Source organism: Cupressus sempervirens, chromosome 3, assembly GCF_028749045.1.
Source record: "Cupressus sempervirens isolate cs-2001-9-10 chromosome 3, ASM2874904v1, whole genome shotgun sequence".
NCBI classification, from domain to species: domain Eukaryota; kingdom Viridiplantae; phylum Streptophyta; class Pinopsida; order Cupressales; family Cupressaceae; genus Cupressus; species Cupressus sempervirens.
In genome coordinates, this window is record NC_143120.1 from 59,247,071 (window position 1) to 59,319,159 (window position 72,089).

At 35.6% G+C, this 72,089-nt stretch overlaps 1 protein-coding gene across 3 annotated transcripts; it reads right to left on the bottom strand.

Annotated features, from left to right (window-relative positions):
• Nucleotides 1-23,408: 23,408 nt before the first annotated feature.
• On the bottom strand, nucleotides 23,409-28,789 carry LOC149564770 (protein argonaute 7-like). Of its 3 annotated transcripts, none has more exons than XM_089818360.1 (5): nucleotides 28,766-28,789; nucleotides 28,514-28,639; nucleotides 27,086-28,307; nucleotides 25,155-26,475; nucleotides 23,409-25,065 (listed from the first exon to the last, which is right to left on the bottom strand). In XM_089818360.1, the coding sequence occupies exons 3-5, from the start codon at nucleotides 27,573-27,575 to the stop codon at nucleotides 23,502-23,504; spliced, it is 3,375 nt and encodes a 1,124-aa protein (XP_089674486.1). In that variant the 5' UTR covers nucleotides 27,576-28,307; nucleotides 28,514-28,639; nucleotides 28,766-28,789; the 3' UTR covers nucleotides 23,409-23,501. The 3 variants fall into 3 exon arrangements, with proteins under 3 accessions (XP_089674486.1, XP_089674488.1, XP_089674487.1); XM_089818362.1 differs by lacking the exon at nucleotides 28,766-28,789 and having other exon boundaries at nucleotides 23,409-23,736; nucleotides 23,840-25,065; nucleotides 28,514-28,695; XM_089818361.1 differs by lacking the exon at nucleotides 28,766-28,789 and having other exon boundaries at nucleotides 27,086-28,301; nucleotides 28,514-28,693.
• Between the last annotated feature and the right edge of the window lie 43,300 nt (nucleotides 28,790-72,089).

The following is a 72,089-nucleotide window of genomic DNA, read 5'->3' on the forward strand; positions in this document are numbered from 1 at the left end:
AAAAAAATATAACAAGTTGCTTTTTTTTGTTTTTTATAACATCAATTTGACCTAAAAAAGGTCATTCCACCCTTTGATAATGCTTGTGATAGAGAAGAAAAAGTTAGAGAAGAATATTAGAGTTTTGAGAGAGAAATTAACAAACCGGTTGACTCTACCATATTGATTGTTGATGGTTTGTGCAACTTTGTAGCTTGCACTTACGCATTGAGAGGAGCTTAAGGAAGCATTTGGAGGAAGCTTCTACAAACTTACTTGCATTTCCATTGTTTGTGCAAATTTGAAGAGGTAAGAAACAAGTTGCATTTCTTTGTGTTGTTTTGTAAATTATTTTACATTCATACTTTTCACTTTCCATTTTGTTTACATTTGTTTGTCTCTACTTCTAGTATCTACTATTTAGATTTATTCTAATTTATCTCAATGACAAACTTGATGAGTAAGAAGGCTTTACGGTTTAAAAATCTGATTTGATGCTAACTTTTTTCTATTTATAATATATTCATATTGCAGTAGCACCCACATTGACATCATGCCTCAGGGTGAGCCTTGTAGAAGTAGAACTAGGGCTGCATGTAAACCCGATGCAAACCTAGCTACAATAGCAAGGGATAGGGATTGGAAACATGTCATCCCAGGCCACAAAAAGGGAGTTGTTACATGTTGGCATTGCGGTGTAACATATAACTAGGGAGGCATAAATAGATTGAAGTATCACCTAGCACATATAACTAGCGTGATGCTAAAAAAATGCAAAGAAATACCCCAAGATGTTATGCTAGACATGCAAGCTCTTCTAGAGGAAAAAATGGAGAGAAGAGATTAAAAAAGAAGCAACAAGAAGAAATGGCACAACTAGCTCAAGAGGGATCTTCTAGTGTTCACTCTCCATTATCCCTTACTCCACCTACTACTACTACTACTACAAGTGTGACCATTGGGCCTCGCATTCGTAAGAAAAGATCGACACTTGATTCCATCTTTGCTCTACACACGGCTCCAGATGCACAACCATCGCTTAAGAGCATGGGTTGGAACAAAGAAAAGCATGATAAAGCAAAATTGGCACTTGGAGACTTCTTCATCTACAACAACATTTCATTCAATGTGGCAAGGTACTTATTTATTTAATTTATGTCTTACTTCTTTTGCTTTCAAGTTTCAAGAGACAATAATATGCTTGTTTTGTTTATTTTAATTTGTTCTCAAATTTTATTATATTTGTTTTAAGTCCCCTTATTGGCAAATTGCAATCGATGTTCTTACTGTTTGTGGTCCTAGGTTCAAAGCCCCTAGTGCCAATGAGCTAGGAGGCCCTATTTTGACCCAAAGGGTGGGTAATGTAGAAGGTGCAATTAAGGAGCAGTGTGAGGTATGGAAGACGAAGGGTTGCACCATCATGACTGATGGTTGGACTAAAAAGAGTAGAACACTCCTCAACTTTCTTGTCTCCTCATCAAATAATTGTAAATATTAAAAATTTAGAAGTAGAACTTGTACTTAAAAATTTAAAATCTTGATTAAGTGATTAAGTTTATAAATTATAAATTTATGATTGATCATTGATCATTATACTAATTTGTTTTTTTCTTCCGGTGCCACGGTTTTTTTGAAATCAATTGATGCCTTAGAAAAAACAAAGAATAATGAATATCTTTGTGAGAAAATGGATGAAGTGATAAAGGACATGGGTGAGGAGAATGTGGTGCAGATAGTTATAGATAATGCAGCAAATTATGTTGCTGCAAGAAAACTTCTTATGGAGAGACACCCTCGCTTATTTTGGACCCTTTGTGTTGCTCATTGCATTGACCTCATGTTAGAGGATCTTGGTAAACTCCCTTGGATAAAAGGAATTATAGAACAAGGAAGGAGTGTATGCAAATTCATATATAATCATACATGGGTCCTCAATCTAATGAGGAAATACACAGAACAAAAGGAGTTGTCTCATCCAAGGGTCACTAGATTTGCAACCAATTTTCTCATATTACAATCCTTACTTGATTCAAAGGGAGGTTTGAGATGCATGTTTGTGAGGAGTGGATTGCATCATCATATGCAAAGACCACTACAGGAACTAATCTAGCTAATCGCATTTTTTATGAGGCTTCCTTTTGGACACCAATCGCTGAGATTGTGAAGGTAACTTTCCTTTTTGTCCTCATTTGAACTTTTTTGTTTACAAAATTATGTTATAAATTATTGTTCATTTTTTTTAAAAAACTTAAAGCTGATTGTTTCTTTTTCAACTTTCATAATGAATGCAGTTCATAAAGTCGCTTGTTGTTTTCCTACAAATTGTTGGAGAGAAGCCTTCAATGGGCTACATTTATAAGGGCATGGATAGGGTGAAGGAGGTCATTTGCTCTTTTTATGCAGGGAATTGAGATAGGTATGGGCCTATATGAGATATCATTGATAGAAGTTGACACAATCTACTTCATAGGCCTATACATGCAGTGACCTACTTCCTTAATCCAACATACCAATTCAGCCCACATTTCAAGGTTGATGATGAGATGTGGAGTGGCCTCTATGATGTTGTAGAGAGAATGTCACCTAACTCAAGAGTTGGAACAATTGTAGTCCGTGAGACTGAATTGTTTAAGAAAGCTCAAGGGGACTTATTTGCACGGGAGTTGTGCAAAAAAAAAGGACAGAATTGATGCTTGGTAAAAATCTATGATTCTACACTCTAATTTCTAATTCTATTACCATTTTAATTTGATAAAGTCAAAGCTATTGAATTAATTTAAAATTTTCTTGTTTTAAATGCATGGTAGGAGATGTTTGGCACTAAGGTGTCAAATTTACAAAGGATTGCGATTCACATCTTGAGCCAATCATCTAGTGCATTAGGATGCCAACATAATTGGAATTTAGTCGAGCATATACAGTCGAAGAAACGCAATAGGTTGGCAGTGCAAAAATTGAATGATCTTGTCTTTGTTCACTACAACCTTCGCCTTCACCATGGACAAATCCTGGACACCAATACATTACCGATTGTATCAGAGATTGTTGGTCCACATGCAAAGTGGAATGCAGAGATTATTGATCCTGTCTTCAGTAATGAAGACGTGAAGTGGGTTGATCAGGTGGATCGAGAGGCTGAGGCAGTACCAATGGCAATCGAGGAGGCTAGAGCGCAAGGAGTCAGAGTGCAAGACCCTGAGGCTAGGAGTGATGGATCTGAGTCTAATGATGAGGATTATGTGGGTGAGGGTGAAAATGAAGATAAGGATGAGGATGAGGAGAGTGGATGGATCTACAATCTTCCATGACTTATCTTAGGCGTGCTAGTAGGAGGACATAAGCTACTATGAGCCTTAGTCTTCTACACTAATTATTTTGATATATGTTTTGAACTTTTGATACCATGGATTTCGTAATCCATGAATATTGTAGACATTTGACACTGCAGAGACACTGTTTATTACATTAGTTTTTATTGTGTTATTCAATTATTTTCCTTCAAAAATTTGTTTTATACTTATGTGATCTATGCAAAATTGTGTGTGTATTGAGTAGCTTCTATTTCTCTCAATCAGTGTGTATTTGATGTTAATTGACTAAATGATGCATGAAAAAATCTTAAAATCTTTGAAAATATTTGAATTTCATGGGTTTTTCAATTTTCCATGTCCTTGCTGAGTTCGATCACCAAGTCCAAGTCCGACTCCGAGCCCAATTTTGACTTTTTAAGTCAGAGGCAAGTCCAAGTCCCGTAACATTGGGTGAATGAATGAGGAGTCTTAGGGTTGTCAATATTGCTTATAATGGCTTGTATAGGTCAAGGGTTGACCAAGAGTTCACCAAAAAACTCTAATGTTGAGGAATGGTGTTAGAAATTAATTTTGGCCCATATAGAACCCATATGTAAGGTTTTTTGATCCATACATGGTCAAAGGAAAAGGTTGCAAAAGTTGGTCAAGCAATTTTGCAATTTTGCAAAAGTTGCATTTGACAACTTTGATAACTTTTTGCCCAAACTGATTACATTTTTCAGTTATTGGGTCCGTACAAGAGGTTGCCACATGTGCACAAACATTATATAACACCATCACATGCCCAGGAGGGGTTGGTGTTTAGATTATACGAATCGGAGTTTGACAATAACACATTTTTGAAGCATTTCAAATCACAGACTACTTACATATCCTAACATCAAAAGTGAATGGATTGATTGGGCTTTCTTTGTTTCATGGATAGTTCGAGTGGTGAATGTAAATCTTTCCATATCATTTTGGTGTCTTGAAGTGTAGAGTAGATAGGTATTTTAAATTCATTTTTCCATTGTATAGTGCACTGTCTTGTTTGGAGTTGTTACCGAAAAAATAGCTCTTACTTGAATTCCACTGGTCAAATCACCATGGCCCTTTGGAATCAAGAAGAGCACTCTGTATATAGTGTACTTATTCATTTTGAGGTACTAAGGAGTTGGTTTTCTATATTTTCAAGCATGCCCTAGGCGAGTCTATGCACCCGACTAGGAGTTACATGTTGTAGAGCTAGCAATTGAGTGATTGGGATTGGTTTGTGCCAATCCAAGAAGTGGAGGTGGAGAAGGTGTGGAAATGCCTTGAACTAATTTTGGTGATTAGGCAAGATCATTTGATAAAGCTTTGGAGTCAGTACTGGCTATGTTGAATTCAAACCCTCAAAACCCTTTAAAATAGGGTATTATGCTAAGGTTATGCACGGACAGGTTGGGAGTCTGAAACCTACATATCTTGAAGGTCTTTGAAAAGGGTGTCTAGATCCTTGAATAGTTTGGAAGGTTGTTTTCAAGTTTTAAGAGTTATGGCTTGTAGATCTTGATAGGAGGCCTAGGCTCTTGGGGCTACTAGGCCTAACAAGAGAAATTTGGAGTTTGGTGAAGTGGGTTTGTGAGCCAAGACCCAAGATTGCTAGGGAAGCTTATATCAAGCTTGAGGAAGACATTTTGACAGATTTTGGAAGTTGTATTGGGATTTATGCCTTACCATGCAAGATAGCAAGAAATGCCTAGTTAGGAGCCTAGGTGAGTTAAGGAAGAAAAAAAGTGGAATACAAATTGGTGTAATAGATCTTGTAGAAGGGGGCAAGTGTAAGAGATCCTCTTGGGAATAGGATAGGCTTAGGAGAAGCCTTGGGGAGTATGGATAATTGAGACCTAGACTAGGAATTTTGGATCTAGTTACATCACTTTTAATAGGCAAAATTCTAACAAGTCCATCATTTCCAACCAAGACAAGGGGTTGTCTAAACATGTATAAGATGAAATTCAACATCAAATGGATCTAGAAGAAATCGAGTGAGGTGAAAATCAATTGAGGTTTTGGGATAAACAATCAAATTTCAAGACAATAAGGAGAACGAAAATCAGATCTTTAACAAAATGCAGTTAGCACACAATGATAATCAGGTTGAAAAGACATTGATTTGAGATCAAATTGTAATGTGGAATTGTGAAATCCAAATGAGAAAGAATGAATTGGAAATTTGAAAACCATGTGAAGGAATGGAGGAATTTTGAGACTAGGTCATTTTCCCACCTTGTGTCGGGATTCCAATTCCAACAGACCCCAAAATTCCACCCTCTAATCCTGGTCCAGTTTTGATTCCATGTGACCTCTTGCATTCAACTATGACGGTTTCAAGGTGCAAATTAGGACGACTCATCAAAATAAATCTAATTCAAATAGGTAGAAGATCAACTTTTCCATGAATTACATCATAACTCAAAACTGCAATCAAGCAGAAAATAAATGATGGAGTCTTAAGTTTCAAGTAAATCAATATCAAAATCATCACATTTGAAGAAGTTATGGGTGCAATTTAGTTTTCGGAGACAACAGACATGAATTCCAAGGAAAGGCAACTTAGAGCTTATACTTGGAGAGGTTGTATCCCGACCTCATCAAGTACAAGTTTGTGCTTGGATCCCCAAATTTCCACCCACTCCCACACTTTGAAATTCAAGCTCAAAATGCCATTTGCCTCCGTAATTCAATGGGAATTCTTGGTCAAGAGGGCCCTACCAAGGAATATACAAGACAAAATCACATGATGTTAGGCTAAGTTGTTTTGTTGACATTCCACATAGGCAACTTTCATATTAATTAGAAATTATGTTTTTGAAGGATCACTAACTCATAAGAATGTTTTAGTAATACCCATTCTTGTCATATTACAGATTTAACATGAAGTCTCTTTCTTGTCCTACAAGGTGAAATGGACGATGGAAATGCTCATGGAGAAAGAGGGAGTGTCCACTTCAAAACTTTAAGCAATGATTAAGTGAAGAGCCAAAGAATTCAAGTACCTACAAATGAAAAGCCTTTCGTCAAGAAGACAAGAAGATGATGTCCGAGATCAAAGGTCAAGGTCAAGGTCAAGATTACAATCCGAGTTCAAGTTCAAGATAATCAAAATGGAATTCAAATGACAAGTTGTGCAAGGAAAATGAACTAGTCTACAAGTGGAGGAAATCATCACAAACTTAAATTTCTTCTGGAAATCCAAGTTCAAAAGAAAGATCTAACAACATGAAGCACCTCATCAAGAACAAGTCAAGAATCAAGCTAGTACAAGCCATTGTAATGAGAACTTCAGAGGATGGAGAGAGTTTGTAACATGCTATTTTCCCATCGCTAAATTAAAACAATTATAAGTAAAATAAGATAGATTCATATTCATATTCACATGAAATAAGGACAGTTATAACTACCATCAAGTAAGCCTATCTCATGCACATAGTTACATTTCATGTTCAATTGAAAGATCAATTGATTTAACTGATTTCCTAATACATTGAAAAGAAAACCGATTTCTATGCATTGAAAGGAATAACTGATTTAACTACATTACTGATAAGCATCAAATAGAAAATGCAAAAACATAAACTTAAGTACCCGATATGTATGCAAATTATGTCCTTGTGTTGTGCAAGCCTTGGCATCTGGATGAGAAGAGAATCATTGCATGGGGTTAACCTCTCAATACAGACCCTTAAGTAGCTCCACACAATCTCAACTGAAAAAGGTCCTCCCTACCTTGGGATTAGGCTTGGGACACCACTGTCCTGCCACTGAGCATCCTGGTGTTAGAGTGTCAACTAGTCAATCAGCTAGGCTATGGATACCTTCCATCAACCTATCTACCCACTGCTAATACTCTGACCTCTAGTGATCACAGCAAAAAGCATGCCACTAACCTACCTTGACCAAGGATTCATGTGGGCACTGTGTACCCAATCAGCCAATGCTCGACTTGACAAACAAGACCTAAACTTTGGACTACCATGAGCTGACTCAATTATTTGATTTTCTTACTTTCATTATTTTTATTAGGTATTGATTTCATTCTTTGTATCTTGCAAGATTAGCTAGTCATTCATTTATTATCAATTCACTCCCTTCATCTCGGCCTCACTGGTCATCCTTGATAAATTCCTGGGAGTGACTTCTTCTGGACAATGTATACGCACAGCCATTTCTATTTAGCCCAACCAGCTTATGGCTTAGTAAAGATATATATATATTGCTTGTAAAAGTTACTTGTTGGCTCTTCCTAAGAGAGTGCAATTGCTTATCTCAAAGGCATATGAGAGATGCCCTTGTATAAACTTGCACAATAAAGTATTCTTTTTAACAAATTTTGACAAAGATCACAAAGAAAAAGATTCTTTAATTCTTATAATTGGAATCAGCCATTCATAAATAAGCAAATAGATTATTTTCAGAGTTAGACTCCTTTTGTATTACCATCATTCTCCTTTTCCAACTGAAAATTTAGAATCTCATGTATCAATTTGAGAGAAAAACAGAGTATTAGAATGGAAAAATGCATGACATAAATAAGGCCGGCCTCCTTACGGTAGGACACTGCAATATCTAGCTTATAGCACTTACAGAGAGTATGTAAGACAGGAATCTTATTCTTGTGGAGCTTTGACTTGTCTTACGACACATTGTGCAAAATTCACTTACAAAATACACATTGTTGTAGGTAGTGATTCCTTGCAAAGATATAGTCTATGTGACAAATGGTTGCATACAATTGTGATTGTATAGAGGAATGCAATTGTAGAGAAAAATAGATAACTTCAGAAAATGCGAAAACAGTTCACAAAAGATGAAAATTTGCCATCGTAAATATGAGGCACTCCCTTGCGTGTTCGGTTATGAGCAAGAGCAAGATGGAAGGTGGCACGAGAGTTACAAGAAAACAAGGTTCATCGGCAAATACTTGGCAACAATCTTTTAAAATAAAAAGGACTATTGAAAGTTATAAGGCCCGATGAAGAAATAAGAAAATATGGCTGCCTGTGAAATAATATTAATCCATAGCCAAGGTGGAAAAATAGTAATAGCTTCACCCTCTTAATGTTTTAATATAAGGACATCATCGTACTTACCTACACTCATATGTGTACGTACACATACATGTATACATGTGTAAATCCTAAACATATGTATTGTATGTATATGTTCAAAATAGGCGTATATATCTTAATTGGTTTACGTACATATACATATCTATGTATGTACATGTATGAGAATATATACTAGTTAGCTCATGGTGGTCCAAAGTATACTCTTGCTTGCCTAGTCATCTATCCTTAGTCGAGGTAGTTAAAATTTCATACCTGTTGGCTTGTCAATAGAATTGGTGCCCCATGCCTAACTCGCTCTTTGGCAATGCTTCCCCACTTCGTCGCCCTCCTACAAGAAACGACTAACCAGAGTAATAACATATTTGCATAAATCCAAGATAACAAATAATCATCCTCAAATAATATAATAATGATTAACAAGTCATCTTCACATGAAATTATAACGAATAACCATATTTCCATTTCACATGATCATAATATTTAACAAATTGTAACAATCAACTGACTTCACATGAAATCTCAACGGCTATAAATAATGTTTCTAAATTAGGAGAAAATTTGGGTTGTAACAAAGTTCATGAAGATAAAGCAATTGAGGAACTTGAGCCATCACAATTAAAGATATAATAATGGTGAATATTAAGAGATATTTCTTTATCTCCAAGGAATTGATCAAGTGTATAAGTACGTTGAGGTAGCATCCATACATTTTCAAAATCAAGAAAATTCCAATTTCATGTTTCCAAGAGCATCCAATCAAATTATCACAAGTGTTTATGAGGAGTCCACTTAATGCCTCTACCTAGCCAATTTTCTTATTGGTTCCCAAAAGCAATGTAATTTTTTCATTGGCCGACAAGATGAGGTTTTTATATAAGTGCATAAACATTTAATCATTGTTGTTGTTAGTTACAGTAGGGCTTTGTTGGCTTAACCTTGGCCGTTGATTTCAAATTCAATCCTAGTCATCCATTATAGTTGTTGATTTGAGTCTTATTCCACTACAACATGCAAAATGAAATACTCAATGTTTCGGAATGAAACATCAATCATTTAATCCTCTCTTGAAATAAGGTGATTTGTGATTTGTTGGTAATCACTTGGAGAATTGGTTATTCATTCAATGGACATCAATTATTTTCACTTGTAAAGATGTAGCTTCAAAATGTGCAACAAAAATATAGTTTGATTTTCCAACTTCTACTTCAGCTTAAACTAAACTCCTACTTCTGCTTCTAACTATGAATGCAAGGAATCATGGATGACTTGGCCTCTACTAGATGTAATTTCACCAGTGACTCCACCCATCTAGTACAAGCTTCTAAGGAACACTAAAATGTTTTTCAAATCAATATCTCCTCTCCAATCCCATAAAATGGATGCAAACTAAAGATTTTAAACCAATTAAAGTTAAGTGCATTCAGTCATCAACTTACCACACAAGGCATTCCTACCAATACTAAGAGGCTAGAGGCCCTGATTCTTGAGTCAATCAAGTAAACACTTACAACTACTTCTATTCAACAAAACTACTTGAACATGGAAAAGGAATCTATTCCAAGTGAAATATTGAGAAAACCATACAACACTTAAAACAACATTAAGTCATTCACCATGAAACACCAACATTGACTTATCCATTACTTCGATAGAAGCATAGAAACAATTTGATCACCTCCCCTTAGCTAGCCTACTCTACTTCTAGCTCTCTCTAACTTCTAGCTACACTACTTGTCTAACTTTCTAACCCCTTACAAATGAGAAGGCACTATCCATTTATAGGTGTTCCACTACAATAAAGGGCCAAGATCGATTAAAGATCAAGGGTCGAGATCCATCCACACAAACCCTAACTAGGGTTGCCAAATTTACAAGCAATGACATGAGGACGCCAATCATGGACCAAAACGAAAAATTACAGAGCTTTTGATTGCCAATGAGATAATAGGACACTTGGCATAACTTGATTGACTGTGCTTGATTTTGGAATTTTCTGGTTGGTGAAGACAAATAAGTGCCACCTCATCATCCTTATCCTATTATTTATTCCATTAACGAAGAGAAAATATCTCTTGATAGTCAATATTTCTAACTTTGATTAGCTCTTCCAAAGCAATCAATCTCCATGAGAATGACTGTAATGGTTATCGTTCCCAAATTGCTTCATCTTTTAAATCTTCTTCATCCGCTAGGCTTTTTCTCATTACTTTGACTGAATTGACAAACTTGAACTTACATTTCTTGATTGAGCTTGATTATATTTTTGAACTTGGTGATATCTCCATGCAGTGGAATCTCTCAAAAATAACTTCTACTTGTGAATCTTTATTTATCTTGAACCATCTTGATCCCAATCTAAACTTGCGTTTTGCTGTTCTAGATGCTAGGTCCTCCTCCTCATTTGCAACTCTGAACTTGAATTCTTGGTGTTGAATTTCCTACTTACTTCGCCTTCTTAAGCTTAAACATGAAGATAGCCTTCCTCTCGTAGCTTGCACTTGAGGTACTTGGGGTCTCGAGCATCTCCTTGCCCTCTAGCTTCTCCTTCTTGAACTCACCTTGAAAAACAAAGAAGAAAAGCATTGAGCTTACCAAAATTGATAAGAAAACATGAAGGAAAATCTGAAAGTTTCCATGAAATTACGTTGCATTAACATCAAATAAGGATGCAAAAGAGAACTTTCTCAAGCCCAAGATATTTCTCTTTGCAAATTTTAATATTACAGTCTGGAAAAACAAAATGAATTCAATGATATTATATATCCAGCTTTTGTTCTCCCATCCATCTTCTTACTGATTTTGAGCATAAGTCTGCCTTAAATGCCCAGAATTATTGCCTTCCATAGAATTTTATCTCTTTCTAATTGGATCCTCCCCCTCTATGTCTGTTCACCACCCTCATGTAGATGATTTTCTGCCTTATTGGAGAAGATATATCTCTTCTAAATCGTCCTCAACTCTGAAAAAGCAATTGCTGTCACAAAAGGATAAATACTGCTGCTACAGCAGTGAGATTCACTGATCTATTTATGGAAGATTTGATGCCCACCAAAGACAACTTTGATGCCCTCTCTGAGCCAAACTTGCTGCCTATTCCCAGAATAAATTCGCTACTCTAGCTGAGATGATTTTGCTGGGTTTTGGATGTAAAATGAAATGTCAAGGCCTTCCTTATAGAGGAGATTGAATGGTGAAAGGACACGTTTATTTAGGAAGCCCAACTTCAATTTACTTAATTGAATATCCTGATCCCGAAGGGCCGACCTTGGCAGGGAGTAAAAGTTTTTTACTTGGAGATGTCCAAAATTGCCATCACTTATATAGGGTCAAAAATAGTGCAGGTGAGTGTTAGTTTGTGGTGACTGATTAGGAAAGTACTATACATACTTCATAATTCTTTGGGGCTCGAGATTTTTGGGCCCTATTTTATCGGGATTTTGGGGCACTATTTTATTGGGATTTTGAGCCGACATGTAATTATTAATTATAAGCCTAAAGCAGTAAAAATAATTGTATAATTGCTTCTTGTGGAGGTATTGAGCTGTAAGGGATTACAAATTATAATTAGGTTGTAATCATTGGATCGTAATAATATTGGACTTGATGTTTGGTGGACGTAGCCCAGGGATTGGGTGAGCCACGTTAAATCTTGGTGTCATGTGTTCTCTTCTGTGCGATCTATTATTTTCTATTATTGCTTATATTTGCATGTAATTGTTATATCTGTCTATGGTTTTATCCTAACAAGTGGTATCAGAGCCCAGTTGTTTTTTCAGATATCCTCTATAGGAAAGTCTCACAGTTGAGTGAGAGCGATGGGAAACGAGGGTAACAAGTTTAATGGGCAGAACTTACAATTATGGAAGATACAAATGGAAGACTATCTTTATCAGAAGGATTTATCGAAGCTGTTGGAAGGAAAAACCAAGAATCAAGGATCTATGGCAAATGATGACTGGGATCTTTTAGACAGAAAGGCACTTGGAAGCATTCGATTATGCCTGGCAACATCGGTGGCATTTGATATTACAAAAGCGAAGACAACAGAAGAGTTGATGGAAACCCTAGTGAAATTGTATGAATAGCCCTCCGCTTCAAACAAGGTATTTCTCATGAAGTGTTTATCTGATATGAAGATGGCAGAAGGTGGATTTGTTGAAGATCATTTAAATGAATTTAATACTATTACTAATCAGTTATCTTCTGTCGGTATTAATTTTGATGAAGAAATTAAAGCTCTCTTGATTTTGTGTTCTTTGCCTGAAAGCTAGAATGGCTTGGTAATGGCTGTGAGTAATTCTGTTTTTGGATCTAATACCCTAAAATATGATGATGTGATCGATGTTATTTTGAGTGAAGAAACTCGTAGGAAAACCTCAGGTGGATCTATATCAGAAAGTGCTTTGAACGCACAAAACAAAGGCAAAACGACTGAGAGAGGAAGTAATTCCAGAAATCGTGGGAAATCAAGAGAAAAGTCAAAGGGGAAGAGGTCTCAATCCAGAGGACTGAGAGATTGTTGGTACTATGGGAAACCAAGGCATAAGAAGAAAGATTGTTGGACTCAAAAGAACAATGAAGGAGATAAATCAGAAGGGAACAAGGAGGCAAATATGGTAAGTAACAAATCCGAAGAGGTTGCTTTGCTTTTGTCTTTAGAAAGTGTTGATAATTCATGGGTTTTAGATGTTAGTGCTTCATTTCATGCTACACCTCATAGAGGTTATTTCATTGATTATGTCCAAGGAGATTTTGGACTTATTTATTTAGGGGATAATGAACCCTGTCAGATTGTTGGAAAGGGAAAAGTTAAGATTAAATTGCAGAATGGGAATCATTGGCTACTACATGAGGTAAGACATGTTCCAAGGCTGAGTAGGAATTTAATTTTAGCAAGGCAACTCAGTGATGAGAGTTGTGTAGTTACTTTTAATGATAAAAATTGGAAGGTTTCAAAAAGTTCCCTTGTAGTAGCAAAAGGTGTGAAAGTGGGCACTTTATATCTTTGTACAGGTCATATTGTTCCTTCTACTTTGATTGTTTCAAAGAAAAACGAATGTTCAAAAATAGTTGCTGCAGTTGAGCACGGAGAATAAATTGCTCCTATAGATTTTGATACAACGCTATGGCACAATAGACTTGGGCACATGAGTGAGAAAGGTATGAAAGTACTCCATTCAAAGAAAGTTTTACCAGGTCTGAAATGTGTTAAATATGGAATTCTGTGAAAGTTGTGTATGGAAAACAAAAGAGAGTGAGTTTTGTGAAGACTGGGAAGGAAAAGAAAAGTGAGAGATTAGAGTTTGTGCATACAGATGTATGGGGACCGGCTCAGGTATCTTCCCTTGGTGGTTCTCATTATTATGTTACATTTATTAATGGTGCAACTAGAAAAGTATGGGTTTATTTCCTTAGATAGAAATCTGATGTATTTCAAACTTTTAAGAAATATAAATGCTTGGTTGAAAATGAGACTAGTAAGAAATTAAAATATCTCAGATCTGATAATGGTGATGAGTATTGCAGTCATGAATTTGAAGATTATTGGTTCCAAGGACTCCACAAGAAAATGAAGTGGTTGAATGCATAAACAGGACTATAATGGAGCGTGCAAGGAGCATGAGCTTACATGTTGGGTTGCGCTTAAACATGTGGGCGGAGGTTGTCAATACTATTGTATATTTGATTAATAGAAGTCCCTCTACTTCTTTGGCTTGTGGTATTCCAAAGAAAGCATGGATTGGTAAGGTGAGTTATTCTTTTCTCAAAAACCTTTGGTTGTGAAGCATTTGCTCCTATAGATTCTGAAAATAGAACCAAGCTAGAAGCTAAGTCAAAAAAATGTGTACTTGTTGGATATGGCATTGATGAATTTGGTTATAGGCATTGAGATTTTGAAAATTGTAAAATTGTAAGAAGCAAGGATGTCATATTCAATGAGAAAGTGTTGTACAAAGATCTGTTGCAGCAACATGAGAAAAAAGAAGATGATTATCTAGTGTTGGATGATACTCCAAAAGATGATGTTTCAGCAATTCCTCATGATGTGCAACAACTGCAACAACAAATACCACAGACACCAGTGAATGTTAGATGGTCAACAAGGCTAAATAGACCTCCAAAAAGATTTGCTCCCTCTTTGTATTCTATTCTACTAACCAATGGTGGTGAACTTGGATGTTATGATGAAGCTGTGCAGGTGGATACTAAGATTTAGTGAGAGTCTGCAATGAAAGACGAAATGGACTCTTTGCTGAAAAATAAAACATGGGATTTATGCAAGTTGCCTACAAGTAAAAGGGTTTTACAGAATAAGTGGGTTTACAAGTTGAAAGAAGAGGATGGAGGTAAGAAAAGATTTAAAGTCAGGTTAGCTGTAAAAGGATTTGCATAGAAAAAAGGTATTGATTTTGATGAGATATTCTCTCCTACTGTTAAAATGACTTCTATTCGCACTGTTTTAAGTATTGTGGCTACTGAAGATTTGCATTTAGAGCAGCTTGATGTTAAAACAACCTTTCTTCATGGTGATTTGGATGAAGAGATATATATGGCTCAGCCACAAGGATTTGAAGTCAAAGGTAAGGAGAACTTAGTGTGCGAATTGAAAAAAAATTTATATCGCTTGAAGCAAGCATCTCGGCAACGATATCTGAAATTTGACAATTTTATGCATGAGCATGGATATAGTCAGTTGTATTCAGATCACTGTGTTTAAGAGGTTGGATGATGACAGCTACATTATTTTATGTTTATATGTTGATGATATGCTTGTAATTGGGTCTAACATGGATCACATTAAGGGGCTGAAACGCTAGTTAGCATATGCATTTGCTATGAAGAATTTGGGGGCAGCAAAACAAATCCTTGGTATGAAGATTTGCAGAGATAGGAAGAATAGGAAATTGACTTCATCTCTGGCTGATTATATTGAGAAGGTGTTGCAACGTTTCTCTATGGAAAATGCTAAAGTTGTCAACACACCTTTACCTAGTCATTTGAAGTTGACTAAAGAGATGTGTCCCAAGACACAAGAAGAGGAGGACAAGATGTCCAAAGTACCTTATGCTTCAGTTGTAGGAAGCTTGATGTATGCTATGGTATGTACAAGACCAAATATTGCACATGCAGTGGGAGTCGTTAGCAAGTATATGAGTCATTCAAGAATTCAGCATCGGAATGTAGTCAAATGGATTCTCAGATATTTGAGAGGAACATCCAGTAAGTGTTTACACTTTGGGGGCTCTACTACTGATTTCATTCCTAACTCCACTTTGAATCATCTCAATTTGCATCAACTTTTGAAAAGGAGGGAGAAAAGCGTGAATCTATAGGTTGAAATTTTAGGCATGCAGAGGACAAAATCCTCTTACCCATGGAACCCAACCCTATCATGGGATTTTACCATTTCGTATCTTGCACTCTAGAAGGAATTGCATCATGTCTAGGCTTTCAAACTAAAGGAAGAAATTGGGGGGTAGAGGATTTTATCCTTGGACCAGATCAAAATCCAACCCTATCAAAGGACAAAATCCTGGTCAAGGGTTGGAATTTGACCTTGTCAAAGATTTTTCCTCAAGCTTAGCTCACCATAGTTAGTCATTTTTCCATTGGGGGGCAAGAAGATTTATACAAATATAACATTCAAGTATAAGTTGCATTTATTTGCTTTTTATACTTCTAGTTATATTTGTGTAAATACCGTCAAGATTTTTGAGAAAGGTTTCAATTTCATAGGAGTTAAAATGCAAATTCTAAATTTTGGGGGTTTTCAAAAAATTCTAGACTCAGCCAAATTTCAAGATTCGACATGCCTTCAGCACTCTAACACCCTATAACCTATCTTGGCTTTCTAAGGTCAAATTGAAGTTGGAACAAGGATTGTCTAAAGGTTTTAACTCACTCTATCATAAATCGCTTGGTTTCAACTCTATATTCCTAATAGGCTTAGCTCAACACTTGCTCACTCTACAAAAAGACATGACTTCAAACTCACTCTTGGACTAGGAGCTTGAGGATACAACCAACTAAAACCCCCTGAGACCATTTAAGGCAACTACTATTGCTAAAACAAAAAGAAAGGGTCCTCATTTGTAATGGGGCAATGGTGTGAAAACCTCACAATGGTACTTATAAGGCAAGGCCTTTTCATTTGTAATTCATTAGTTAGAATTGAGAAAAAGATAAATGGAGGGATTGTTTCTATAATGCTACCAAATTATTCCTTCATTTTTGTTATCGTAGTGAATGTTTGGGAAATTTTGGAGTGTTGCATGATATTTACATTTCCTCAGATGAGGATTTTCTTTTATGTTGAATAGGAGTATACGTAAGGGATTGTTTCTATAATGCTACCAAATTATTCCTTCATTGTTGTTATCGTGGTGAATGTTTGGGAAATTGTGGAGTGTTGCATGATATCTAGATTTCCTCAGATTAGGATTTTCTTTTATGTTGAGTAGGAGTATAAGTAGATGGATGGAAGATTTATTGTTAGTGAAATATGATGAAACTAGTGTCCATACCTTTTGCTACTTGTTCATTGCAAGTAACAATATAAGGTTAGTCTAGGCCTTATTGCAAGTATTTAACTTCAATTGGAAATGTTCATTTGGATTGAGCTATTATTGGGTATTTGAATGAGTGTTGACAATACGAAAATCATTCCTACATCCTCAGAAGCAAGCACCCTCTTTTGTGTTATTAATTTGGCGAAGCAAGAACTAATTAGAGTTTCACCTCACCATCAATAGTATTTTCTATTGTAGAGTTGGCTTGGCTTTCTAAACCTATCCCTATTTGCAATTTATTTCATTAGACATAATTGAAGAGGCACCATTGTCAAATCATTTGCATTTTCCAAGTTTATATCCATTGAATGAATAGAGTAAGCCCTCAAGTGATTACCAAAAAATCACATCACAACTTAGTTAAGTCCACAATAAGAAGAAACCTTGAGATTGTCTTAGCTGATTACACAATTATATACATTAATTAGCATCTAAGCTTCCTCATTTAAGAGAGGACTTAATATTTGATATTTCATCCTGGAATACTGGTGTTTCATCTTGCATGTTGAAGTGGTCCCAAAACTCAATTCAACGGACTACCTCTTGGAAGCTCGTGAAACTACACTTAACCCAAAATGAAAGCATAATTGGACTTGTTTTTTCTATCATTAATGCTTCCTACACAATCATTATCTATGTAACCAATCAACTTGAAGTTGTTTGATATTGTATATAAATTATCATAATCTTTCATTTCACTACTCTATCTCAATATTATTTTCCCATCTTTCTAGTGAGAGTCTTGGGGACTCCACGAATCTTGAAATTAAGTTTAGATTTGTGGCCATCAAGTACATCAATCTACCAATAAATCCTTCTACAATGTTGTGCCTACCTTGAAGCCCTTATCTTCTTCACTCAATTTCTATAGTACGCAACTAGCATCCATGCTAGCTTGTATTTTGTCATTCTAAATCTTTTCAAAATACCACTAACATATTTTGTTTGATAAAAATGCAATCCTCTCATTGACTTGCTTCTTTAACAAGAGAAAACTTCCCTCAATCTAAAAAAATCATTTCAAATTCTTTCTTCATTGCTCATTTGAACAAGCCAATTCACAAATCTCCTATAAATATCAAATCATTTGCATATAAGCACAATCAAAATCTAGTTTTGATCATTCATTCAATGTGTAATGTCAATTCGCTACATTTTTGGAGTAAGTTGATCTTCACATAACAAGAATCAAGTTTGTTCTACCATACTTTTGGAACTTCCTAGAATCCATAAAAGCTCTACTCAATCTATAAACATTTTGTTCCTGATCAACAATTGCATACCTTGGTGACTACTACACAAACTTAAGACACATTTTACCATGCATTTAAAGCTTGCTTGAGTTCACGAAAGCTTTCCTCAATCTGTAAAAAGTGTTCTTGACATTAAATTGTATACCCTATTTTTAGTCCAGACATTGGAACAAAAACATAAACACAATCAATTTCAGGTTGTTGTAAAACAATCTTTTGCAACCAACACTCCGTTATGCTTTTCAACATTTCTTGCCTACATTGAATTTGATTTATTTACACCAATTGCATCATTTTCTCAGAAGATTTACAAGATCCCAAGGATGATTCTTCCCAAAATAAATAATTTCCCCACTCATGGCTTTCACCCAAATTACATTTTTAATCTTTTTGTCAATATATATGGGATCAAGTTGAGAAAACTATACAAACTTAGAGAACAAATCATCACTTTCATCACCTTGAGTTCCATTATATATCTCCCTCAAGCTCCTTGGATTATGAGGCCATATACTAATATTAATGTTGGATCTAAGGTGTCATTGGTTCAAGACCTTCAAGGATTTGAGGTTCTGAAATGACTTGATGTTTTTGCTGAATAATATGTTGAGACAACTCTAGAGATGTCAGTTAGGCAATTCCTTAAAGAAAGTTGAGTTTTGGCCTTAGGTGCTTGAAAGCTGTTGTTTGGGCAATGCATTAAGGGAACAAAGATGTCATTTGAAGGTGTTGCTACAGCAATAGCTTGTGGAACAAAATGATATCTTGGCACCAAACTTTCATTTGATGACATCATTTTATTTGAAAAGCAATAATGTTATTGCAGGATGCTTTTGGGTCCGACTGCATTAGTGTCACATAAGTAGTTGATTATCCAACAATATCATTCCATGTTGCTTTTTTAATGAAATTATGAACTCAAAATCTTTTCTAATTATCACATTTTCTTTTTTATTGGATTATATAACTTGTATTCTTTTGTCTACTCATTCTATATCACAAAAATACATTGTTTTCTCAATTATCTAATTTTTTCTTTCTTTTGGAATATGAGCGTATGCTATAGTATATACAACCAAAAACTCTTAAATGAGATGCACTATACTTCTTTTCCACTCCACTCTTCTCTACCTTTTACATTCTTGCTGAGGCACTAGCTCAAATAATAAATTGAAAAAGCAACTAACACCTAGCAATCATTTAACAAATTATTGGTCTTCAACATGCTTTTGGCATTCCATAATTATTGTATTCTTTCTATCTTCAACTCCATTCTATTGTGGCAGGGTATCGTTGATGTGAATTTAGTGACCACTCCAACATGTAGAATAAAATACTAATATTAGGTATCCTCTCTTGACAAGAAACTTTAATAACTAAACAATGTACCAAATATGTAATCAAATAAAGCAACCTCGTGATTTACAATGCAAATGATCGACTATGTAGGATACAAATCAATTTATATGGTGTGATATTACTAGTAATCACAAGGGGACTTAAATAATGTTCTTGGATTTAATCAATACTTTGCCCTAAATTGGTTAGCACTTGAATTCAACTCACTTGAACTTCAAATAAAGACACAAGGACAGAGAATTTAGAGAATCCAATCTACTTTCTAAGGACAATGATGTCAATGGATGAAGCTTAGATTAGTGAATTCCTTACCCAAGCTTTTGTTTGCCACATGAAATCACACAAAGATGGTGCAATCTCCAAAGGTAATGTAGGATTTTCATATGATTGGCGTAATCCAAATGAACATCCCAATCGAACTTAATGCATAAGTATAATTCAAACTAACGATGCACTATGATTTGCAATCAACAAACAACAAATGATATGAAGATGAAATTCATCATACATCTTCACATTTATCCATTTCAATCAATGAATTTTAACTAAACTTCAAGAAGTAGAAACCGTGCAAAATGTAGAAGCAACACACAAGGGTCCACCATATCTTCAATGAAGATTGTCTATTAACTTCAACATAAACTTAGCAACAATTTTTTATCTCCTCCTACTACTATTTATTTCTACTTGCTCTAATGATCTATTGAATATACAAATGGGAAGACCAAGTCTTCTATAGACCTCTCAATTCCAATGAAGAGACCGGAGTGATTTGAAATCAACAATCAAGATAATCTAGAGAAGCCCTAATTGTGATTTGAAATCAACTGTCAAGATAGTTTAGAGAAACTCTAATTGTGATTTGTTACAACCACCACTTAAAAATATCTACTGTCGTCTAATGGGGAAATTACATTGCTTTAAAATACATATCCTTTCAAGGATGAACCAATGAGAAAATTCGTTGTGGGAATAAATTAAATGTTTTCCACATGTCCACTTGTGGATGAATTTGACTGGATAAACTTGGACATGTCGACTTGGGATAAGCTGGTTGGTTGAAGATGATGTTTGTCACCTTAGCATCTGTATCCTATAATCTTCATTTCAACTCCACTTGGTCATCGTCATAAAGAAGTTTTTGCATATCTAGCAATCTCTCTTGATACTGAACATAATTTGGCCTTCGATTGATTGTGATGGCATATTCTGAAATTACTTCGTCTTAATTTATATTCTTCATCCTTTTCATTTTGGAATGTTCTCCTTGAATTGTTCTTAGTTCTCATCTTGATATCTTGAACTTCTTGTAATAATTGTGTTTAGAAGCAAACAAAACGGAGACAAAAAAATGACGTCATATGATTGTTATAAAGCAAACAAGTGAAACTGAGTAAAACAAACTTCATATAAAATTTTAGGTTTAGAATAACTAAGGTTAACAGGAGAATGGATCAGTGTTCATTCATTCCCTCCAAAATAACACAAGCATTAAATACATGCAATTTTTAAAAGAACAAAGATGCAGTTTTTTCAATTTGGAGTTTTTGGCTTTTGTGAATGCCGCTGGTGAAAAATTACAGGCAATCGAGTGCAGTTCTAGCTTCCAATCAAAGATATTCCTAAGAAAATATAAGTTAGGAGGCTCAATTATCCAAAGGATTCAAAATTGGTCATTAAAACCTTCAAGTAAAAATATGCAAGCTTGTGGACAAGCATAGACTATTCTTCTAATAGTGATTTTGTTGATTGGATATTGGTATTGAGGTTTGGTTTGCCCTAATCAAGCACAAGAACAAATTTGTTGCAGCAAATGCCAAGGAAAAAGTCTACTTATGTCCAAAGGAGCTCTTGATTAATACAATTTGGTAGCGACTGATTTGTTCACATATCAAACTGTGTCTTCTTTAACATAAGTACCTAACCTCTTGGTACCTGTAATCGTGTCCCTGTCCCAAAGACTCTTATGGAGATGTCTCAAGACATTGGGAGACTTGGATGTTTATTTTGTGTCTCTACAAGCCCCCGAAAATTGGTGAACTTCTTACTGAGATTTCTGGATGTATAATATATAGTACAAAAAACTTCACAAAAACAGAAATAGGGTTGTGATTTCTAATTTTTGACATAAAATAGTTTGTGTGAAAAATTTAACTATTGCAATCACTGATTATTAATCTCCTATCATAAACGATTATTAAACTGCTGAAAATAAATTCCCAGCTAATATCGAAAAATAACACAACTGCAACTTCACTTATAAAATACGGAAAGAAATGCGCAACACAATGAACACAATATTTTCGGACAAATTGTCCCTGGAAAAACCCCTAAGGGAAAACCAGTTCTACAGATGAGGAATTATATTAAACTTCAGCAAATCAAGAGATACAAAATTCCTTGCCTCTCACTGACAGAACTCCGACAACTTCCTAATTTCTCCCGCTGATATTCCCCACTGCTATCCCCACGCTAACACTACGCCCTTGCTAACATTGCAAGACTGTTTGCTAACACTACAAACGTTTCTCCAAAGTTCATGTTCTCCAAATGCCCCCCTGACATCCTTTTATACTACTCCTATTGGTAAACCAATGGCCGAGATTGATTTACAATCGACAGTTGAGATTAAAACAACTTAACAACCCTAACCAAGTCGGTTTCTAATTGTTTCCAAAAGTGGTCAATTAATTAACAAATATTTGTTTCTAATCTAACCAATTAGTTAGCAAAACAATTAATTGCTAAATAATAGCAAATGGACAAACAGCTGTCCAAAGCTAACAAAACTAACAGTTTGTTTGTTTTTGACAGTGCAGAATATCCTTTACAAATCTAAAGATGTAAGAGTTAAAACAGAAACAATAAGGCCTAAGAAGAATTCATGAATTGGAGTTTTGTCAATTAATTGAAATATAGTCATCACCAAGCACCTCCCACACAATGTTTTATAAAAGTAGCATTCCATTTGTAGCCTGTCTGCTACCTCAAGGTGATAATGATTGATATAATTTTAATTTAGTAATGATGAGTCATGACTATCAGATATAAATTTATAATTAATCTTTGTTTATATTGACATCTATTTCAATACTTTAAGATATTAGGATTTTATTTTTAAGCATTTATAGTATGTTACAATCTTTAAACGTTGTATATCTGATAAAATAAAAATTCTAAATTATACATAATTTCTGTCTTCTCCAAGTACGTATCTCCAACTGTCCACTGAAAACAGTGTACCAGCCCCAGTCCCTATCTCTTGTACCAGTACCATTACACATCTCTTGGTAACTACGCTTTATTTATGTTGAATAGTTACAGTTCATAATATCATCAATTGTATTCTCGGGGACATGGATGTAGCAATGTACAGACCAAGCAAGTTTATCGCTCAGCAACCCAAAATTATGTTGTACCATCTTCACACCGTATTTTAATGTGTATGCTCATGTACAGTCTTCTCAAAACAAATCAAGCTCCTTGATTTTCAAAACTAGAAAATATATAAATCATGGAAGACTGGAAGACTGGTTAAGCATTAATAAGAAAAACTTGCATCATTTAATCCGGTATAGTTTCATATTCAACGAATTTAATACAAAAAATGTAAGAACTGTGCGTGAAATATGTTTAGCAGCATACAAATTTCAGTAGCAATTTGCCTTTGAAGTTACTGAAATCAAAATTCCCTACACGCCATTGATGCATTTTCTCAGTCTATCTCAAATGGTTAGACATCTCTTTTGTATATTTATACTCCCTTATTGCATATCCGGGGCCTTCATAATGTTGATATCAAATTGAGAAATATCAGCAAACTACACCAAAAAGCCTACAAAATTGTTGAAATATCATCTTGCTTAAATCAGAACCTGATTTACAAAAATTCTCTTTTAAGATCTTCATATTATCTTCATCAAAATCTCAGGTTTTTCAGCAGTAGAACATTAGTTTCTTCACATTTTCATTGAGTTTAGGAAGAGGTGGAGGTTCTATTGGAGGGCAAGGTCTTGAATGCACACTTCTATTAGATGAATCAGAAGAAAAAGTGGATCTAGTGCAAGAGGTTTCAAATATACCCGTGGACTTGTCCAAATATAGCCGAGCTCGATAAGCAGCAAGATGAGCATAGTACGCAGGAGGCACCAAAGAGACTGGTTTTGTGCATCTGACAAATGTATAGCAAAGATTATTAATAAGTTTTTGCAGCTCATCAGACCGAAAATTATTTTCATCCCATAAAACATGATAATGAGTTGGCCTGCTTGTACCCTTAATGCCAGAATGGCTGCATAAGTAAAAGTCAAATTCTCTGGGATGTGTGATAAGAGTATCAACTACAGTGCCTGGAGGAATATTTTCAAAGGCATCAGAAGATGAAGAAAACTGCTTCCCTCCATGTGGAGTATTTCGATTGAGTGGACGATGGACGCGTACACCAGAAAAAGAATTGCCTGGTGCAGGGACTTGGTCATCACTAGGGAACAACCTTGTATGATGCCGCTTCTGTACCACAGCAAATGTAATAGTGGGATTGTAATTTTCAAATCTTTGACAAGCAGCCTTCAATGCTCTTAACTCATCATCCAGTACTTTATAGAACTGTCCTTCACTTACCCCATCTCGGAAGAACACAATCCTTGCTGGAAGTTGCTTCACTTCTTCTTTGTAATCTTCCAATAACTCTCCCACCATATCTTCTAATCCCTCAATAATTTCTTTCCTGTGTCCTTGTGATCTCATCTGAGCCACATATTTATTTGCAGCTGGCCAATTCATGCTAGCTACAACAGCTGCAATAGAAGGACTCTTATCATCTAGAGGGTGTGGATGGGTAACATCTGCACCTAAAAAGATGGCAGGCTTGCTGAACAATCGAGGTAGCATCTTTGGCAGTGGATTGTAGAGTGCCACAGTGCTACCACCAACCTTTGCATTTATCTTCAAGGCAAGATTTGCAAGGTATTGTGAAGAGAGTTTGTTTAAGTGTGAATAGAGACAACATTGAGTTACAACACCTATACTAGTCTCACAGATCCGCTTTAAATCTGCATATCCTTTATGTTTTCTTTCCATGACACACACTAATAGATCCAGCTTGCTTGATGCATTCTCATATATTTTTTTAAGCTTTGTTTCAAGATGCTTTACATTGTCTAGTGTCTGCATAAGTTCAAATTGAGGACTCACAACAGTAGATCTACTTAGGGATATTCCTAGTTGATTACACCTTTGAGCCAATTCTGAGATGAACTTACCCACATTTCTCCGCTGTTCAGCATTCCCTCCAAAGCTTATTAGTCCCCATCTTTTTATATCTTTGCCTTCAACAACATGGCTTTCAAGTAAATTCCACTGTCTGTCCTGCCGAACCGGAGTAAGATCTTTAATACGGCCCCCATCCCCAAGCCTAAGTTTTGGCGGGTGAAGAATTCTCCCATTTAATTGGGTCATTTCCTGAGATATTAAAATCTTGAATTCTTTGGCATAGTTCCCACTGCAAAATTTAAGCAAACCACACTCAGATACAGCTAAAATACAAGTGGAAAGCAATGACTACTATGATCTCTTAATGCAAGGAATTACCTTCTAGGTCCAACTGCCCCTCCAAGGACTCCCCTGATTATGGCTTTTCTTTCACGGGGCTTTTGGCAACCCATTCTCAGAATTTTGGCAGTTTGATCATCTGAGAGCTTTCCAAGAAACTTTTGACCTTCACAAATTATACAGAGCTCCATTGGGAGATAACAAGGCTTGCTTCTGCTTATTTGCAAGCAGGGCAAGTTTTTGTATTCAATCTCATGATTATAATGTTCCTTGAAATAGTCCATAACTCGGGTAACCTTTCCATCACGTTCTTTGAATGTGAGAATGTCTGTGACTCCATCAGTCAAACTATGGACTTTGTACCTCTGATCAGTGGCCCTATGGCAAACAAAGATCCTCATATTCTTCAAAGCTTTTTCTACTTCAGATTTTTCTTCTGGAGACAACATTCTTGACTTCCTCAGTGGAAGATCATGCAGAAATTCACATCTCTTCTGCAGGTATGGAATTACACCAATGCTTTCATGAAATGCAGTCACAGAGAAGTCTACATTCAAGGCCAACCCTTGCTGGGTAGCTCTAAGACTTTGGAAAAAACCTCGCAATCCAACTGCTCCTCCACCTATGACTTCACTTCCCATGGAGCTAGAGTATAGGGATCTGCTTACAGGAAAGCATTTCTCTGTTGGGTTCTCCCTAAGAACAACATCCAATGCTTGTATAAAGTCCTGAGGAAGTGCAGCGTGATCCTCTTTGTCCTTCAAAAACTCATTCAATTCCTTACCGTTGAGCTTTGATACAATCTTTATGGACACCTTAAACAATTTCTCATGATTGCCGCTGCCTCCATCTTCACAACCTGAACCTAATGGTTGATGGATGTTGGACTCGCAAGTTGAAATGCCTCTGGCAGTTCTCATGGGCAAAGAAACAAAGAACTCCATCTTCTCCTTCTGAAATTCAACAGCACTATACAAGTTCTTTCGACCATCAAAAGCAGGGAGAGCATTTGAGAGAAGCGTGGCATTTTCTGCAACTAATTTACGCTTCAGATGCCTGGCTACCTCTTTGGATGGTGGAGGGGATATCTCCATATCATAGTGGAAGATCTGCTGTGAAGGCTCAAACTTGACAAGGAAATGATTGGCAAGAAGACAAATTGGGGGCCCTTCTTTACCTCCCTGATCAGGTCTTCTTATTGCCACAAGAGGCAAAGGAATTCCGGGCAAATTCTTGTCTACCTCAATTGGTAGATGTTTAGGGAAGGTAGGAATATCTATTGGAGAGTTATTCATCGAAGAAGTACTGGACTCCAGGGTTACCTCAACTTTCTCCATTAGGGAAACCAGAGATTCTGAAACTGCAAATACAAAGCAAGAAAAATTCAAAAGATTGTCACAGCCACATCAGGCCCAAGAATGAAATGCAGAAAAGATTGACAAATGAAATGGATGGGACTTGTACAATTAGAGAAGTATATAATGAAAAGTTTATTCCATTCAATGGAAATATACATATTTATCAATATGTAAATAACTACTCAGCTTCAACTGTAAGCCAAGAAAAAACTGCTGTAAAATGCATCCCAACCAAATGGGCAAACCACTAACTATGCCTAAAGGCTAAAGCAGTATATCGGCCAAAATAACAACCAAGTAAAGAAATATGCACTGTATTTTCTTCTTATGCGTGAATGAACAAGCGTCCCTAAAGCAAAGCAACAGAAAACCCAACAAAATGGGCATGCCATTAAGCAAACAAATGGGGAAGAAAAATGGCAAACCACTAACATGAAAATAAATGGTCACTGTACTGTAATTCAGTAAACGGGTAAGCTGAAGCGCCCAAACGAGTCAGCAGAAATGCCCAAACGGGCAAACATCAAAACAAATAACTCAGTAAAAAACTGAAGTCTTGCAAAGCAGAAGAAGACATTAAATAGCAACGATTATAAGAAGCGAAGGCCGTACCTTCTGCAGCTGCTCTTGCGTTCTGACCTTCAGAGGTGAACACTTTACCAAGAGTCTTTCTGCGTTGAACCGTAGTGTTTCGAGGCGGACTGAAGGGTGGTCTATGAAACGACGGTACAGGAGCTGCTGTGTGCACAGTGCTGTTGCTGTTGTAGAAGTGGGTTGCTGCAACGGGGGGTGGAAGAACTTGAAGTGGGGCATACGATGGATAGTAGTAAAAGTCCTGAGGCTGAGCATAATGCAACAGTTGCTGCTGGTTGTACTGATGTTGGTATGAGTAATACTCTGTAGCCGTATTTGAGAGAATAAATCCTCTGGTGTTGGAGTTAATATTGTTAAAATGAGTTCTACCGTCTTCATAACTATTTGTATTATTGCTTTCTCTCCAGTTTGGCTGCTGGTTATGAGGATGAAAAGATTGCCTAGAATTCGAATTGGAACTGCTCCTTCCTCCTCCTCTTCTATTGGGCTTTGAGCTCCTGGATGCCATAAGGAATTGTGGGAGTCGGAGACTGAGGATTATGCAGTATTAACAAAAAATGTAAGATACGAACACAAAGATGTAATAATGGGGTCTCTGGCGGCCAATACTAAGGTTCAGACAAGATTTTTTAATGCTACTTGACCAGCAAGAACGGTGTGGGTTGACTAGAGGACACAGGAAGCCAGATGACAAGCAATCGTATGTAAAAGGACTCGTGCCAAGGTGTGCCAGTACCGACAATGTCTGTATGGCAGTACAACTCAGTGTTCACAATAAGGAATTCACAAAATTGCGCTAGAAGAAAGGACGCAACTCAGCAAAGATGAAAACCACAAATGCTCGCTACGAACCACAAGACCGACTGATGCTCCTACTTTCAGTTCCTAAAGCTGAACCAGGGTGAACAGGATGTTTTCCACGGCCTGTCAGAAAAAATAAATATCCCGACTAAGGACTTATGGGTATCAGTTAAAAAGGTTAAACGCAAACACCCACAACAGAAAACGCGCTCGTCTAATGATTTTACTCTTGGTCCTTACAGCTGAGCTAGCATGGGCGAAATGCTCTTTCCCGTCCCGTTTCCTTTTTTCAATCGAAAGGTGCAAAATAAGGATTGGTGTTTTCAGAAGAAATGCACAACACAAACACCCACCAAAGAAAATAAATTTCTCTGTCCTTCCTCTAACCAGCCTAGATTCGATGTTCTTCGGCGCCAATTTTGAAACCAAATAACTGCAACTACAACAACCAAATGAATCAATGTAAACAACTTAGCAGAGTACTTCGCAGACCGACGTATGTAAAAACCTAAAGTTCAACTAAATTCGAGCGTTAAGGATACCTAACCCATATCACAGAAGCATTCAATTGTATTCAAACTTTGGTCAGTCGACAGCTGCTATGTATAGACACATATTTACCCTACATTGTCAACCTGGACTTACCATCAGCTTTATATTTCAGGTGAAAAAATATCGAAATCAGATTCGAATGGCAATGCCCAGTTCTTTCAATCCTGGCGCCATCTTGTTTTACACTACTGGATAATACTCTTGCCGATCTCTGAAGTTCTGCGCACAAAAATTGCTTGATCATAATCAGGAACATTAATTGGAGGCACCCCATTTATAGGAGCTAGAATTCAAATAGGTCAATTATTCTAAAAATTGGGACTTGATTTGTCGAAGTGAATGAACCTGAATTCCTGTCATTGCTGAGAGAGACATTTTCATTATAATAACTGGCAAATATAGTAAAAGTTGTCACAATCGAAGTGATTATATACTTCCTGAAAGGATTCAATCCACCAAAATGTTTCCAAGCCAACTTACCTTCCATGGTCCTCACTAATGCTTTTCAATAGAAGCATGAGATTGTACCCCACATCATACTCTTTGTACCTTAAAAGCTGGCCCCATCATAAGCGGTAGCACCTTCACAATTCATGGGAAGTAAATAAAATACCAAAAACGATGCTTACATGGAAGTTTTCTCAAAAGAAAGGTAGCATGCAAATAAAAAAACATAATCTTCTGTTCCATAACAATCCTTTTATAGCTCCCCAAGCATTGGAGACTTCTTTGCTAATTATTAATTTATCTCATGTCTTTAACCAACCACCTACCATGGCTGATCCCGTCAAAAGGACGGCTACGCTGTGACAAGACACTGGATGACCTTCCGCAATGCACTATTATATTTTTATGGTAACTCCAGTCTTATCTTAGTTCCAAATAACATTTAATTAGGAATTAGACTCTAAACCAAACTATTGCTAATCACCTACTTACCACCAGGGTATCAGAACAGCCATATCTTGATTACGAATTACATTTAATTTAAAGTTAAATCCAAAACTAAACTGTGGCCAATCACCCAAAACTAAATAACTGTCGGGGCATCGGAACAGAAGGCAGTGTTTTACAAACCGGCCAGTTTTTTATTGAGATCAATAATAAAAGAATCAATATGGCAAAAAATTGAAAATAAGATAATTATAAACATGATTAAATCCCTCATTCATTAGATTAGACTCACATACTGCCATGGGCATCAAAACAGAAAGCTGTCTACTACAGCATTAACCTGCATATAAGCTGGGTGATGCAGTCCTGTCATCACACAAAGGAACAAAAATCATCCTCCATGGCGGTTATAATGATCCTTGACTCAAAAGTATGATTCGACGTAACTACTGTGATATCACCAAGATATATGGTATCTCTTTCATTCTACATAAGAAATTGGGACCAGTTTCCCCATTACATCAAGAGTAGTTGATTTTTAGCTTGTCCTTAGGCATCCATGCGCTTTTGGACGGTCACCCTAAAGTTGAAAAGATGATATCATTCAATCAATTTCAGATTTGAAGAATATGAGCACTGAACAAACTTCCATCCATGACATTAAAATCCTGTACGCAGGCTTACATAAGGTCATTGGTCGCTTTCCTAATTGGGGAAAAATCCAGAAAAGTGGTGAAAACTATGGCGTTATTCTCAAACGAATGTGAAAGGGCCATTGTAGCTAAGAGGGATCTAAGGCAGTCACTGGGGTCAACCAAATGAAATGAAGCCATTTAAGCATAATTAGGTGAATCATTCATATCATCTCTTTTAATCGCCATGGCCCTTACCAGGCACCTGTCTCTGTCCAATTGCCCATCATTTCATTTGGAAGAAGGATTCGAGTAGCTGTACTAGGTAACAAGAAGCAATTCAGCAGTAATTCAGTATAATATTAAATAATTTATTTTACACAGGTTTTGATGTGTAATGAGGTAGACAGGGGGCCAAGAAGAGCTTGGATGTACCTGCGTATGTTCGTTTTAGGAGTTGTAAGATCTACCATCTCACATCATTGGGCTTGGACTCAGCAAATTGTTAGATGGCTTTTCTTGCTTTTGTTTTTTGTTTTTTCCCTTTTTAATACAAGTGGGCGGCGGTATGCTTGTATACGAGAGACCGAGACTACAAACAAAATGTTCATTTAGGTGAGGACTAAGGGAGCTTTTTAAAATTATTGGAGGATTCCATAAATTATTAAATAGTTTTTTTTTTACAGTTACAATTAAATAATTAAATTTTATATGATTTTCTAAGGTTTATGTATTTGGATTTTAAGATTTTGGAAATTGGTTGAATAGATTGATGGGTATCTTACATTAAGGCATAGAAGTCATTCATTAAGAGAATGAATGTTTTTAATTTAATCTAATAATTGAGCTACACCAGCTTGTTATTGAATAACATAGATAGGTTTATCATACATCTAGGTATATCTTCCAGTATATTTCTTTACAAGTGTATGAGGTGTATTATATATAGTTGCATGATGGAAATGAGGGTATAAGGCATTAGGAAAAAAAATTATTCAATTGTTACCTTGATCAATTTTTAGTTATAGGCCAACATTAGGACAGAGTTTTCTTCAATAGTTATCTTGAGCATTCCTAATTCTAAAAGAATGGCAAGTATATGCATAAATGCTTAGAAGAAATTGCCAACATATTCAACAACACCTCTTTGATACCAAAGAAGAAAATTGTGTTTATTGTGAGGATGAAGATATGAAGTATTTAGTTAAAGTTCTTCCTCCCACAAAATTTAGAAATTTGTATTAAGTGCAAAGGAGGCCATGGGGGCTTAATAAACCATGTGTTATCTTGGCACCTACAAACAGTTCTTAAGGGTCTACTTGCACTTATCCTTGGTCAGTATGTTTGACCTATGGGCTCCAAGGGTTTCAATACAGTCATCGAAGTTAATATTAAACATGAATTTTTTACCTTTTTTTGTGAGGTTGAGATTTAGTGGGGGGCTCTCGGCACATCTTTTCTTAGCATCCCTAGACTCGAGAGGGGAAATGGTCTCAACTTTGATGAGGTTCTTAGGGCATTTTTCCTACTAGTCCCCACCTAAGGGAGGTTAGTATCTTGGGTCAGCCCATTCAGAGAAGCCTCATTTCGCACCATGACCTAGATAGACATGTTAACAGGGGGCACAGGACCAAGCAAAATTTATTTTGTAAATAAGGCCTTGGTGTAAAATCACATAGTCTCTGCCAATGTCTTTGGCCTCCCTAACAAACTTTGTATTAATCTCCAAGGAATGTAGAAGGTAGAACGGAATGGAAATGTAATCATTGTTCCTTAGGTGGTTTAGGAACAGAAGATGGTAGAAATAAAATAAAACGTGAACTTACCCTCCAATGTGAAGTACTTCATGTTGGAAATATAGGATAGGCAAGGTTACTAAGAGGGGAGTGGTGAATTAGAAACCAATAAAACTTATTCTTATTTCACCAATAAATCCTTCATATATATATGATCTAATTGCATGCATGAAAAACTAAAAGCATTAAAACATTTGTAACACTTTGACACAAGATATGGTGACCCAAAAACCTTCCAAATAGAAAGTAAAACTGGAGTGGGGATGATACCCACAAGCTTTAGTACTACAATATAAAGTTGGTCAGTTAAGGCTTACAATTGATCACTTCTAATGATCTGCCATTTTAGGAGCAAGAAGGACTGCTAGGTCTACCTTGTTAAAGGATTTACAAAACATACAATGAAGTATGCACTTGGTAAAGAGATTTGCAAAAGACTATTAAGTATACCTTGTGAAAGGATTTAACTATTCCACCTGTTAGGATGAACCAATGGCTGATCTTTGATCTGCAACTCTAATTTGTTGGTTGAGATTCTTTTGGAGTGTAATGATCACCTTGTTGTGATAGATAAATCTTTGTTGCTCCTTATATTGCTTATAGCCTTCTTAATTTGCACTTATGCTCTTATTATATCTTACACATTCATACATCATCTATTGGATGTGATACAGTACATTACATATATACCCATCCAAATTAGAATTCATCAAAGTCAGCTACAATACAAGTTTCACCAAAATAAACAAAGTCAACTCAATTATTGGTACTCAGGTTTTGAAGACAAACTCGGTGAGGTTCTGATACTCAGCAACCATTGTCAACACTCTACATCATCATGCTCTCAATAAACATAGAAGCTTAGTTCATACTAATCAATTCCAAGTAGTCTGAACTCAGTCAACACTAGTGACTGGGTGAATATTGTGAAACTCGACATCTAAACTAAATCACTTGGTTGACATTGTAGGACTCGGTCAACACTAGCACTACGAGCTTGATATAAATTGAATCACTTGGTTGACACTTCCTGGCTCGATCAACACTTGATTCACATCACTGATGCTGCGAACTTGGCAAACACTAGACACCATGGTTTGCACTATGCAACTTGGTAAATACTATGAAGCTCGATTTGCAGTGATACCCATCAACTCGGTAGATACTGCATGGTGTGAACTGAATATTGATTTTGAAACTCAGTAGCAACTGCAAAACTTGGTAGAACCTGAATTACTCAGTTAACACTGCAAACTACAAGATAAGCTTGGTAGTTGCTAACCATTTGGCTAAATGTGAGTCAATAATAAACAAATTTGACCATAATGTTAAAAATCTTCCCCTCTGGCATTAGTGACAAAAAAATTTATTAGTCAAAAATTGAATTCTCAAAATTTCAAGTTCAAAACAATCTTTAGTCTCCATCTTGTGTCTTCAACTTGGTAACATACTCTATTTTTTAGATTTTTCAAAATTGTTTTTGTAAAAGATGTTTTATGATTAACTGTACATGAATATTATGTTGCTCCCCTATACATTTATCACATATCATACTTTACTCATTATATACATATATCTCATGTCTTTATCTTCTCCACTTTATATCACATCTTCTCCCCCTTTATATATCACAATTTATATTACATCTTCTCCCCCTTTTTTACATAAATGCCAAAGGTGTATGCTACATGGTAATATCAAAATGTGACAAGAAGTCAAAATGTACCTTTAAAATTAATCCCAATTTTCCTATAACACCTTGCTTGCATGCAATGCAATCTGTACTTTTGTCGATAACTCCATCATGTGATCAACAATGGAGAAGTTATTATCATGGATGAGAGTTTTGGCATGTGCAAAGTGTTTCTACAATGCATCCATGTTTGTGAGAATCATGCCTTGGATGTCTATAAGTGTGGCCCTGATTCTGGCTTCTTCCCTTAATAATTCTGCTTGCATATTAGTTAGAAATTTGATCTTTAAGTAGTGAGTAGAACTGTAGCTCAGGTCAAGTGACAACTGGTGTGTACTTGCCTTCAAATCTTCATCTATCTTAGATAGTTTATCTTTGATTTCTTAAGTGAAGATAGATGTATCACATAACTTGCTGAATAATCAGGTTACATTATTTGCAGAGGTTTCTAATGAGCTGAGAATAGTAGATAGTTCTACTTGATATATTACAATTTTCTATGCAACTTGCTCCAATACTTTTTTCTCAAATTTTCTCTCTACACTTTGTAACAACTTTTCTTGTCCATTTAGATCTTCATTGAATTTTTGAACAAATTTTTGTTAGCTGGACCAAAATAGGTTGTGTACTATCAACCTCAATATTAATTGCATCTACAAGTATGTTCTTCACATCTTTAAGCACTTGATTTTCCATGTTTTTCTCTTCTTTAAGCTTCTGTTGCTTAGCTTTCTTCTACAATTGTTCACCTATGATGTTCATTTCATCAAGATTCGAAGTAGAGATATCCCAATTAAGGATAACTATGTCCTCATCAAGATCAATGTCTTCTTCTTTGCCTTTGTCTTTACTTAGAACTTTAGTACTCGATTGAGGCTTGCTCTCAACTATCTTTGTACTTACAATTTGCATACTTGGAATAGTAACAATAGTAGAAATAGAAGGGCTAGCAACAAAAGTAGATATTGCACTGATAGTGGAAATACCTAGTTGTTGTGCAGCCAAATTTGATGATGGAGGAAGCACTAGTTGCTTGGTAGATGAAGTATTGATCACTTCAGTCAATATGGTATTGAACTAAATAGGTGCAAAGATTGGTTGGGTGTGTGTTGTTGCAGTGGTTGCCACAACCAACTCGGCAGAAGCTTTCTCTAAGCTTGATGACATTAAAGCTTTGCTTGAAAAGTGAGGAAATAAGGCCAAAATTGCTACCACAATCTTCTCTAGGTCAATTTCCTCAATACTCTAAATCTCAGGGAGATTCTCCTCAGTAGCTTCATGTTCTTGCTCCTCATCATCCAGATTTATAGCATTTTCTTCTACATCTTCTTCATCATTATTATCATCATCTATGTCACTAACATGAACAACAAAATCACTATGTTGATGAAGTTTGTAGATATTATCCCATGTAGTTGTAGCAATCTTCACTACATGTGCAATGTCCTTAACCAATATCATGCAAGTGTTGAATTTCAAAGTGAGTTTTTCCTCATTTTTCTTCATGGATTCTTTTACCTCTTTATCACTATGACTCAACATGAGCTGCCTTAGAGTCTATTCAAATATATCTTTTGCAGTTTTCCTAACATTTTTCCATCTAGGTTTGATTCTTTCCATAAGCTCATTGGGAATTTTTTGTTCAAGTTGATCAAGTGAGTATTTTCATTTACCTAGTTTAGATATTATCATGTCTTCAACTTGCTTCTTCTCATCTGCATTCCCAATCTCATATCTGAGAGATTTGAAGTTTTCCATGCTAGCTCCTACATCAATTTCTTTTAATTTTTCCTAAAATGTAGGTGGAAGTCTTTTGAAAATAATTTCCTCTGCATCTTCTTCACCTAATTTCAATTCCTTTCTTGATTTGGATGCTCTTCTTGTGAATATTGTAGTGGATGACTTGGTAGGTTTGGTTATGATAACCTTACCCTTCTTCCTGATTGACTCTTCTTCTTTAGATTTTGTTTCATCTACCTCATCTTCTGCATCATCTCCTTCCACATCATCTCCTTTTCCCCCCGTCAATAGGAGAGTAGAACTTTCTTGTCTCAGTTTTGCTATCATCTTCTTTCCTTAGTTGACTACTTGAGGAAGCTTAATTTCAAGTTCTATTCTAGCTTTGGCTTCATCAAAAGTACCAAAATGTGTGGCCTTGGGATCCACAAGTTCATTCAATGTTGCCTCAATGATATACTTGGTGTCATTAATGTTAACTATTGTCACAAAATTTTGCACCCTTTCTTGAGGTTTCACCCTCAAGCGACCTTGTGCAACATGGAAACAACCTCCAAGTGTGGGACTTATGATCTAAGGCTAAATATCTAGAGAAGGTCGGTTTCCTTACTATCAGGGTGCACCTAAACTACTACTTGAGAGGAAAAGGGAGAAGGAGATTGAAATTAAGATGTAGAAAGGGAAAGGGAGGTGATGCACTGAGATAGAATGGTGGTTATGACTTTTTCCACGTATGCACAACACATCAATGAAAAGTTTAGAATACACTAGTCTCAACACTATTCCATCTCCAAGAATCCACATGCAAGTTTGGAACTGGTTGAAGTGTTGAAAGGAAATAAATCTTCACTTATACAACAACCATCAACAGTTTGGACACGACATACAAACCTTGAAAACTACAAAGAAACACCCACCAAAAGGCAAGATACATGCACATTTGACATATGGCAAGAAGATGTAAGGAAGGAAAACTATTTCATTAATGGAAGGCAAGAAATTACATAGCATAGCACTGCTGCAAAAAACATAGACATAGAAGAACCTAGAAAAAGTATTTACAACTTTCCTTTATAGAGTTCAGGAATAACTTAGATCTAACTTGAAGTTCAAACCCCACAAGATGGAGTCAAGTTGCAGAGAGCAGCAACAAATAAATATCAAAACTAAATCTGGTCTTGAAATCAATCTATTATAGAAGTGATAGGAGGAAACCAAAAAATTAACGCATCCAACCGTAAGAAATCAAATCTCATGAAATTTGATCATTGCAATCATTAATGAGGCATGAAGATGCATAGATGTCATGCAAACAAGGCCAAAGAATGTTATTCAACATTAAAGAACAATCCTTGTAATGTGCCATGGTTGCAACAAATAAATCCACACTGTTGTCAAAGAAAATGTGAGATGGGATAACATGCAAGTTAACCCACCATGAAAATATAGATTTGACCCATGTGGAATAGATCTGATCTGCCTAGAAAATGCATGAACCTTTGGTGTAGATCTTCCTTTGAAATATGGAAGGCCTAAATGTTGCAAAAATATCCCCAACCAATGAATAAAACACAACCATAGATCGAGATCTCTACCTAACCACACAGACAGTTGAGATGCGCTCATAAATATCCAAAGAAGCCCCGAGATCTAATGGCCATCGTATCTTCACAAGAGCAAAAGGAAGCAATGCGAAAATACGACCACCATTTGATTAGAAGCAACCTAACATAAGAAGGATCTACCATGTGGCATGCAATAGTTGGTTAGCACATTTCTTAAATGTTCGATTAAAGAGACAACAACAATTTCACGATTTCAAAAAGAGCAGAACAGTCATTCTCTAAAATGGAAAAAATGGTTAATGTAAAATGTTAACCACGATAGAAAAAATGTGTTAACCCACAACTTGGCACATGAAGAAAAAATGAGCCAACTCGACACATGAACAAGCTAAACTAGCTCGACACATGAAGAAACCAAGCCAACTTGACACATGAAGAAACAATGTTAACACGAGATGTTAACCCAACCGAAAAGCGTGTTAACCCACATCAAAGAATCTAGCCCATTGAAGATCTCTTAGATTAGTTATCAATGATGGCTAAATGGGGACCAAAAATGGCCAACATTCTTGGTGACTCAGAGGGGATGCTTTCATGGTAAGCATAGACCAATAGCCTTAAGCAATCCATTGGGCATAGAGTCACCATCAAGAAATGACATGTTATCCTACCTACAACTTCACAAAATTTTGCAACCAGTAAAAAACAAAAAACTCCAGGGAGCTCTAGAAAGTTCAGAACAACTCTAGAAAAAAGGAGCAAATGTGCTCGTGCACTTCTTGGAAAGCAAAAAAAACCTACTCTAATATGTACAAGTATTTACAAACAAAGCCATTGATTGGCTTGTTAAAGTAGCTGCCCTTCCTCACAAGTTGATTTCTTTTCCCATGCACATGGGCAACTAAAAATGGTAGCAAGCATGACAAACATGTTGCTACATGGAAAACCTCTTTCCCAATGCTAAAAGCAATGAATCCTTCTAGCACTGGGGCATTACTTTTTGGAGCAAAACATACTTGCTCCCTTTTGTGATCTTCTTCCTTATGCTTTGGAATGAGCATGACCGGGAGCAACTTGCATTGTTGCAAAGCTAGATTCCTGATGGGGCATCCTCTTGACAACTTTAGGTCTAAGCAATCAGCTTTGACCTCACTATTGTGCTCTACAATAGTTGTATCCTCTTGGCCAGCAAGGTTGGCTTTGATGGTATGGCTAGTAGTGTGTGTTCTTCATGTTGCAGTTGCAACATGTATTCCTCCTCAAGCCCATCCTAATCCTTACAAACAAGGAGTTGCACCTCCTGCACTTGTACAGGCTCTTGTGATGTGGGAGGGAAGGGTGGTTGTATTTTTTCTACCTTTGATGTAGTGCTCGCCATGCTCATCAACCTCTCTTCTAGCTCCTTCTCAAACCGTTCCTTTTATGCAACCAACTCCCTTGCAAGAATTGCTTCATGCTCTTGTTGTTGGGCTTCTAGCCTCTTTGCAACTTTTTCCTTGAGCCTCCTTGAAATTTCTGCCTCAAATTGCCTTTGTTGTGCTTATAGTTGCTGCAATAAGGTTTCTCCCTCTGGAGTGTGTGGTGGTTCATGAGCAGCAACTGATACCTCTTGAACTTGGGGCAGTAAAGGAAAGACTTCCTCTTTCATATCATGGGAGATCTCCTATTGCAACACATGGTTTGGATTTTCTTCTTTTTGTAGTAGGCCCTCAAGTTCCATCCTAGGCTCAAAAGCCAAATTTTGTTCCTCAAGAACAGGAACAACCTCATTATTCTCTTCTTCCTCAAAAAAGGAGGGAAGCTCTTCAAATAAGAGGATTAGATCCTCTTCCTTCTTCTCAATAGCAACCTCCTTTGCCTCCTCAGCAGGCTGCAACTCCTCCCTTTATGGTTTTGCTTGCTTTGTTTCATTCTCCCAAAATTCCATGTTTGGGCCATTAGAATTCCATACAACTGGTCCACCCTTAAAGAGTGAAATGGTGATGGGTGTGGAAGGCTCATGACCGAACCATCTTTTTTGTATAGGGAGTAGAGGGGTTACAAGAATAGGCTCTTGTAATGGAGGGGGCTTCTTGAAGCTTGGAATGACATATTTTGGAGAAGGGGTTGCCTCTACTTCTTTGGTCTGAAAATGAGCCAAATGTAGCCTCATTTCCTCTTCTGTTGTTGCAGCAACTTGCCTTGCAAGATTCTCCTCAAAATGTCTCTGTCTCTCCTTCACTTCTTCTTTTTGCTACATTCTAAGGGGGACATGATGAGCTAACTTGAAAATATCATAAACCTCAGACACTATGCTACAAACAAGAGGGTCATCTTTCCATGTCTTCTTGTCATTTTGTAACTCTTCATTCCAGATATTCATAATGAGTTTAATATGAGAAAAATCCGCATAATATGTATATTGGTATGGATTTTCAACATAACTAAAAAATCTTCCAAGTTCAGTAAACTTGAAACCCAAGCTATCTAAGTGATCATAGAGTAATCTTGCCTTTGATATGCAAACACTACGAGGCTGGATAGGTTGATATAGGGAGTGAGAGGGATGAGGGATAGCCTCTTCATGATATGGGGGAAAGTGGGAAGGATCTCTATGAAAAGAATCCATGATAAAGCATTCAATTAACTAATCTCATAGAAAATCTTGAAAACATAAAAGATCAAATATGATCTTTACACATACCAGCACTTGGTCAAAATGAAACCAAAAAATGTATAGAGTCACCATGGTGTTGAATGAATGCCTCCAAAGGCTGATTGCACCAAGAAAAACACCCAATTCCTTAGTGAATGGATCTTCAAACTGGCTAACCAACAGACTTTTGAAGCTACATCTATGTCCCACTAGACATGCCAAAAAAATTTGTCACAAAAGTCTACACCCTTGCTTGAGGTTTGACCCTCAAGCGAACTTGTGTAACATGGAAATAGCCTCCAAGTGTGGGACTTGTACTCTGAGGTTGAATCTCTAGAGAAGGCCAGTTTCCTTACTATCAGGGTGCACCTAAACTACTACTTGAAAGGAAAAGGGAGAAGGAGACTAAAATTAAGATGCAGAAAGGGAAAGGGAGGTGATGCACTGAGATAGAATGGTGGTTACAACTCTATCCATATATGCACAACACATTAATGAAAATTTCAAAATACACTAGTCTCAACTCTATTCCATCTCCAAGAATCCACATGCAGGTTTGGAATTGGTTGAAGTGTTGAAAGGAAAGACATCTTCACTTATACAACAACCATCAACAGTTTGGACACAACATACAAACCTTGAAAAATAGAAAGAAACACTCACCAAAAGGAAAGATACAAGCATGTTTGACAAATGGAAAGAAGAGGTAAGGAAGGAAAACTATTTCATTAATGGAAGGCAAGAAATTACATAGCATAGTGTTGTTGCAAAAAATGCAGACAAAGAAGAACCTAGAAAAAGTATTTACAACTTGCCTTTATAGAGTTCAGGCATAACTCATATCTAACTTTAAGTTCAAACCCCACAAGATGGAGTCAAGTTGCAGAGAGCAGCAATAAATAAATATTAGAACTAAATTTGATCTTGAAATCAATCTGCTGTAGAAGTGACAGGAGGAAACCAAAAAATCAATGCATCCAACTATAAGAAATCAAATCCCATGAAATTTGATCATTACAATCATTAATGAGGCATGGAAATGCGTATATGTCATGTAAATAAGGCCAAAGAATGTCATTCAACATTAAAGAACAATCCTTGTAACATGCCAAGGCCACAACAAATAAATCCACACCGTTGGCAAAGAAAATGTGGGATGGGATAACACGCAAGTTAACCCACTGCAAAAATACAGAGTTGACCTATGTGGAATAGATCTGATCTACCCATAAAATTCATGAATTGTTGGTGTAGATCTTCCTTTGAAATATGGGCGACCCATATGTTGCAAAAAATCCCCAATTGATGAATAAAACACAACCATAGATCAAGACCTCTACCTAACCACACAGACATTTGAGATGTGCTCATAAATATCCAAAGATGCCACAAGATCTAACAACCATCATATCTTTGCAAGAGAAAAAAGAAGCAATGTGAAAATATGACCACCATCCGATTAAAAGCAACCCAACATAAGAAGGATCTTCCATGTGGCATGCAATAGTTGGTCAGTACATTTCTTAAAAATTTGATTGAAGAGACAACAACAATTTCACAATTTTAGAAAGAGCAAACAAGTCATTCTCTGAAATGGCAAAAATGGTTAATGTGAAATGTTAACCCTGGTAGAAAATACGTGTTAACCCACAACTCGACACATGAAGAAAAACTAAACCAACTTGGCACATGAACAAGATAAACTAGCTTGGCACATGAAGAAACCAAGCCAACTCAGCACATGAAGAAACTATGTTAACACAAGATGTTAACCTGACCGAAAAGTGTGTTAATCCACATCAAAAAATCTAGCCCATTGAAGATCTCTCAGATCGGTTATCAATGATGGGCTAAATGGGGGCAAAAAATGGCCAACATTAACTTCATAACTTAGAGGCTTAACCCACACCACTCTAGGTTTGACTACTTGAATGTACACTTTGTCATAGTGTACCATGAAACAAACATCATCCTTGTAATCTCCTACAAGTTTCTTAGTGATTCTAAATCCATTATTTATCTTTTCCTTGAATGAATCAAAGTAATTATCCATGATACTAACAAAGTTCTCACCCATCTCTTCTATATATTCATTAATCTGATAAAGTATTGGTACATCTTTTCTCCATATGACTGAATCTTTTGAATGGGAATACTTTTACACAAAGAAGAATAAAAAAGTTAAGAGTGAACCGGGTTACATAGGTTTTTCTTTGAAGTCCTGATGCTCTCCATGTTTTTGTTGAATTGATTCAACATTAGCTTGGCAAGGTTAAAGGACATGTTGTTCTTCACCACCTTGAGAGCCAGATCAATTGCCTCACAAGACACATTGTTGAGATGACTAGAGCTATAGATCTTATGAGCTATCACATGAATTCCAAGTTTCAGCTCCATGTCAATCACATTGCTGATCTTCATGCCTCTTCCATCCCACTCAACAAGAGTTTTTCTTTCCAGTTCTACCTAACTTAGGGTTTTGGTAGTCTTGGTTTTGTTCAACATTGGGAGCCCTGTGATTCAATGAATCATTTTCTTTGTTATTTGAATAGATTGCTCCAACCATAGCTACTCGTTGTGTACATGACTAAGAATAAATCTTACCCATTTTATCTAAAAGTCTCAGGGCATATGCATAATGTGTGTTAAACCCTTGGTCTCCAAATGTTGATGCTCGAGTTTCAATGCACCATTCACACATAACTTTTCTAGAGTCTCATCCATCTCTAAGGTTCCAATATCTTGTATCAAATAGTGAATTTGAATGAATATCATTAACAAGCAATACCTTTGTGTGGAATCTACGACTAATCTCTAATTGGATCAAGTGCTTCTACAATTTCTAGACTCAATTTGAAGTTTGGTGCCTTTAAATCGACTTCTCTAACCAACATCTCATATCCTTTCTTGTTTTTGTTGCTAGAGGATGCCATGTTTGATAGGGTTTATGAAAGCATACAAATCTTCAAAAACAAATGCATAGATTGCTTGGAAGCACATAAATCACCCTTTGCAAATAGCTCTTCAAAAATTCACGGTGATAAATGAATTCGATCTCCTTCCTTTTAAAAAATTTTCACTTTTCAACCACCATAAATGCTTGCTACGATTGCTTATTCGGCGACAGGCTATCTTCCACTCAATTCAACCTTAGTGCTCGGTAGAGTCATTCATAATTCGATGTTTGCATAATGTTTTAGTGTATCTTGACCTTGTTCGGCAAGGTCTTGCAACCCGACCTAGCTCAGTAGGGTCTAGATTTTCCTTAGACACTTGGTGATCCCTTTGCATCTTGAATATTGATATGGATCTTTCCTTCTAGTTGGCTAGAACTAATGTAGGATGTCTGCTTCAGAGTCTTAGTTTCAGTCATCCCTATGGGAGATCAAGTAGAAACACTTGAGTCACCAAATTCTTGAGTGCCATGTGGTACATGGTTCAAACTTGCATTCTTAGAAGATTTTGGAATCCATTGCTACCTCATCTACTTTATGATATTGTCAGCTTTGGCTTTCTTTTCATCTTCAATCCTTCCAGTGTTCATACCGTTCTTGGTAAGATGTCCAAGTTCTATACAAATAAAACATCTTCTAGTGGTGTCTCTTGTCCTCATGTGATGTTACACACAATTTTCTCCAATATACCCAAATTCCCCATAGTAGTGGCATCTACACCAAGTGTTGTAGTCCCATCCAAATATAGCTTTCACAATATGTTCTGTTGGGTTCAATATCTTGGTTTTGTATTCAAAATATTTGTGCCCATGCTTCTTGCATTTGTGACATTTACCTTCAAATTTAGGTTTCTCTTTGCATTCATTAGCTCTATGACCATGCTTATTGCAATTGTAACACTTTCCATTGAATTTTTCTTTACCATTACTCCAACATTTGTTTGATGCATGACCTAACTTACCACATTGATTGCAAGTAGGCCTTTGATTCTTTTGAACTTCTTGCTTAAATGATTCACCTTCTTCTGTGTATCCTATTCTTGCTTTGTCTTTCTATTTGTATTGACTTTGCTCATTCAACTAATTCATGTCTATTTGATATTTCATCATCCTCTCATTGGTTTTATTTTCAGTGTTTAGATCATTTTGCAATATTTCATTCTCTAATCTTAGATTCATGTTTTCTTCATTTGCATCAGTAAGTTGATCAATGAAGTCTGCCTATTGAAGGGATAGATGTTGAATTTCATTGTTCTCCTTCTATCTCTTCTTTGGCTTTGTCTTTTTCTTCCATGACTTCACACAATCTTACTAACTGAATTTCTTTCTCTCTTTTCAGTTTTCTAATTTCTTCTTGAAGATTACAATTCTTTTCTAATAGGTCTTTGATTGCCTCATTTGCTTCATTTGAATTTCTTTTAGGATAGATATCTTCAATTTTTTTTTTAGTGTAGAGTTTGTCATTAATTTGTACGACAAGATCTTTTCTTCTTTTAAGAATTGAGAGAGTTTCTCCTTTTCTTTTTTTTAAAGTTTCCCAATAGCTAATTCCAAATCCAGCCTTTCATTGTCAATAGCCTTATCTAGCCTAAATACCTCCATTGCCTCTGATCTTTACTCGAGCTGTTAAACTTCCTTTTTGAGAACCACGAAGCTTTGATACCAATTATTGGAAATATAGGATAAGCAAGGTTACTGTGAGGGGATGGGTGAATCAGGAACCAATAAAGCTAATTCTTATTTCACTAATTAATCCTTCATATATATATATATATATATGATCTAATTGCATGCATGAAAAACTAAAAGCATCAAAACATTCATAACATTTTGACACAAGATATGGTGATCCAAAAACCTTCCAAATAGAAAGTAAAACTGGGGTGGGGATGATACCCACAAGCTTTAGTATTGAAATATAAATTTGGTCAGTTACGGCTTACAATTAATCACTTCTAATGATCTACCCTGTTAGGAGCAATAAGGACTACTAGGTCCACCTTGTTAAAGGATTTACAAAACATATAATGAGGTATGCACTCAGTAAAGAGATTTGTGAAAGACTGTTAAGTCTACCTTGTGAAAGGATTTAACTATTCCACCTGTTAGGATGAACTAGTGGTTGATTTCTGATCTGCAACTCTAATTTACTGGTTGAGATTCCTTTGGAGTGTAATGATCACCTTGCTATGATAGTTAAATCTTTGTTGCTCCTTATGCTACTTGTAGCCTTCTCAATTCACACTTATGCTCTTATTATATCTTATACATTCATACATCAGCTCTTGGATGTGATATAGTACATTACATATATACCAATTCAAATTAAAATTCATTAAATTTGACTACAATACAAGTTTCACCAAAATACACAAAGTTAGCTCAACTATTGGTACTTGGGTTCTTAAGACAAACTCGATGAGGTTCTGATACTTGGCAACCATTGTCAACACTTGACATCATCATGCTCTTAATAGATGTAGAATCTTGGTTCATAATAATCACTTCTAAGTAGTTTGAACTCAGTCAACACTGGTGACTCGGTGAATACTATGAAACTCAACATATAAACTGAATCACTTGGTTGACACTAGAAGACTTAATCAACACTAGCATTGCAAGCTCGATATAAATTGAATCACTTGGTTTACACTTCTTGGCTCGGTCAACACTTGATTCACATCACTGATGTTGTGAACTTGACAAACACTGGACACCACAATTTGCACTGTGCAACTTGGTAAATACTATGAAGCTTAGTTTAACTGATACACATCAACTTGGTAGATATTGCTTGGTGTGAACTGAATACTAATTTTGGAACTCAATAGTAACTGTATTACTCGATAGAACCTTAATTACTTAGTTAACACTACAAACTGCAAGATAAGCTTTGTAGTTGCTAAGCATTTGACTAAGTGTGAGTCACTAATAAACAAACTTGACCATAATGTCAACACTTCATAATAATGTGGTAGACATGAGGCTAGGTTCCAAGGAGGTCCTCATAGTTGTAACCACCTTGATTTTTCATCAGCTTCTCCTTCGACACTTTGAAGAACTGGTTGAGACTTTCATTACCTAAGGTCTTAGTAGCTTTCTTCTATTTGATCCCCTAAGTAGGAAGCCCAATGGTTTGGGCTATGAGATCCTCATCCACTTCTAAATTTATACCATTTATGGTTACACACCTTTCATCCGAAGTTGAGACAAATTGGTGAGACATGGTCTCATCATGCCCCCTATCATGCTCTTTGTAAAGGGAAGAAAACCTCCTTCACTACAAACATACATTAACACAACATTCTTCCTAAATACTTCATTGATATTGTTAGGTTCAATCATGAGCTTAGCTCCCCCCATGGTAGAACTATGCAAAGTAATAAGTAGATATGTATTGCTTAAAAATGTAATAAAAGGGATAAACACTAAGCAACTAATGCATATTCCTACATGATTATGCAAACCTCAAAATATGTAAGATAACATGTAAACAAAGATAACATGAAATAAAAAGAGCATTAAACTATTGAAAATAACACCAATGCAAACCTCACAAAAATCATCAAGTGTAGATGATTTCACATTATGGGATGTGGTTGCTCACAAATCCTGCAACATAAAAATGAGGTAGATGGTGCTTATGAAAATGAGGAGAGTGCTCTCCTTTTATAGGAAAATGGATGCAATGGACGATTGAGATTAAAGGCAAGATGAAGGGCTAAGATCCCATAGGATCGATGAGGTGGAGGCCAAGTAGTCTCCACATGGTTTAGGGTTTTGACCAATTCAAAGGGGGCAATATGCTCACACATATATGAGCAACCTTTGATGGTGACATGATCAATGAGGTGTGAGAAGCATGGCTTCTCACACATGTGTGAGACAACTTGATTCTCATGCAAGAGGACAAGTGTGCAAGAGGAATGGAAGACATGAGGGGTGAGGAAAGTGTGAACATCCCTCACACATGTGTGAGGATTCCTCACACATGTGTGAGCACACACTTAGGATTAAAAGGTAATTAGCAATGATGATTATACAAAGAAAGCATGATTAGGAAGTGCGTAGGTTTAGCAAGATGGGTTAGGTGAGGGTTAAAGGTAGGAGCCATGTGCTCAAATAGGATTAAATTTAATATTTAATTCCAAGTGGGATTAGGAAAGGATTAATTAAGTAAACAAAGTACTTAATTAAAGTGAATGGGTTAGGATTTAAATAAATCTTAGTTTATTTAAATCAAGGAATGGGTAGGATTTAAATAAACCTTAGTTTATTTAAATCAAGGAATGGGTAGGATTTAAATAAACCTTAGTTTATTTAAATCAAGGTAAGGCAAATGTAATTAAATAAATGCAAATTTATTTAATTAAAGTTAGGGAAATAAAATAAATAATAAATATTATTTTAATTGGTCAGGAAATGGGTTTTGGATAATTTTAAGTGTCTACATTTTTCCCCTCTTTGATATAGCATTAGTAATGTTATATCAAAGAAGAATAAAACATAGTGGATGAAAGGATAAGACTAGTAGCGTGATGCCCCAATCATGGAAGGATGAGGAAGGATGACGAGGGTGGAAGGGTATGCCCCCTTAAGAGGACATGTGGGTTAGGAGAACATGGATGTTCTCTCAAAATGGATGGGAGGATGGAAGGGAGTTATGTTGCAATGGCATAAGCACCCTAAGTTTGATATTGTACTTAACACTATGCACCAATGTATGAGGAACCAAGATGACAATGTGTCAAGTACATGAAAACAGGGGTCTAATACAACCATATGCCATATGAAACCATGTTATGGAAGACCATGATTCCTTGGGACAATAGGATGTAATGACCATGATAAATGCAGAAAAATAACTAATGCAAACAAGTAACAAGCAATCATGCACAATTAACCAAAAGTAAACCAACATTTTGCCCCTAGTCAAGCTAAAAACCAATTAATGTTGATTAAGGATGGCAAAGCTAACGATAAGCGTAATGCACATTCAAGAATTGGGAAGGATTCATTCCATGATAATGATGTTTGAATATGGTTAACAGATGATCAACTGATTGGGTCAAGTTGATGAATTGATTAATGATTGATGCACTAGATTACAAGATTAGATTGATTGCATAGTGAGATTTTTTTGATTTTTTGATTTTATGCGGATAAATGAAATTGAAATGCAAGTAGAAGAATGAATGTGGATAAGATTGGAAGAATAGATGTTGATAGGATGAAGAATGAAAAAAGTAGAATTGATTGGAAGAATTAGAAGAAAGGAAAATTGATTGAAGAATGAATTTGATTGAAGTGAGTGGAAGAATTAGACTGAATGTGATATGAATGAATGCATATAATGGATAGAAATGAATTGATTGAACGAATATGGAATAGAATGGATTGGGACCAATGACAAGGGAGAACCAAGGCATGGTAAATGGAGGAAAAGCAATGGGATTTGGTGGACGAAAGGAATGGTGAAGGATATGAGGGGCCAAATGATATGGTGTCAGAAAATGTAGAGCCAAGGACCATGTTTCGAAGGAGTCCAAATGCCCCATACCAAGGATAGGAAAATGGAAGAAAATATGGTGGGAAAAGATGTGTGGAAATGGAAAGATGGAACTAAGGTGAGCGTATGGAGGAAAAGAAGGCATGTGCTCTACCAAAGCAGGTATGAACATTTTGGTATTGTGCCTCTAATAGGGATCACAAGCATGGGTATGAAAGTAGAATGAATAAGGGTTATGGGAGGGAGGGTATGGAAAATGGATAATGATATCAAGAGTATGGATGAAATGTGGGATATGAAGTGGATGAAATGGATGGCATAACCAAGATCAAGGACATATGAAAGAAGGATGGAAGTATATAGGAGTATGGATGGAAGAGGGATGAAACAAACATGATAGGGACTATGGAATGCAAGATATGGATAGCATGTCAAGATCAAATGTATGGAAGGATTATGGAAGTATGTAGGAAAATGCATGGAAAAGGCACAAGGGATATGGAAAGTGCATATGGATGGATGAAAAGAAAGTGAAAGTCAAGATCAAAGATGGAAAAGGATGAGGAATGGTAGATGGAAGGATGGAAGAGATGTATGGAAGTTTGGTATGGATGGAGCTTGCCCCCAGTGTAGAGTGCAAGTGGAAGAGGAAAAGTGAATGGATGGATAAGTGGAATTGGAAGGCAATGGATACATGATAGGAGAATCAAGGGAGGACTCAAGCATCTAGATACATGGATGGTATCCCTTGATATGTATTTCCTTTTTTTTTTTCTTATTTTCAAGAATTTTTTACTATTTTCTCCTAGATGTTGGTAGGGTAGTGAAAAGAAGGATGAAATGGGTTGGGGAATGAAGGTCAAGGACTTATGAAAAGGTTTGGATTAACGGGGTGGAGGGGGTGGGAGAAAGAAATTGTTGATGGATGCTAGGTTGGAAGACTTGTGAAGGAAGTGGAAAGATTGTCATCAGCACACACCTTGAAGGGTGATGGAAAGGAGGAAATTGTGGAGGATGTGTAGGAGAAAGTTTAAATTTTGGGATATAAGGACCCAAAATGGATGAAGGAGACAATGGATTTGGGATGGTGGATTTGGGTATATAAGGACCCAAAATGGAGATGGAAGATGGAAGCTTGGATGGATTATGAATGCAAGAAGCCTTTGGATTAGTAGAATTGGATGTTGTTTTGAATATTTCTTTGAGATTCATTGCTACATTAAGTAGCTTTGGGATCCATAAAATTTTTGCATTTTTGATTTTCAGACTTTGCGGCCTTTTGATGTTTCTTTGGATCAGATTTTTCTTTTCTTGAACATGTCATTTAGAGGGGACATGTTGATCCTTTGATTTTTGTGGATATTTGGCTTTATGCTCTTTTTCTTTGGCATCCAATTTGCTTCCATTGGCTATGGTAGGGGTGCATGAAGAAAAATTCGGTGGAGAGCTTATGGATGGTGAACATTGGAAGAAATTCAAGGATGTGTGCCTTTATTGATCTTTATTAGGATCATGAGGGGATGAAGTGAGAAACATGGATATGGTGGATGGGTGTATGTAAGGACCAGGGGAACATAGGGACCTAGAATGGATGGAAATGAGGAAGGAATGGGAATATGGATATAAGGTCCTAAAATGGAATTGGAATATGGAGGATGGGAACATTGGGGTTTGGATGGAGGAATTTTAGGTTTGGAAGGAGTGGAAGGTGTACCAACATCTTGAGCCATGTTTTCTTCAATGGGATACTTATTATTTTCAACAAAAGATGCGAGTCCATGAAGATGGGGTTCATGAGTGGATTGGATAGGTGTGATAGGATCATGTGGAGGATTAGGATCACAAGGGGGATTATGAAGGATAATAGGATCATGAGATGGAGTGGGATCATGAAAAGAAAATGAAGGGGTGCTTTGATCTTGACTTGAAAGAGGATCATGGAGTGGAATGCATGGATCATGAGATGGAATAGGATCATGGGATGGAATGGAGGGAATGGAGCCATGAGATAGGGTGATTTGATCTTGACATAGAGGAGTATTAATGGATGGCATGGAAGGAAGTTCTTCATGAAGTGGAGGATCTATGAAGGCTAACTCATGAGATGGAGTGGAATTGGGGGTACATGGAATGTCTTGATCTTGATTAGGAAGGGAATCATGGGATGGACTAAGAGGGATAAATGGATTCTGAGGGATAAGGGAACAATGAGATGGAGTGGAATTGGGGGTACAGGGAATGTCTTGATCTTGATAAGGAAGGGGATCATGAGATGGACTAGGAGGGATAAATGGGTCTTGGAGGATAAGGGAACGATGGGATGGAGAAATGCTCGGATCTAGAGGAGAAGAGGAATCTATAATGTCATGCTTTGGAGGAAGGTCTTGAGATGGAAGTGGTTGTATGAATTTGGGTGATTGGCTCTCTTCATTTTGTATTTTACACTTAGCCAAGAGTGATCTAAAAAAACCCTTACGAGGTGGGGATGATTTTTTTGGAGGATTAGGATTGTGAAGGGAATTGCATGGAGGGTTGGGGTTGGATGGGACATGAGGACTATGGTCTTCGAAACATGGAGGAAGATGACACATGGCATGGAAGGCGGTCTCTTTCTATTGACTTGCAAAGAGATAATTCTTTAGTTGCTCCATTTCATTGGCAAGGTCATTTGTGTTTGAGGAATTTTGTGGGCTATGAATGGAATGGTATGTAGTTGAAGGATAATGAGGTGGATTTCCCTTGTCAAAGGTAGAAGAATGATGAACATGAGATGGATTAGAGTTGGATATGAAGTGTTGAGGATGGATTTGATATGCACATTGAACAAGAGGTATAACTCGATATTGTCTTTGAAGATTGTCAACCATTTGATTAAGCAAATTTAGATCCATAGATGTTAGACAAAGAGTGATGAAAGATGGATGATGGATGGGATACTAACTTAAGACTAGGAGCAATGTTGGACTTTTGTTTGGATTTGATTTGAATTGAATTGGACTTGATATTGATTTGATTGAATTTGATTTGATTGGATTAGGGTTTGATTTGATGTGATAAAAACCCTATGATATTGCAAACAAGTGAATGTTGGATTTGAATGAAAGTCCAATGTTCTTTGTTGTCTTTGCTACCCTTATCATTTGTGCAAATGACAGGGTGAACCCTATCATCTTCGCATTGTCTTTTCCCCCTTCTGGCATCTGCGTAGATGACAGGATCGATCCTGTCGTCTCCATGGATGCCGAGATCCCTGTTTTGTCATCTGCGTAGATGACAAGGTGGAGACTGTTGTCTCCGCCCAGACCCCTTTTTCAATGCATTTATGGCATAATAAATGCACCTAGCCTAGCCTAGTCTACCAAAATATGAAGAGGATCAGATGAATTACCGGTGGGCCCATCTCGGCTGCTCGTTGGTACTCCCAAATGTGCTCACCAAGCTGCAATCGATCAATGGGGTTCATGTTTGCTCTGGATGCTCTACTTGTGGTGTGAAAATGACCTTCTTTGGGCCCCTCAGAGGCTTATATAGGCCCCTCTCGGACCTCGTTTGAGCCCCTACTTTCCCTGAGCCATGTCCATCCCCTATTTACCCGCAAGCCATGCCAATGTTGTCATTAATTCTCGTTTTCTCTCCTTTTTCTTATTTCTTAAGACCTTTTTCGCAAAAATTGCCCAAAACTTATTTTTTTTGCACAATTTTTACGAGGGGGCACCCTCCTCCTCTGTCGTCGTCATAGGACTCCCTCCTTCTCTGGGGAAACCTATATTTTCCTTTCTTTGATATGATGTCGTCTCGACATCACATCAAAGAGAGGCAAAATGTAGACGCTTAAAATCGTCCCTAAACACTATATTAATTAATTTTAATATTGCCCGTGACATTGTAATTAATTATTAATTAATTAATTATATTGGTCACATTCTTCTACTTATTTAATTAAATTAATTAATTAAATGAGTTCATTCTCTTAAGTATTTAAATCTAATTTAAATACTTCTAGCCTTAATGTGTTAAATTAATTTAACACATGATCCTCCATCTTTCCCCTTTTTTAAATAAATTTTATTTATTTAAATCCTCACATCCTATGAATTCCTCTAAACCCATGATTAAATTAAATTTCATTTAATTTAATATTAAGCCTAACCTAGAGCCTAGCCTATAACCATCATTTTCATCCTCTTAAGCCTACTTCTTCTCTAATCCCACTTAATTATTCCTAATCATCTCCCTAATCCCCCTCATTAGCATAAGAGTGTGCTCACACATCTGTGAGATTGCATGCCTACACACTCCCCTTTGCACTCTTGTCTCCCACTCTTCTTCTCAAATTTGTTCACACATGTGTGAGAAAACTTTGAATTCTTGACCATTTGCATGGCTTGCATGTCACCTTATGTGGCATCTACATGGATGCCACCTCACTAAGCCCTCCCTTAAGCCTATAAATAGAGGGCTTGTCTCAAGCATTTACATCTCCCATTATTGCATTGTTCCCATGCCATTTTGAGTTTTGAGTTCTCATGCTAAGAGTTTGCATTGTAGTTTGATTTTCATAGAGATTTCTAGGATCATACTAACAATTTGGTAGCTGATTTAGTTTGCTTCATGCATTGTTAGTCTAGTTTATTCATGTATTAGCATCTCCATTTCATTTACATCTTAGTTTAGCTTGCACATCTGATTAGTTTCTTAGTTGCATTCCATAGTTTCATCCTTGAATGCCTTCAAGTATGGCTTTCTCCATAGCCATTTCTTGAGGTGTTCTTCATTTCATCTAGCCTAGGTTCATATTTTATTTTCATTCACACTTGCACATCCACTCAAGATATTCACTCTATTGTTGTGTTTGGGTGAGTACACCAAACATACGCCCCCATCTTAACACACCAACACAGCCTCTTATGGGTGCCCTTGTTGAGCTATAGAGGTGGCTGGAAGATTGGGTTTGTTAGCTTCTTAGGGTTGCAAAACCCAAGCAAGCATTAGTTAGTGTTTGTTCCTTTCATTTTGATAAATCTTTGATACACTTTCAAGGTTTTTAGCTAATGTTTGTTTGTTAACCCATGCTCCTAATAGCTCACATTTTCTAGCACACAAGAGCAAAGATCCCACTGAAAATGGTAGGAAGAACCTTATGAGAAAAGAGCCTCAGATGTCTAATCAATAAAAATTGGGTAATCCCTTAAGTTATCATAATTACTATCATTATTAATGATCTATGACTAATGCAAGGTAGGATGGAGAAATGAACCCAAGGACATTCACCAACCACCCTGCTAGAGTATACATATGAAAGCCAATAGAAACGTGAGAAAAAACACAAGATATATATTTATTCCAATTGCACATATGATGAGACAATCTTCTTACAATATGTAAGGCATAAGGCCTACCTAGTTGCAACCATAAACAATTGAAATACCACCTACAAGATTAGAATCTCTAGATTATAGAGACAACTTATGATACATGTCTTCTACTATCCTTAATCATGCCTACCCTAATCCTAGATCTCAAACTATATAGTTAGCAATACCACAAGTTAGTTGGTGAAAAATTTATTACAAAATATAGGTCTTATCCCAAAGGAGAAATTAGATTTACCAAAAAATTAAACAAACTAGCATCTACAGGGGCAAAGATATAAGGTCCACATGTGATCCAAGAAGAGATCCCTAAGTCCACAAAAAGCCTTGAAATAAAAAAAACCTCACAAAACCAAATAATTATACGTTACTCGATGTGCTAGGAAACAAGCATGCCTCTAGAAAAGAGAATGATAACTCCCACAAGGGATGGAATTAATTTTCACAAACATAGAATAAAGATCTATGATAGGTCTTCATTAGGAATACAATTGTGTGGAAAGAAATAAAATGAATATAAAGGGTCATTCCATGAACAACAGATAGGAACAAATAATAGGAAATATTTTTGGTTGATGCAAAATTACCAAAGTACCCAAGACACTCCTCCATCAGGAACTTGGGGTAAATAAGGATTCATGTCCACATTAGGAGGCCCTGATAATCTGAGAAGTTTCATAAAGATCCAACTTAGCTTGAAAAATCCAAGAACTATCTTCAATTGGTTTATTTTTCCACTGGACCAAATATTCTTTGTAGTCTTTTTCTCTGATTCTCTTACTAACTCTGGTATCCAAGATTTTGTATATTCCATCTATCTTCTACATAGGATAATCAATTTTTTTAGATTTCTCTTCATTAGATTCAAAATACTCAAAGGTATCTAAAATTTTGGAAATATGTGAAATATCCATATCTTCAGGCAATTCAACTTCAAAAGCATTTCTATTGTCATGTTTCTTCAAGATCTTACAAGGCCCAAATTTCTTCATCTTTAGCTTATTATATTTCCCAATTGGAAATCTTTTCTTCTTCAAGTGTACCATTACTTCATCTCCAATTTTACAAAATTTATGTCTTCTTTTCTTAGCTACTCTTTTCTTATATCCTTGATCATTATCACTTAGATTACTCTTCAATTCCTATACAAATTCTTTTGCTTCAACACTACTTATTTCAATATCCAAAATTTTCAACTCTATCGAACCTCTAGGATTCATGTTATTCACTATCTCAAAAGGTATTTTCTTAGTACTTTTGTTCACTGAATTGTTATATGCAAATTTTTCTTGTCCCGTGACCAAGTCGCAATTGAAAAGTTTATCTCCAATCAAGCATCTCAACAAGTTACCCAAACTTATGGTCACAACTTCAATTTGTCCATTTGTTTATGGATGAAATGTAGAACTAAACGTGAGCTTAGTATTCAACTTTTTCCAAAGTGTTCTCCAAAAATAAATAGTGAAATGAATATCTCTATCTAAAATAATAGTCTTAGGTAATCCATGAAATTTCATAATTTTTCTGAAAAATAGATCTACTATGTGTACTGCATATTATGTCTTTTTACTAGGTATAAAATGTGTCATCTTATTAAATTTGTCAACTACCACCAAGATATAATCATTACCTCTTTGAATTCAAAGTAATCCAAGAACAGAGTCCATACTAATATCTTTTGATGGTTTACTAAAGTTGTATACAATCCAACATTTTGACTTGTTCCCTTAGCTACTTGACAAATTCTGCAACTCTACGCCATTTTTTGAGCATCCTTATACAAATGTGGCCAAAAGTATCTCTCTGAAGTCAACTTTATTGTATTCTCAATCCCAAAATATCCTACAAGTCCAGCACTATGTTTTTCCTTAATGATGTTATCTCTCATAGATCCCATTGGTATGCATAACTGGATTTCTTTGAATAAGATATCTTCTTGGATGACAGAATCAACACACTTATCTTACTCATTTGTCACGTGATTCTTACAAGCTTTCCAAGGTTACGCAAAATCAAGGTAAAATTTATACAAGTTCTTCAAATCTTCAAATTCAACTACTTAAATCTTCATCTCTATCAACAAACTTCTTCTTCTTCTTAATGCATCTACTACCTCATTTAACTATCCACTTCTATGTTTCAATACAAAAGAAAAGTTTTTCGTATACTCAACCCACTTTATATGTCTTTGATTCAATTTATTTTGGCTTCCCAAGTATTTTAGAACTTTATTAGTAGTGTACAATACATATTCTCTAGGCATCAAGTAATGTCTCCATCTCTCTAAGGCTTGAATAATTGCATAGAGCTCTTGATCATAAATTGAATATTTCCTCTTAGCATCATTCAATTTTTCACTATAGAAAGTTATAGTTTTACCTTCTTTATTTAAAATAGCTCTAATGGCATTCCCACTCGCATCACAGTCAACTTGAAAAACTTTAGTGAAATTAGGTAAAGCATGCATAGATAATTTTTCTACCTTTTGTTTCAATGTTTCAAAACTTTTGTTTGCTCCATATGTCCATCTAAATTCCTTTTTGTCTCCTCTCATTGTCTCTATCATAGAATTACATAATTAATTGAAGTTTATGATAAAATTCCTATAGAAACTTGTGAAGCCATGAAATGATCTAACTTCCCAACATTCTTAGCTATAGGCCAATCAAGTATAGTGTTCACCTTTTCAAGATCCAGCTTCAATCCATCAAAAGAGATCACAAAACCAAGGTACACAATTTCTTCTTTCATAAAAGAGCATTTCTTCAAGTTTATAAATACCTTTTCCTCCTTCAGCATCTGCAACACTTGTTTGATATGTACTACGTACTCCTCTTTAGTTTTACTATAGATTAGTATGTCGTCAAGATATATAATCACAAATTTTTGTGAGAATTCTTCAAACCCTCATTCATCAATCTCATGAAAGTACTATATGCATTAGTTAAACCAAAAGGCATAACCAACCACTCATACAAACCTTTATTAGTCTCAATACTAGTCTTCTATTCATCCCCTTCTCTAATGATAAATTTGATGATATCCAATTTTTATATTAATTTTGGTAAAATACTTCACTGCACACAAACAATCCATAATGTCATCCATTCTAAGAAAATGAATTGTATACTTCATTATTATTTTGTATATATCTCTAGAATTAGTACACATTCTCAGTTCTCTATTCTTTTTAGGTGTCAATGCAGCAGGTGTTGCATAAGGACTAAAAATTTCTCTGATCAAACCTTTCTCAAGCAATTCTTATGCTTGTCTATCCAATTCTTCATTCTTTGCAAGTATCATTCTATATGGTGCTTTATTAAGAAAACTATCTCTAGGCATCCAATCTATACAATGAGTAATACTTATAAGGGATAATCCATCAGGTACATTGTCCAAAATAATATCTTGAAATTTAGTCAACAAAGATCTAACCTCAAGTAATGCTCAAGTTCTTATTTTTTAGTCTTCTTATGGATCAAAGAAAATAAAACATTATGTTTCTTTATGTCCTTCACAAACTTATTTCCATCAACCAAGTAGACTCTAATTGTTGTACAATGATTTTCCTCATGATTCTCTATCAAAGGTAACAAGACTTATGTCAAGTAACTGACTTTGGTGGGGGGGGGGGGGGTGTGGGGGCGTGAATCCATAACCAATTAAACTTTTCCCACAAAGATTATTTCTTCTTTACCTCTTTAGATTATCTAATCTACTTTCATGCATGAACAACAAGCAATAAAGAAATGAACACCATAACACTTTGACACAAGATATGGTAACCCAAAAACCCTCCAAGTAGAAGGTAAAACTGGGTTGGGCATGACACCCAAAATACTTCACTACTATAGTAATAAAGTTGGTCTGTTAGGGCTTACAATTGATCACTTCTAGTGATCTACTTTGTTAGGAGTAAGAAGGACTGGTAGGTCCACCTTGTGAAAGGATTTTACAATACTATGAAGTATGTACTTTGCTAAGAGATTCTGTAAAGGACTATTAGGTCCACCTAGTTAAATGATTTGAGTTAGGATGAATTAACAGGATGATCTTTGTGTTGCAACTTGATTTGTTGAAATAGATCCTTAGTGGATAATATTATCACTTAACTATGATGGATGAGTCTCTTCTCTGTCCTTTATACTACCTTGTAGCCTATTCATTAATCTTCTTCATATTCACTCCTTGTCTTCATATATGTCTCATATTACACTACTTACATATTTGCACACTTAGAAAAATGAATTTTTCTTCCTTATTGACTCTTCAAACAATAACTTTATGTCAAGTCAGCTCACATAAATCTATATTCATAATAATCAAGTTATACCTTTAGGTTGGCCCAAATACTAATGCTTGGGCAATACTGTGCACTTGATGCTCTGTTGATGCTTGGGCAATACAGTGACATTAGGTGACACTGTTAACTAGTTAGCACAAGATGCTCAGATAACACTATGACACTCAGGTGATATAGGAACAATCTAACTTGAACTGGTTAGCTCAGTTTATATAGAGAGCTTGGTTAATACTATGAACTTAGTTCACACAGAGGACTTGGTTTTCACTGATACTATTGAATAACTTGGTTTATATTGTGAGCTCGATTAACATAGTATACCTTCATCTGCTTAGGGTACATTAAAATCTACTTACTGATGGAAATCTTTATTCCAATATTAACCAACCTTCTTGGATAGCTTAAGTGGTTTGTCACTAATTGACAATATGTCTTGTCATAGAGTCAATAATCTCCCTCTTTGGTATTAATGACTAAAAAACTTATCTTGAGTAGTTCTATTAGTAATAAAAAATATCTTGAATGAATTTTTTTATGTCAAACTCCCCCTATGCATGTGCTTGGTGTTGCAACTTGGTTTAAACTGAAAACTCTATAGCTTGGTTACAACTAATCTGAATTTGGATTTTTCAAAAAGTATTTTTATTTGTTTGATCATTTGGTCTACATTATATACATATTCCTCTATATATTTCCTCTATACATGTTCTATTTACATATTTTCCCCTTGGTTTTATACATACTATGTTTTCCCCCTTGTTTTTGTTACAAATGCCAAAACATATACTTACAAGGTAATACCAAAATGTGTGAGGAAATCATTATGCACTTTCAAAATTAAAGACATAGTCTTATACCAGTTTTCTTGTAGTACCTTCAAGATGTGCAGTTCAATTTGGATTTCAGCTTATAGCTCCATCATGAGATCTGCAACTGAGAAGTTTGTGTCATGTACTATTTTCTTAGCATGTGCCAAATGTTTTTGCATCACATCCATGTAAGGAAGTATCATACTCTAGATATCTGATATGGTTTCCCTTATTCAAACTTCCTTCATTAACAATTATGCCTACAAATTTGTCAAAAATCTAACCTTTACAAAATGATTGGAGATGGAACTCAAGTTAAGTGATAATTGACTAGCATTGTTATTAAAATCTTCATCAATCTTGGCCAATTTGTCTTTTATTTCCTTAGTGAAATTTGAATTATCGTATAACTTTTTAAAAAAGGAGACAACATTATTTACAAATCCTTCAAGAGTTCCTGTAAGAGTGGACAGTTTCACTTGATCAATAGAAATTTTCTTTGCTACACTCTCCAAAAATTTATTTTCAAATTTTCTCTCTACCCTCTGTAGAATTTTGTTTTGGCCATTTATATCCTTATAGAATTTATATACAATATCAACCAATTGCTTAACAATGGGGGCCTTATTAGTTACCTCTATCTGCATAACATCCAAAAATATGTCCTTGATGTCTTCAAGAACTTTTCCTCTATCTCTTTATGCCTTTAACTTTCTTTTTTGTGCTCTTTTTCTCTATAGATCACTTAGGATATCCATATGATCATCATTGAGATTAGATTAATCCCAATTTGGAATCAAAATCTCAGTATCAAGGTCAATCTCATCAGAGATATTTTCCTTTTCCTTTCCTTTTGCACTAGTAGAGACTTTTGATTGCTTTATCTTTTTCCTCATCCTTCTTCTCCTCTTCACTCAGTTGACTGTAAGTTTCTTCTTTGCCTTCTTTATCAACTGTATCTTCATCCTTTGGTTTCTACTTGATTGAAGTTATCCCAAAGGTAGATTAAGTCTACAACTTGATTCCTACTTGGGTGGATGGAAGACTATGTTCCTTCTTCTCTGATTTTTCTACATTGGATGTAGCAATGATTTGGCTCGATATAGAAGGTAGAGATGTTAGAATATATAGTCCACCAATATAACTAAGAGGGGGAGAGGGGTTAATAATTATCCAACTAATATCACAATTATCAACCTTATTAAACTTTAACCATATGAGCAATATAATCAAAAACCACAACAAGATACTCATGCACAATAACATCACATATATTAACTAGGGAAACCATTGATCAGAGGGAAAACCACAATGGGGATGGTACCCACAAGATGATGTAATAATATAAATATTCCTTATTAGAGGATGGACCATGTTAGGAGTCTATAACAACATTCAGTACATATCAGTCCTTGTTAGGAGACTTTGAATTCTTATTAGAAGATTCCAACCCTTTTGGGAGTTGTGAAAGATAGCTGGACCCACTTCCCAAATAGCTTCAAGGGCAAGGTCAATGAACCCATTGTCCAAATGATCTATGTATTATTCCTTAAGAATGATAAAAATGAATAGTATTTCTCCTTCCTATTTCTGTCTTGTCAACCAGACTTCTTCTCCTTCTAATCTTGCAACTAGATCACAAATCTCACATCCAATAATCCCTTGAATCCCTTACTCACATTTAGTAAACACTTTGCTCCTTTTGCACTTTTTACTCAATACAATGATCCCAACTCACTTTACAAATAAGGAAAACATCTTTCCTTTATACCATTTCTTCAAAATAATTCCTTGAGTCAGCCTTGAGGCTTTCCCAATTAATTATAATAAGTTAATTAATTAATTTATAATTACAATAGCATTGTTGGCTCACAATGTATACAACTTCTTAGATGTGTGACACTAGGGCTTGCACATCTGTTGATGTCATCATTAGCTATCATTAGTCACTGGCTGACTATGCATCAACATATTATATCACTTCCAAAGGATATAATGCAAACATCAGAAACTACTTCTCAAGTACTTTATCTCTGTACTACTCTCTGTAAATCAGGTACAACTTTCGTACATCTTTGACTTATGTGTTGCTCATTGAACCTTTACATTATGACACTTTACCAAAAATGTCCATGAACATGCATGTAATTTCCCGTTTAGGACATTTTCTTATTCGCTTTTTACTTCTCTAAGTTTTCATAACAATACATATGCCATCTTTCTCAAAAGTTGATATTATATATAGATTGTATTTCATAGGGACATGTCATTTCAAAAATGTTAATTATATTTAATAAGATAATTATATTATATATGATTATATATTATATATTAATCATTTATTTATAATAATATTATTTTAATATATATAACAAAGATATAATTGCCATAGACTATAGTACTTTAATAGTATGTATATATGCATGTATATATATTAATCATCTATAACATGTATTTAAATATCTAATCATATATGGATATATATATGTATATATATATATATATATATATATATAATTAGTTGATATTTATAATTATATTATTATGATATAATTTATATTCGTATCTTAGTATAATTATACATTATCAATTATTTTAATATAATATACTTTATGTATAATACTTATCTATCATTTAATTTATATGTCAAAATAGGGACATCATAGTGCATCCCCAGACAATCAAAACATTGTCTGTATAGCTAAGATCTTTGTCTACTACTCTGTCACTCTTCACAGATTTACATTTATGTTGACATCAATGACAAACACAATCATGAATGGAACATGTCAATACTCTCCAATTCTTAGGATACTCCCCTAATGTAGTATCATCATCATTCATGCTAATAATCTCCTCCTTTCAGCCTATTTATGGGCTTGGTAGGGTTAATCCTATTCCAAAAAAGGAAAAGGTATGTTGGACACCACCAGAGGAAGGATGGCTAAAAATAAAATTTTACAAGGCTATTAGGGGAAACCAGGGGGTCTCGAGGTGTGGTTGTGTAGAAAGAGATTACAAGGGCAATACTCTTGCCTTTGTGGAAAAACATCTACATGATGGCATGAATAATGTGGCCAAATGTTGTGCAACTAAAGAGTCTCTTGTTTTAGGAGCTAAATTGGGCATTCGAAGAGTCCATCTAGAAGGGGACTCGAAGACAATCATTAACAAAATTAAGAGAGGGAAGATGGAAGCTTGGCAACTCAATAAATACATTCAACAGATCAAAGGATTGTTAATGGAATTTGAAGACTTCAAGGTCTCCCATACCTACTGAGAAGCAAATAGGGTGGTGGACATGTTGGCTAATATGGGCACAAATGTAGCTATGAGAACTCAAACTAAATATTTGAGGACCTTAGACTCCTTGTGTTAGATTAAAGAGAGAAAATAATATGATTTGGCCAAATTTAAAAATAATAATCTTTACATCCTTGCTGATTACTTGGGGTAGGCATCATGATCATTTTACAACATGTAGAGATCCTAATCTTCCACGCGTGTCAGATTGTAAAATTACTTCTTAGCACCCTAATGTATGCTTGTTTCCAAAGAGTTCAAAGCAAGCTAAAATTTAGGTGGAAGACAAGGTAAATCTTAGAGTTTTTCATCAAAGGTGATTAAAATGGAGGCAAATATTACATTAGGCTCTGAGAACCAAACCCAAACTTATGATGGAAAAGATCAATGTTTGGCACCTAAAGAACATATTCGTGTTTGATGATTTGGATTTCTTGGAGGATGTTCAATAGATGTTTGGGTCAAAGTACCTAGATACATATTGGAAGTGGAAATCAAACTTGGAGGTGGTGTCTCTATTTTTGGCACTGGCACTAATGGTGGGAAAAATGAAGGAGGAAGTTTGTCATGTTTATAGCTTGTGTTGATACATAGTGGCTGGTGGGGTTGGAAGATATAGTGGAACATGCTATCTTGGGAGTGGGTATAGAGATGGGAGAGAAGCCTTGGAGATTGATTGGTGGTGGGGAGTCATCTATTTAGCCCTTGGTAGTATGGTCCTCTACAAATCTAAAAGGAGTGGATGTCCCAAAGGAAGAGCAAGGCTAGAGAAAGATCATGGACTTTCTGCATGGGAGAATTTGGGTGTCAATTGGGAGCAAGCAAGGTTTTATGAAGGCTACATCATGCAAGACAATGATAGCTCCAAGGCAATCCCTACATCATCAACTTGTGAAGAAGAACCAACAAGAGGGGGGAGTATCCTCAACAAAGGGTGTGTGGGTGGATGCTTCCTTGCTTGAAGACGTTGGAGATACTAGTAGTAAGCATCATCAGGTTCTACAAGGGATTTTTTTTCCAGACGATCACTCTACGCCAACATTCACATGGAAGGAGATGGATCACTAGTTCAAGGATTAACTATAGGAAGATGGTGGAGATGGTGATAGCATTTGTGCACCTTTTTATTTCATCTCTAGTATTTTTATTTGGTTTGAGCAAACTATGCTTTTAGTAGGGTGTTAATACTCTATTTGTTTTTGTAATGAAAAAATGTGTGACCTTGGAGATGAGTAGATATACAGTAGTAAGGTATCTGTCCATACTTTTCTCTTTAACATCAATATAATATCAATAATGTTACCTATCAAAAAATAATAATCTCCCCCTTTGGCATTAATGGAAACATAGATGAAAAACATCTAAGTTCCAAGAATACCAAATAATACTCTGTTGTTACTACTATTGTTCTCATCTTTTCAAATCCTCTTCATAAATCAAATTTGAAATCCTCTAAAATACTACTTTTTTATTCTTCTTCTTTAGGATTGGCAATAGTTGTCCACACTAAACAACTCACCATACATCAGGATTTCTTATGTTACATATCTCCCCCATGAAGATATTTCTCCTTCTTTTTTACATGAATATTTCTAAATCTCCCTAATAAAGTAGAGATTTTCATGCACTCTTCTCCCCATACATACTTAGAAGGTATTTTTCATGCATATTATCCCCCATTGACATCAATGGAAAAGACATCATTATGTCAATTTACTGCTCCAAATATTCAACCACTTGAAGTGTCTAAAGACATTGTTCAAGACCAAATACGAGGAGTCCTCAATGACTCATCTCACCATAGATACTCCACTATATAGGAAGCATCAAAATTCAATCCAATCTAACAATAGTTCTTTGTGCCACTAGATTGATGCACTCTCTGCATCATCTACTCAGAAGTAGGTAGGGGCATAACCCCAAGCATACCTCTCAAGTGCTCAAATGTATCTTTAGGTAAGGGCTTCATAAAAATATCTGTAATCAAATCTTTTGTATTCACATATTATAATCTAATCTTTTTTTTCTGCTACTTTCTCTCTCAAGACATGATACTTTATAGATATATGCTTAGTCTTACAATGAAATATAAGATTCTTAGACATACTTATAATACTTGTGTTATCATAGTATATGATAGCAGGTTCTCTAAATTCAATCCTAATATCCTTCAGCATTTATTTCATATACATAACTTGATTACAATTGTTTGCTGCTAAACACACTTTGCCTCAGTTGTACTTTGTAAAATATAATCTTGTTTCTTGCTTAGTCTAGAAAACAATCTTCTTCCAAGAAAGAATGCTCCACCACCCGTGCTCTTTCTATCATCCATACTACCTACCCAATTTGCATCATTATATGTGTAGAGTGAAATCACTTGATCTATCATACCAAATTCCATAGCCAGATGTTCCTTTACAATATCTGAATATCCTCTTTACTACTACATAATGATACTCTCTAGGATTAGGCCAAAATCTAGTTACAATCCCACTTGCATTTTCTATATCTGGTATGGTGTGAGTAGGATATTACAAACCTCCAATCATGGATCTGTACTTCTTTTTCTCAACTATAGGTGTCCCATCTTTGCTAGAGAACTTATGACCAGTTATCATAGGTGTACCAATAGGCTTACAACTTTCCAATCCAAGTCTTTCAAGTACTTAGCTTGTGAAATGAAAATTGTTAGCATGAATGCTACTAATACTACTTTGGGGGAGTATCCTAAGCATTGAAAATTATTGACATGTTGCATTCATGACCATGTTTGTCATTGATGCCAACATAGTATGGTTTATGTAAAGACTAGCTGAGTAGTAGACAAAGATCTTAGTCATACAGACAATGGTTTTATTGTCTGGTGATGCATGGTGATGGACATGTTCAACACAGTATCTTGATGATGTGGTTCAGTGCGTAGAGTCTAAGTCAAAGATGTTGTTGGAAGCATGAATGCTGATAATATTCCTATGGGGGAGTATTGTAGATATGTTACTATGATGATGTGTTACATTCATGACCAAGTTTGTCATTGATGTCAACATATTAGTTTTTTGTAGTATCTGACAAAAGAACAATGGAAAGATCAAGTTGGTACAACTGACTAGTTGAGTGTTTACACTATTCGAGGTTATGGGAGATAATTTTGAGTATCTGGTATATGCAGTTAATGTTGGAAGAAGAAATGATAAGTCTAGAAGAAGTTATGTAAGTTTTTATGATGTTTTTTCTAAGATAGATTTTACATAGGCATGTTCTAGTAAACTTGTCATATCTCTTAGAAAATTTGTTATTTTGAGAAACACTGTTGAGGACATGAAGAAGACATGTTGGTGATAATGTGGCTAAGTTCACTCATCATGATATTGTGTGTACAGAAAGTTATTCAAGTTGCAAGGCAGAAGATTTATGTTATCGCTAAGTGTAACACGTTCTTAATGTGGTCCTATAATAATTAATTGAGAAGGTCTAACAACTAACTTAGGGAATTTTTTTGAGGATTTAGTATAAAGGAAGGAAATTTTCCTTTATCATGGTATTAATGATATGGTTTTGTGATTGATGATAAGAAGCAGTAAGAGTGAAATGCGAAGTTGAGCAAAGCAGTGCAGAAGTGAAGGAAACTTCATTGTTGAGGTTTTGCTGAGTGATCTGAGGTTTGATATTTGGAACCAATGTTCATGACCTAGTCTACAAGGTTTGAAAGTGATTGGTTTGATTGATAGAACAAAGGAAAGAAGAACACAAAAATAAATTACATGTTTGAGTAGTGAGCTCTTCTTGTAGTTGAAATTGCATGTTTGGGCAGTGAGCTTTTCTTGCATACATTGTACAACAATTCCTAATAGGGTTGGAATCTTCTAACAAGGATTCAAAGTCTCCTAATAGGGACTCTATGTATTAAATGTTGTAATGGACTCCTAACAGGGTCCATCCTCTAAGAAGGAATATTTATATTAGTACATGATCTTGTGCGCATCATTCCCATCAGGGTTTTCTGTCTTAGCAAGGTTTTCCCTAGTCAATATATTTGGTGTAATTGTCTATATGCATCTTATTATGGTTACTTTTTACTTTGGTTGAATGGTTAATTTAATTATTATATAACCGATTCACCCCCTCCACCCCTCTCAGTTAACTTGGAGGACTATTGTTTCTAACAGACGTATGGAAGTTGTACTTGAGTTATAGAAAGAAGTTTAGAGATAGAGTATTAGGAAAGAAGATCTTGATGATTGTTTGATATATTTCATCAAAGATGTAGTGAGAATATGTGTAGTTAGGCATTAACAAAGGATAGTCTATTGGTGATGTCAAAAAGTGCACAAGCCCTAGTATCACAAGTGTGAAGTTCTGTATAGACTATGAGCCGACAGTGTTGTTGTAATTGTAATTAATTAATTATATTATTATAATTAATTGGGAAAGCCTCAAGGCTAATTCAATGAATTATTTTGAAGATATGGTATAAAGGAAATATGCTTTCCTTGTTTGTAAAGTGTATCCATTGTTGTATGGAGTGTGAAGTGCAAAAAATGAGCAGTGTGTTTGGTAAATGCATGTAAGCGATCCAAGGGATTATTGGATGTGAATTTTGTGATTTGGTTACAAGATAAGAAGGAACAAAGGTATGATTGATTGGAAAAAGGAAGAGGAAGGAAGTACATTTCAATTCTATTATTCTACAAGGAATAATACAGAGATCATTTAGACAATGGGTTCATTGGTCTTAACCTTGAAGTTATTTGGGCAGTGGGTCCAATTGTCTTCTACAACTCCTAACAAGGTTGGCACAACTCCTGATAGGGACTCATATGTACTAAATGTATTCATAGAATACTAACAAGGTTCATCCTCTAATAAGGAATATTTATATTAGTACATCATCTTGTGGGTACTGTACCCACTGGGGGTTTCCCTCTGATCAAGGGTTTCCCTAGTTAAAATATTTCATTTTATTGTGTATGAGTATCTTGGTATGGTTTCTGATTATATTACTCATATGGTTAAGTTTTTTTAAGGTTGATAATTGTGATAATAGTTGGATAATTGATTATCACAAACAAGGAAAATATCTTTCATTTATATCATATCTTCAAAAAAATTCCTTGAGTTGGCCTTGAGGCTTTCACAATTAATTATAATAAGATAATTAATTAATTTAAAATTACAATAGCATTGTTGGATCACAGTCTATACAACTTCTCATATGTGTGACACTAAGGCTTGTGCATCCACTGGCATCATCATCAGACTATCATCAGTCACTGGTTGATTGCACATCAACATATTATATCACTTCCAAAGTATATAATGCAAAGATCAAAAAATGTTTCTCAGGTACTCTATCTTTGTACTGCTCTCTTTAAATTAGGTTTAACTATTGTACATCTTTGACTTATGTGCTACGCATTGAACCTTCACATCAGGACACTGTACCAAACATGTTCATGAACATGCATCACCAGATAATTAAAATATTGTTCATACAACTAAGATCTTTGTCTGCTACTCTTTCACTCTTCACAAACTTACTATTATGTTGACATCAATGACAAACATAGTCATGAATGCAATATGTCAATACTCTCTAATGCTTAGGATGCTCCCCCAATATAGTATCACCAAAATTCATGCTAAAAAGAGATGCAATCACTAGAGTTGCCATCATTTATGTATCAGACTCTTCTATAGTCTATACGTTTTTCTCTTTATCCTTCTTCATTTTACCTTCTTCCTCAAAAATGGTTTTCCAAAACTTTTTTGTGGATTGGACAACATCTTTGATATTATTTATCAAAATTTCAAATGCCTTGAATGTTGGAGTTTGCATGTTCTCATGCTTTTCCAAGGCCTCCTTGACTTATTCATTTGAGAAGTTGGGCATAATGCTCTTCAAGGTTTTCTCTCTGATGTCCCTCTCTATTTTCACAACTTTTGTCCATCTCTGTGTAACTGTCTTAAATAGGACATCAAGGGCTTGGCCTTTTAACTCATTAGGATCATATTTCAATTTAGCCATCTTTTCTACTAGGGCATCCTCTATTTTTTTTTGTTCTTCTCTGCCTCTAGATTCATACTTTATGTATTTAAAACCTTCCATGCCACTTCCTTCTCTTAATCTCTTTACTTGTTTCTCAAAGGATAGAGGGGGCTTCTATAGTTGGATGATAGCTGTGTTTTCTTCTTCATCATCATCCTAAAGTTTTAACTTCCTTTTGAATTTTCTTGTAGTTGTGATTATAGGGGCAACTTCCTTCTTAAGTGTAGCCTTATTAGGTACCCCTATGATCACTTTTACTTTCTTCTTTGGAGGTTTTTTTTTTCTCTTTTCCTCTTCCTTTTGTTCCTCCCTTTCTTCTCATTTTTCTCCCTCTTCTTCTCCTTCTTCTTCATCTTCACTTTTACCCTAGGTAAGCATGAGAGGGTCATCTTGATTTTCCAATATCTTCTAAATGGTTTCCATCCTCTTTTCAAAACTTGAGGAATATCTATCTCTAGAGATATCCTGGTCTTTTCTTCATCATAAGTACCAAAGTATGCTACCTTGGGTTCAATAGGCCCATTTAGAAAAGCCTCTATGATATCCCTTGTATCATCTATATTACTCCATATCCCAAGGGTTTTACGCATGCAGTCCTAGGTATGAATTGTTGAATATGAGTATTATCACAATCAACTAAGAAATTTATATCTTGTGTATATTTCTCAACCAATTGTTGAGGTATTCTATACATGTTCCGCATTTTCTCCTTGAAATTTTCAAAATATACATCCAATATTCCATCAAAATTTTCTCCCAATTCTTGTATCATTGATTTGATAGATTACAGGCCTATCCTTACTCCACAACACACTACTTTTTGATGGAAAGACCTTTTGAACAATAAAAAATAAACCCATGAAGAGAGGTCCAAACTTACATATATTCTTCTTTGATATTTGAGTGCTCTCCATGTTTTTGGTTACTTGACTAAGATACAACTTGGTAAGGTTGAAGGATAGATTGTTCTTCACCACCTTGTAAGCCAAATCAACTACTTTACAGGGAACATTGTTTGACATGCTTGAGTTGTATATCTTGTGTGCAATGACATGAATCCTAAATTTGATCTCCATGTCTATTAAATTATTCATCTTCATTCCCCTACCATCCCATTTAGTTAGGGGCTTCTTAGCTAGTTCACCATGACCTAGGGTTTTAGTCACTTTGGGTCTATCGAACATAACCCATAACTTGGTGAACCATTTTTTTTGTGGTATTCAAATGATTCTCTAACCAAAAAGACATGTCATGAAATTTTCTTAGAATGAATTTGATCCAATTTATTTTGAAGACCTTTGGCATGTACAAGACATGTATCAAACCTTTGATTTCCAAGTGTCTATGTTCAAGCTTCAATACTTCATTATCACATAGGGAATTGTAAACTTCATTCATCTCAAATGAACCTAATTCTTGGATAGTGTTGTGATAGAATTACTTGATATCATTGACCAACAATACCTTTGGTGGTATGAAAAAATGTACTCCCATTGGATCTTTTTTCTCAAAAATTGTTGAATAAAGTTTGAGTTTGGGTGTCTCATAGACTACACTCTATACCAACACCTTTGAACCCTTCTTCACCTTCGTGCTAGAGTTGGATGACCTTTTGATTAGTGAATGATGAATTCATAACAACTAAAAATTTTACTACAATGTCTCTCTTCAACACTTTTCCTTTTAGTCGCACTGGGGCTGAAAATAGCTCTAAACTCTAAATGGAAGGTAAGAAATAAAACCCTTGATTTTTCCTTTTATAAAAAAATCAACCTCTTAAATGCTTCATACACTGGTAGGTAGAATAGGTTGGTTAAGTCATTCAAGCTTAGCATCAATTGATTCTCTAACAACCTGATTAGAACTAGGTTCTAACTTGTCTTTCTTGATGCTAACATGCAACTCAATTAGAACTAAGTTATAACTCAGTTAAAACATATTTCTTTTACTTGACCTTGTGCATCTCACTATGCTGATTTGAATGTTCTTTCTTGTATATCTATAACTGATCTAAGATCTTCTTGAAGTCTCAATTCCATCCATCTCCTTGACTACCTAGTTGGATGTGGATGCATCACCCATTTCATTGGATTAGATGATGATAGCTTCTTGCCTTGGGCTTTCCTCTAATTTCCTTACCCATTTTTGATTCCTCTGAGTTTAGATTTCTTCAATCTTAGACTTCCCTTTTTTTCTTCACCATTATTTGATGTATCTCTATTCATGTAGTTTCTTGTCAAGTGACCTATCATTTTTCATACATAACATCTCATATTAGTGTTTCTTTTTTTGAAATGATTCTCTACACAATTTACTCCAATGTGTCCATTTTTTCCATAATGATGACATCTTCCCCATGTATTGTAGTCCCATCCAATAAATTCTCTTTGGTAGGTTCCATTGTGCGGAACATTTGACCTACACTTTAAAGATTGGTGACCTTATTTGTGACATGTAAAATAATTCCCTTCAAACTTTGATTTGGTTCTACATTCATTTTCCTTGCGACCATACTTGTTGCAATTGTAATAGTGGCCTTTGAACTTGGGTTGCATAGCATTTCCCCAACAAACATTTGACGTATGCCCTTTTTTTCCACAGTTATTGCATCTAGGCCTTTTCTTCTTCTATGCTCCTTGTTGTAATGACTATCCTTGATTAGTATACCCTAATCCAATAGTAGCTTTAGGTCTATTCAGATTTTGCTCATATAATTGATTCACACTTTCTTTTGACCTCAATATTCTTTCATTTAGTTCCTTTTTAGCTCTTAGTTCATTTTGTAGTCTCTCATTTTCCACTCTTAGATTGGCAATTCCTTGATTTACATCATCTAGCTAATTTTCCATGTCTTCTTGATGTTGAGATAACTGTTGAATTTCATTAGTCTTTTCCTCTAGTCTTGTAGCAAGTAGTCTTCTTTCTTCATCTACTATTTATTTTTCATTTATTACTTTTTTCTTTTGTTCCATAACTTCACATAGCCTAATTGAGTGACTTTCTTGTTCTCTTTTCAATTTTCTCACTTATTCTTATAGAGTACCATTCCTCATCAGTAGTTCTTCTATGGCTGCATCTGTTTCTTCTAAACTTCTTTATTTGCAAAAATATTCTAATCTTTCTTCTCTGTGGAGATTTTCATTCATCTGTATAGCTAATTCTTTTCTTCTTTTTAGAGAGTGAGTGAGTTTCTCCTTGAGTTTCTTAACTTGCTTAATAGCCATGTGTAGATCTAGTTTTTCATTATCAATAGCTTTCTCTAACTTGTACACTTTTATTTCCTCTGATATTTATTCTCAAGTGACTCAGAGAGGGGGGAGGGGGTGAATTAGTAACCAATTAAACTTTTCCCACAAAGATTACTTACTTCTTTAGATGATCTAATCTAATTTCATGCATGAACATAAAGAAATATAGAAGACACAAGATATGGTAACCTAGAAACCCTCCAATTAGAAAGTAAAATTAGGGTAGGGATGACATCCACAATGCTTCACTACTACGGTAATAAAGTTGGCATGTTAGGGCTTACAACTAATCACTTTTGATGATCTACTCTATTAGGAGTAAGAAGGACTGTTAGGTCTAACTTGTGAAAGGATTTTATAATACAATGAAGTATGTACTTTACTAAGATATTATGCAAAGGACTATTAGGTCCACCTGGTTAAAAAATTTGACTAATTCACCTCCTAGGATGAATCAACAAGATGATCTTTTATTTGCAACTTGATTTTTTGAAATAGATCCTTAGTGAATAATATTATCACTTGACTATGATGGATGAGTCTCTGCTCTACCCTATATATTTCCTTGTAGCCTACTCACTTAATTTGCTCCATATTCAATCCTTGCTTTCATTATGTCTCATATTATGCTATTTATGTCAAGTCATTTCACATAAGAGTTATCTTCATAATAATCAAGTTATACCTTTAGGTCAGCCCAAATATTGATGCTCGAGCAATATAGTAAGCTCAAGTGATACTATTACCTTGTTAGCACTAGCTGCTTAGACAACACTATCATACTTGGGTGATATAGGAGCATTCTAACTTGAAATAGTTAGCTCATTTTACACATAGAGCTCAATTAACACTGTGAACTTAGTTCACACAAGGGACTTGGTTTCCACTGATAATATTGAATTACTCGATTTATACTATGATCTTGGTTAACACAATATACTTTCACCTACTTGGGCTAGAATTAAATCTTCTTAATGATGGAAAGCTCTATTACAGTATTAACCAACCTTCCTAGATAGCTTAAGTGGTTTGTCACTAATTGATAATATGTCTTGACATAGGGTCAACAAGATACCTCAGGTACATGCTCAAGTTCTTCTTGTTTTCTTGTCTTCTTATGGATCAAAGCAAAGAAAACATTATGTTTCTTCATGTCCTTCACAAACTAGTT

What these genes read in the sequence shown, in the direction of transcription:
- LOC149564770 (XM_089818360.1), bottom strand. Translation starts at nt 27,575, where the DNA reads ATGGCATCCAGGAGCTCAAAGCCCAATAGAAGAGGAGGAGGAAGGAGC. An exon ending in CGCAAGAGCAGCTGCAGAAG is followed by an intron (nt 26,476 to 27,085) that starts GTACGGCCTTCG and finishes TTGTATTTGCAG; the next exon opens with TTTCAGAATCTCTGGTTTCC. An exon ending in GGGGCAGTTGGACCTAGAAG is followed by an intron (nt 25,066 to 25,154) that starts GTAATTCCTTGC and finishes TAAATTTTGCAG; the next exon opens with TGGGAACTATGCCAAAGAAT.